The sequence below is a fragment of the Chenopodium album genome, chromosome 12 (genome assembly GCF_948465745.1).
Source record: "Chenopodium album chromosome 12, dcCheAlbu1.1, whole genome shotgun sequence".
NCBI lineage: Eukaryota > Viridiplantae > Streptophyta > Magnoliopsida > Caryophyllales > Amaranthaceae > Chenopodium > Chenopodium album.
The window spans coordinates 50149961-50222049 of NC_137845.1; the positions used below are offsets into that span (position 1 = coordinate 50149961).

The 72089-nt window shown below is 33.1% G+C and overlaps 4 protein-coding genes across 4 annotated transcripts; 1 reads left to right on the plus strand and 3 right to left on the minus strand.

Moving 5' to 3' along the window:
• Positions 1-10079: 10079 nt before the first annotated feature.
• LOC145572516 (uncharacterized) lies at positions 10080-13457 on the plus strand. Its single transcript, XM_081631485.1, has 5 exons — positions 10080-10189; positions 10941-11168; positions 11265-11483; positions 12196-12456; positions 13076-13457. Exons 1-5 carry the CDS (start codon positions 10118-10120, stop codon positions 13388-13390), a joined length of 1095 nt encoding a protein of 364 aa, XP_081487611.1. The 5' UTR covers positions 10080-10117; the 3' UTR covers positions 13391-13457.
• Positions 13458-15984: 2527 nt separating this feature from the next.
• Positions 15985-17948, minus strand: LOC145572517 (cytochrome P450 94C1-like). The gene is made up of 2 exons (XM_081631486.1): positions 17457-17948; positions 15985-17094 (listed from the first exon to the last, which is right to left on the minus strand). The coding sequence occupies exons 1-2, from the start codon at positions 17946-17948 to the stop codon at positions 16006-16008; spliced, it is 1581 nt and encodes a 526-aa protein (XP_081487612.1). The 3' UTR covers positions 15985-16005.
• An 11102-nt stretch (positions 17949-29050) lies between these two features.
• Positions 29051-35445, minus strand: LOC145572518 (GDSL esterase/lipase At5g03610-like). Its single transcript, XM_081631487.1, has 5 exons — positions 35310-35445; positions 34756-34971; positions 31431-31702; positions 29914-30229; positions 29051-29503 (listed from the first exon to the last, which is right to left on the minus strand). Exons 1-5 carry the CDS (start codon positions 35365-35367, stop codon positions 29283-29285), a joined length of 1083 nt encoding a protein of 360 aa, XP_081487613.1. The 5' UTR covers positions 35368-35445; the 3' UTR covers positions 29051-29282.
• Positions 35446-50824: 15379 nt separating this feature from the next.
• Positions 50825-53461, minus strand: LOC145572519 (11S globulin seed storage protein Ana o 2.0101-like). The gene is made up of 3 exons (XM_081631488.1): positions 53084-53461; positions 51524-52244; positions 50825-51079 (listed from the first exon to the last, which is right to left on the minus strand). Exons 1-3 carry the CDS (start codon positions 53286-53288, stop codon positions 50926-50928), a joined length of 1080 nt encoding a protein of 359 aa, XP_081487614.1. The 5' UTR covers positions 53289-53461; the 3' UTR covers positions 50825-50925.
• Between the last annotated feature and the right edge of the window lie 18628 nt (positions 53462-72089).

Below are 72089 nucleotides of genomic sequence, written 5' to 3' on the forward strand. Positions count from 1 at the left end.
TAGGCTAGGTGGCGGTTGTGGAGCGGTGGCTGGCTAGTGGGGGTTAAAAGGTGGTGTTTTTTTAAAAAAAAAATTAAGCTTTTTTTTTTTATATATATATAAGAATTAATTAGTTAAAAAAATACCAATAATATGCTGCCATGTGGCATATTTAACCCTAATGACAAACGAAATTAATTGTCGTTAATCATTAAGGGCATTTAGACATTTTTGTGAAACTCAAGTGTATATAGTGTATTTGAACAATTTCGTGGGTATATGGTAAATAAAAAATAACTTAAGAGCATTTGGTAAAAAATCCGTTTTTTTTTTTTTTTTTTTTTTTTTTTAAATTATGACATGGAGTGGTAGATGATGGGTGGTGGTTGTTCAGTTGATGGTGGGACAACAAGAAAGAGTGTAGAGAGTAGTTAAAGGAAATGGAAGTGAAATAGGGTACATTTATAAGGGCAATTCACCTCGATCTTCTACTCTCTTTGCTTAGTTCTTCACGCCTTATTTTTTTGAATTGAAGTTTAATTTTGCTAAGAAATTGAACTTATATTTATTTATCAAAACAATAAAACTTATTAGTTTTATATCAGTTCTTTGAAATATTGATTTTTAAGGTAGCGCGTTTTATGTGCGGTTGGATACACCATGTGGCCGATTGTAAAATAACAAAGTAACCGTTTGTAATATAGACCGACTAACTCTTGTAACACTAGCGTATTGATTGAGTACCCTCGTAGCACTGACCAAGTAACCCCCATGATGGCTTGCTGTGTGGCCAACTACATATATGAATATATGTTTTTATGGATTAAAACTTATTTTTAATGGGCTAAAATTATTTTTTTCTAACCATATCTTATTTTTACTGAATTGAAATTATTTTTAATGAATATTATATCGTATTATTTTAAGGGGAAAAGAATAGGGTCTTACTCCTCCGTTCACTTAATTTGAAAAGGCTAGTTAATCGTGTGGATTTGAATTCTTTTTATAAAAGTTTTTTACTTTACATTACACTTCGTTTCATTCGGAAGTTTCTTACAATTTATTGGGTGTTCCACCGGGTTCACCTTTTGGCTAAATCAAGATTCAAGCTCAATTTTGGGTGATTAGGTTCCACCACTCCCTTCTTCTATTGCTATTGTAGAGGATTGAACATGCGATCCTCCCTACCAATTATGTGCAACTCATATCACTAGTTTACCACTGCACCAACACCCAATTGGTAGAAAATTTCTTACAATGCAATTATGCAAATCTCTATTATATAAGTGAAGGGAGAGAGGTTGTGGACTTGTGGTGTCCATCTAAAAAGACCACAATACCCCTTTTCTTTTAAGCTCCCTTCTTTTTTATGTTCTACAAACTTGTATTTTGTGCTATCTCCAACACACATGTTTGATCAATTATAACTTGATGTTATGAAAATATTATATTTAGATACTTAACATTATAACGATTCTAATAATATAACACATAATAAAGATAAAGTTATAATTTAAACAATATGTAAATATTTACATTGTTACTTGATTAATCTTTCCGTTGTTTTCTTTGTTGATTTTATTGATTTTTAAGATTATTTTTATTCTAATTACTACCTTGATTTTTTTTTTCTATTCACTTAGGCTCTGTTCACTTCACCTTATTTTTGCTGAATTGAAATTATTTTTACTGAAACAAATTATATTTGTTGAACTTAAATTATTTTTACTGAACTTAAATTAATTTTACCTAACTGAAATTATTTTTGCTGAACTGAAATTATTTTTACTGATTTTCTTTATAATTCTTCTTTAAGAAAATTGAATTTTACTGAACTGAACTTATTTTTACTGAACTGAAATTATTTTTACTGAACTGAACTTATTTTTACTTAATATTTTTTTTAAGGTGAAGTGAACAGAGCCTTATTATTCATTCAATCAAACTAAAAACTCTAATCGTCTATTGTAGCTTATTTAATATTTAGGATATTGATATCTTTGAACCTTTTGGCTTCCGAAAATACATTTGAGAATTTGTAGCACTTAAGTAAACGGGACATTATCTGGGAATTTTACATTGGTTTTATGAAACATTATGGGGGTAGTCCATTATAATAGTTACTCCCTCCGTTTTATTTTGTTAATCTCCTTTGGATTCAATCACTTAAAATAAGAAAAGAGGAAATCCTAATAATTTGGAATTTGATTGCAACTTTGTAATTTATGTTTTGTCTTTTCTTGTTTTATTTATTTTATTTATGGTAATTGACTATGATTAAATTGCCTATAATAAATTTTGATTGGAAGATTTGCCATGTCAACGATCCACTAGCACATATATTAACCAATCAGAATTATTTGACTATTTAAACATCCAATTAGATTAACTATTCACGAATTATGAAAATTATTCACCCTATAATAATGTTAGGAAATATTCTATACGGGTATATCATTTTGATACACTCAAAATAGTACATGGGACTAAGGCCCCGTTCACTTTACCTTATTTTTGATGAACTAAAATTATTTTTAATGAAACAAAATTGTATTTGCAGAACTTAAATTATTTTTACTGAATTTCTATTATAATTCTTCTTTAAAATAACTGAATATTACCGAATTGAACTTATTTTTGTTGAATTGAAATTAATTTTAGTGAACTGAACTTATTTTTACTGAATGAAATAATTTTTACTTACTATTTTTTTTAAAGTGAAGTGAACAAAACCTAACAAAGTAAAACAAAGGGAGAATTTTTTTATCGATACGAAATATTCTAAACATAGGGTTTATTATTTTCCAAGCAAGCCCTAATACACCCGATTATTCTTGTACTCCGTACCCTATATATATATGATTCTCTCTAATTCCCTTTATCACTTTTATTTCATACGGAGTAACAAAAAATCAAACATGGAGCACAGAATTTTCAATTAAAAATACTCGTAATCATGCATCTCCAATTTCTCTCACCGTTTCACTGTTCACCGGCGTCACCTCCTCTTCACCGCGTCTCACTCTCATCACCGCCTCACACCCCAACACTCAACAAGGTTACACACTAAGTGCATTTATTATTATTATTATTATTATTATTATTATTATTATTATTATTATTATTATTATTATTTGGCATGTTTGTTTAGATTAAGTTTCGTTTTTTGTTCAAATTTCTATACATGTTAAAATTTTCTATTAAGGTTTCAAATTTGTTATTAATAATTGTTTAATGTTTCAGTTTATTTATTGTATTTGTGTTTACAAATTGTTTAAATTATCGAACATTTTTGTGTTGAATATTATTTAATCTTGAATATATACGAAGTGTGTAATATTGCTGTACATCAATTCTATAATAGAGATAATTAACTAAAAAACCCTAACAAAATTGAGAACAATGAATGAATTACAGCATTAGCAATTTAATTTTTTAACGAAATTGAGTAAAACATAATTAGAGAGATGTGTGGAAGAGAAATAAAATGATTAAAAGGCTTAGTTAATAGAAATTTGTATTATTGTATAATTTAATTGTTTTTAATGTCGCAAATTTGTGATTTTTTTTATCTTAAATCACCTAAAGTCTTGAATTATTGGTGTTTAAGGAAAATACAAGTTGATCGATAAACAGCAATTGTTTATCGATTGGCTATTGTAAATAAATTCACAATTGTTTATCTAGTGGAAGTAGCGGTTTTGCCTATGTTCTTATGACTTTACCCCTAGATAAACATAAACCGTTTATCATAAAGATCATTGGGGCTCCCTCCATCTTAAATTGGGATTAATTTCGCATTCTGGTGTATTATTGAAGTTTGCGTTATACATCGCACATTGTCTGTGCAATATAAGAAATCTATGTATATCATTTTTTTTTTCCCTGAAACATTATGTAACTTGTTCTAATAAAAAAAAATATAATTTAAAAAGAGGTTTTTATATTAAAAAAAAAATGGTAGTTTTTTTAGAAAATAAAAGATAAGAGGTTTATTTTGGGAAAATAAACTTATCACCTAAAACCCCCTTTCACTCTATATATTACTATAGATAGAATGACAATTTACTTTCTTATTAACATATCTGGATAGTGGTAAATGGATGTTTCATATGGATGTAGTCGTGTTTTCTTAACTTAACCTTACTCTTAGTAACGAGGTGACGATTGTTCAGGTTGTCGAGTATGGCACGAAAGGGACTGGTGGATCAAGATTTGAGCAAGTTGGATGTAACAAAACTACATCCTCTTTCACCTGAGATCATTTCTCGTCAGTGAGAGAATATGAGAGATGAGAGAATATTTGCCGTGCTTTCTCATTACTGTAAAGTGAGTATATATACATCAAGTAAACTAGGTTAGGCTAAAGCTAACTAAGGAAAGATATACACTAAAATATTCACAATATAATTACAATAGATTATTAACATAATCTATCACACCCCCGCAGTCGAAACGGGAGGTTTACGAACGCTGAGATTGTCCCGAAAGTCATCAAATAAAACCTTAGGTAGACCCTTAGTGAAGATGTCTGCGATATGATATCGGGATGGGACATGTAGGACACGAACTTCGCCCTTCTGAACCTTTTCACTAACAAAGTGTATGTTCATCTCAATATGTTTAGTGCGCTGATGTTGAACTGGATTACCGGAGAGGTAAATAGCACTAACATTGTCACAATAGACAATGTAGCTGTAGAAATGGGACAATAAAGCTCAAGCAACAGATTACGAATCCAACACGATTCGGAAACAACATTTGCAACCCCTCTGTATTCTGCCTCAGCACTAGACTTAGACAAAGTGGGTTGCCTTTTGGCGGACCAAGAAATCAAATTATCGCCAAGGTAGACAAGACACAATACCCTGAAGTAGAGCGTCGAGTGTCTGGACACCCGCCCCAATCTGCATCCGTGTATGAGAGTAAAGAAGAAACGGATGATTTGTGAAGGTGCAAACCATAATCTGACGTACCTTGAAGATAACGAATGATGCGTTTCAACGCATTCATGTGCTCTACACGAGGTGCGTGCATAAACAGACAAACCTGTTGCACCGCATAGGATATGTCGGGTCGAGTGAAAGTCAAATATTGCAATGCACTACAAAGACGACGATAAGTAGTGGGATCGTCATACGGAGCACCCGAGGTGGCACTTAACTTCCCTTTGGAATCTACTGGAGTAGTAGTCGGTTTGCAATTTGTCATGCCTGCTTTTGCAATAATTTCCTCAATATATTTCTTTTGAGACAAAAATAAGCTATCCTTACTCTGGGACACAGCAATACCCAAAAAATAGCTCAAATTACCCAAGTCTTTCATAACAAATTCAGAGCTTAGTTGAGAGATAACATGACGGCAAAGAGACTCTGAAGAAGCTGTAAGAATAATATCATCAACATACAGAAGAATGTAAGCAGTAGAGTTACCATGGCGAAGAATGAACAATGAATTATCAGATGTGCTGTGAACAAATCTAATAGTAGCCACAAAATTTGCAAATCACTGATACCAAGCCCGGGGTGCCTGTTTCAGTCCATATAAGGACTTTTCAAGGAGACACACATGATCAGGACGATCCGGATCTTTGAACCCCAGAGGTTGATACATATAAACAGTCTCATTCAAGTTACCATGTAAGAAAGCATTCTTCACATCCAGTTGATGTATGGGCCAAGACTGAGATAAAGCAATACTAAGAACCACCCGAATAGTAGCCGGTTTGACAACTGGGCTAAAAGTTTCATCACAATCAGTACCTTCCCTTTGAGTTTTACCATCACCGACCAAACGAGCTTTATGTCTCTCAAAAGAGCCATCAGATTTCGTTTTATGCCGAAAAATCCACAAAGAGCGAATAATATTCACATTATTCGATTGGGGAACTAATTTCCAAGTACCGTTATCAATAAGAGCATTATATTCTTCCCGCATAGCAAATTTCCAATTATGGTCACGAAGAGCATGGACCGGGTTTTTGGGAATAGGAGATATGGAGGTAGAAGTATGGTTAGCTTGATGGTGATACTTTGGATTCGGCTTAATGATTCCATGTTGACTACGAGTAGTCATGGAATGAGAAGGAGGTGGCGGTGGGATTGGGTTGGTTAGGGAAAGAGGGGCACCACGGAGTGTCGTTTGGGTAGGGCTCGAGTGAGCCGTGGCTGATTGAACAGACCCACGGTTCACAGGGGTCCTATTGTGCCCAAACGAGCTGGTGGTGCTCGGAGATAGGGTAGGAGGGGGGGAGGAGGGAGGAGAGTGTGATGAGGAGGGGGTGCTGCCACCACCTCCTGCTGCACCGCCCTCAGCGCCCGCTGGATTTCCAGCTGGCTGGCAATAGCAGCACGCAAGGGAGGGGAATGCAGGGGAGTCCGCAGGCTGGCCGCGGGAGAAAGGGGCTGGCCGCAGGCAGCCTGCGGACCTTGCTGCTGCTGTGTAGTGTGCAAGGGAGGGGCAGCCTCGGTATGTGGGGGAAGAACGGAGGAAGACACAAGCTCATGACCATGTTGACGCAACAAAGGACTTTCTAAGGGGCCTGAGAGATCACCCAAAAAATCATAGGTATGAGGAAGTGGAGTATGCACCTTAGAAAAAGGAAAAATGGACTCATCAAACCACACATGTCTTGCAATAATAATTTTCCGACTAGACACATCATAACACTTATAACCCCGATGGTTGGATGGATAGCCTAGAAAAACACACGGAGTGGATCTAGCTTGAAGTTTATGAACCTTAGAAGATGGAAGAAGAGGATAACATAAACATCCAAAGACTCGAAGATGAGAGTAATCGGGATTCTTTCGAAAAAGAATTTGTGTCGGAGAATTGTAACCAAGAATTTGGTAGGCTAGATATTATGTAAGTAGGTAGCCATTTCCAATGCATAATGCCAAAAAGATGGAGGCATAGATGCATGACATAGAATGGTGCGAATGATATTGTTGATCGTCTTAATTTTTCTTTCGGCCTTGCCATTTTGAGGAGATGTATATGGACATGAGAGACGGAAAGTCATTCCGTTTTGATGACAAAATTTAGTAAAAGAGTCATTATCAAACTCACGACCATTATCACATTGAAAAGCTTTTATTTCTCTCTCAAATTGGGTTTTAATATATGCTCTAACACGATTGAACAAACTATAGACTTGAGATTTAGATGATATCGGAAAAGTCCATAAAAAATTTGTATAATCATCAAGGAAAAGAACATAATATTTGTGACCGAGAGTACTAAGAACGGGAGACGTCCATAAGTCACTATGAACAATATCAAATGGCATAGTAGTATGAGACAAAGAATCATAAAAAGGCATTTTTATTAATTTTCCCAAAGGACAAGAATGGCATACATGTTTATTAGCCTTATTACAATTTATAAGATTACTACTACGCAAAGAGCTTAAGATTGCATTTCCCGGATGACCTAAACAGGAATGCCACACACTAGGGGAGATGACTGAAAAAGCTGATGGAATAGAGGCCGAAAGGAGTTGATGATCGGTGAAGAAAGGATAAAGATCACCACTGCTATTACATCTCACTATTTTGCTCCCCGTCTGCAAGTCCTTCACAGAAAACCCAAAAGGATCAAACTCAATTGAAACATTATTGTCAGAAGTGAATTTTCTAACTAAGATAAGATTTTTGACAAGTTTGGGAACATGAAGAACATTGTTGAGTTTAAGTGTGTTTTGGCTCAAGAATTTGTGACCATAACAATGAATCGGAATTTTGCTACCATCACCAACAATGATCGAATTATTATTACTTTTGCTCAAACGAAAATATGATGACAAATTACCTTGAGAGTTTGTCATATGTGATGTAGCACCGGTGTCCATATAGTAATTCGGGTCGGTAAAAGACATGGTGTGCATCGCCTGCTCAATGTTGGTTGGCATAAAACCCGAAGCTTGAGATGGATCATTCACAAAGTATGCTTGAGGTGGTCTCGGCCCTAGAACTCCGGGCTGAGAGGTCATGGGCCTAGCTGCTGCCCATTGCTGTGGGCCTGGGCCCTGAGATGGATAAGGACAGGGAGGCAAAGCCCAATTCCCTGGCTGCCAGTACGCCCAAGGAGGAGGGTAAGCCCAGCCCTGCTGCTGTGGTGCTGGTGCTCCACGTTGTGGCTGCTGCTGCTGTGTGGAGCCACCACGCTGCTGCTGCTGCCCGGCGCCACCCTTCCCCTTGGTGGCGCCACCTTTTGCCTTATTTTTCCGGCCACCAGAACGGTGATTACTCCCACGAGATTGAGAAGAATTGTGAGAATTTTCAGAATTGTGTGGTGAAGCCGATTGAGAGGTGTGCGTAATGTGAGCCTCATCATGAGGTTCGTGAGACAAATCAGCAGTGTTCCCCTGTTCCTCGAGTTCAAGCATTGATCGAAGAACATCAAATGAAGGCAGTGGGTTTAGGTGTCGAACGGAAGTGCGAAAAGGCTTGTACTCCTCCGAGAGACCTTTAAGCAATTGAAGAGCCATTCGATTATCGGAGATTTTGTCTCCAACATTCTTCAAACCATCAGCAAGAGTTTTTAGATGAGTGCAGTAGGCCTTTACACCATCAAATTGCTCAAGTTTTGTGTTTGTGAATTGGGAATCTAATTGCAATGCCCTAGCAGTCTTGTTATTGTGGAAAAACTTTTCCAATCGGTTCCATGCATCCACCGCAAGATCATCCGAGTCGATAATGGAATTGAAAAGGTCAATAGAAATAGTGTTGTAGATCCATTGACGCACAATATCGTTAAGACGCTGCCATAGGGCTTTGTCAACAGCCCCCTCCTTCACGGCCGGGTCAACCGCTTGTTCAACGGTTTTGGTATAATATGATCGATGACCAAATTAGCGCGGCAATGGAGTTGAAAAAGGGTAGACCAATTGTTATATTGCTTACCATCGTAATCAAGGGTTATAGGGATACAAGCCTTGATGTTATTGACCAAAGTCGCAGGATGGAGCTTGGAGGATTCAGCCATTGAAGGAAAACAGGAAGGTAAGTAGAAGAAAATGGAGAAAGAGAGAGCAGAAGAGAGCTAGGGTTTACAGAGGATCGTAACCTAGACTCGTGATACCATGAGAGAATATGAGAGATGAGAGAATATTTGCCGTGCTTTCTCATTACTGTAAAGTGAGTATATATACATCAAGTAAACTAGGTTAGGCTAAAGCTAACTAAGGAAAGATATACACTAAAATATTCACAATATAATTACAATAGATTATTAACATAATCTATCAGTCAGGCCACCATTAATATTGGTAATATACATTTGATCACAAATGTACTTTGAGAATTGCATTGTTTATCTTGTAAATTTGAAATATTCTCGTCACAATATTCATTATTACTCCGTATATTTGTAGGAACTATTGGTCATGTGGCTCATGGAAAGTCAACAGTTGTGAAGGCTCTATCTGGTGTTCAGGTACATCTCTGCTGCTTTATACATGGTTTGATGGGTGTTGACTTAATACTGAAATTTTTAGCCTGATGATGATGGTTTAACATTAGTAAAATATTTTCTAGTCACTAATACATTGCATTTTAGCCAAAAATAGACGAAGCATGTATGAGCTGATCATTTGTATATGTCTTTACTCTATATATTAATGTTATTGGAGCAGTGAAGGTTATTCAGTTATTCTTGATGTTAACTGGGATGTTGTTTGTTTTGTTTTGTGTTCCTTCCTATTATGCAGACTGTACGATTCAAGAATGAGCTTGAGCGAAATATCACAATCAAACTTGGCTATGCTAATGCCAAAATTTATAAATGTGTTGATGAAAGATGCCCTCGACCCATGTGCTACAAGTATGCTATCTGATTTACCATAATAATCCACTGTTTTGATGATGCCTTTCTTTTCTTTTCCTTTGACATCTATTATCCTCTCTCGTATTCGGATTTTATTAGCTCAACAATCATAATTGATGGATTCTTGTTGTATAACTAGTAGAGAACTAGAGATGGCACCCTATGTAAACACCTATCCTCTTGCGGTTGTTTGTTGAAGATGTGATTTATCCTAAAGTTTATTTCATGTGTCGCAGTTTTGGATTTGCTGGTGACATACTGGCCAAACTGTTTTTGCAGGGCATATGGAAGTGGGAAGGAAGATTCCCCAATGTGTTGTGTACCTGGATTTGAGAATGCTAGGATGAAGCTTCTGAGACATGTGTCCTTTGTCGATTGCCCGGTAATCTATTGCTGCTACTAGGATTTTGTGTTCATAACTTTGGTTGATTTTTAGCTCGAGAAGTTGAGAGTTTTGTCGACCTTATGAATTCCTATTTGTTTCGTTTCTCAATTTTGAGTCTAGTGTTGCTTGGGACAAGCAACAATATAGCTTTGGAGAATTCGATTAATCATGTTTATGTAGGACATTTTGGGTATATTTAGTTTGCATTTATAGTTTAGTTGTATGCTTTTATGCTATGAATTTGATTATCTTTGTTGGAGCAGTCAAACTTTATTTTTTCTTGCCATTTTCGTGTAGAAAATTAGAAAAAAAAACTTATATTATTGAGGCATGTGGGAGCTCAATGGTAAATCTCTAACATCCCAACCTTAAAGTTATGAATTCAATTCTCATATCCCAACCTAGTTTGGGTCCTACCCCTCCTCTAGCCTCATTTGGGCTAGTATATGTAGACTAGGTAATAATTAGTCTGAATTTTGCTTAAGGAGGTGGAGCTAAATTAGCTAATTTATAAGAGAGTTGTTCCATCTAAAAAATTATTGCTGAACAACTACAACCTTTGCACTTTCTCGACTTTGATTTGGCACACTAGTGCCCTTTTTCTAAATTACTGACATCAATATTGCTGTTTATTGAAGATTGGATAGCATGCTATGTTATAAGTGGATTATCTCTAGCCTTAGACCTTGAGCATCTCCATTTTACACCAGTTTTGTGTGATTTATGTATGTGAAATTCTTAATGACAGGGTCATGATATTCTGATGGCTACTATGCTTAATGGAGCTGCTATTATGGATGGGGCCTTGCTTCTTATTGCTGCTAATGAGAGCTGCCCCCAACCCCAGACTTCTGAGCATCTTGCTGCAATTGAGATCATGCGACTTAAGCATATTATCATCCTCCAAAATAAGGTTGATCTCATCCCAGAAAATGTTGCTTTGAACCAGCATGAAGCTATTCAGAATTTTATTCAGGTAACTTGTTTAGAATGTTGAACTCGTAGACCATGGTCCAAATTCATTTAATTGGAACGTTGAAGCATATTTCTGATGCGGCCTTGTTTTCTTTAGGGAACTGCTGCTGCTGAAGCTCCTGTAATTCCAATTTCTGGTCAATTGAAGTACAACATCTATGTTGTGTGTGAAAACATTGTCAAAAAGATTCCTATCCCTGAGAAAAATTTCGTCTCACCACCAACTATGATTGTAATTCGGTCTTTTGATGTTAACAAGCCTGGGTATGAAGTTGATGATATACGTGGTGGTGTTGCTGGTGGAAGTATTTTAAAGGTTCCCTTCTTTCTTTTTATAGTAACAAATTTTATGAGATTTACTGTCTTATTATCAATTGTTGGCTGGTGATTTTGTTTTGGCATCACTGTTTCTTGATTTAGATGGTGGTGCTGGAAATTTAAAATTTAAAAATATCTTGTGTGCAGGTATGCATTGGGGTTCAGGGAGGGTTTTGGAAAACTCATATTTCAATTATCATTATGCAAAATTTTCAATCCAATTGTCCTTTCCAATATTATGTATCCACTCTGCTTTGTATTCACAACCTATTGATAATCTGGCCATACCACTAATATTACCATCAAGAAGTCAGTATTCTGGAATGTTTAAAAAAAAATTGGTCTTCTGCTGGATTTTATGACACTAATTTGTTGCTAAAGTTAGAAATATCATATCATGATTGGAAGCCTTTGGTTCATTCCTTTTTTTATAAGTTAATTTTTGATACTATGCAGTGTTACTGATTATATCCCTACCCCATGTCTTCTCATTATAGATTTATTAATATTTCAAATGACAACCTGAAGCTAAGCTACTTCATCAGCAAAAGTTTGTTTTGAGATTTGTGCATTTGTTCTTTGATTTGATTTATATATTTATTGAGAAAAATAGGTTGCAATTCTAAATGTAGGCCTTTAGGAATTAGTAATAGACATTATCTTTGTGATACTTTGAGAAATCTTCTCATTATATTCGCTTTTGTATGCAGGGTGTCTTGAGGGTGAACCAAAATATTGAGATTCGACCTGGAATTGTTGTGAAGGATGATAGTGGCAACATTAAATGCACACCCATATACTCCAGAATTGTTTCATTGTATGCTGAGCAGAACGAGTTACAATTTGCTGTGCCAGGAGGTCTTATTGGGGTTGGAACAACCATGGATCCCACTTTAACCCGAGCTGATAGATTGGTGGGTCAGGTACTCGGGGAGGTTGGGTCTCTTCCAGATGTATATGTTGAGCTAGAGGTAATATTTTTTGCCCTCATAGCATAAGAATATGTTCATCACTGTTCCCTGTGCTTGGACCAATGTTTTTGTGAGTGTGACTGTGTATGTCTCCAGGGTGCTAGTAGGCCTTTGTGGGCAATATCTTATGATATGACATAGGTATAAAATTTTCCATTTGGATTCCGTTATCATTTATGAATTCCAAGAACATTTGAGCTATTTCTAGCTCATCTTTTTGTCTTGTGGTCAACTTTCAATATCATATTCACCGCACTTCTGCAGAGTACCAATCACTATGTTTTTCTTACATTTTTTTTTTCACTATGGAATGTATTCTGGATTGCCTAGAATCCACTTAGGTACATTGGTGCCTTAAGATGGTGCAGGTGTGAAGCTATGTTCATATTTGGATGTTTTGCAAGGGGGGAGGGGGAGGAGGAGGAGGAGTTCTGCTCTGCCAGCAAGATTTCATTGGCTGACTGTTTAGTTACATTCTTATTCTTCATTTGCTATTGCTGCTACTGAAAATACGTGTTTTTTCATCTACAACAGCAATACAACTTTACGATGTTTTTAAACTCCTTTATTATATATCTTTGTTAGATTTTTGGTTATGAGCTGACTCTCTATGCTACAGGTGAATTTCTTCTTGCTTGGACGGCTGATTGGTGTGAGAACAAAGGGGACTGAGAAACAGGGAAAGGTGACAAAACTGAAAAAGGGAGAGATTGTTATGTTGAACATTGGTTCCATGTCGATTGGTGCCCGTGTAATTGCTGTCAAACATGATGTGCATTTGGCGAAGTTGCAACTTACATCTCCAGTTTGCACAAGCAAAGGAGAGAAAATCGCCTTGAGTCGGCAGGTTGAGAAGCATTGGCGACTTATCGGATGGGGACAAATACAAGCTGGTGTTACCCTTGAGATCCCACCTTGCTCTCTCCGAGCTTGAAGTTAACTAGTAAGAAAGAGAAATAGACTAGATATCTAAATAATATTCCCTCCGTCCCCAAAAGAACGACCCATTTGGGTTGATTACGCGTGTATTAAGAAAGTTAAATAAGTAAAAGTATATTGAAAATATAAATTTACATGCGATTTGTAAAAAAAATAGAGAGAGAAAGTAATAAAGTTACATAGAAAATCAAATTTTTATATGGGAAAGCTAATTTTGCACAAATATTGTTGCAAATTGGTGGGTGTTTTAATGCAAATGGGTCATTCTTTTTGGGACTAAAATTAGGCCAAATGGGTTGTTTTTTCGGGAACGGAGGTAGTAGAAGTTCTGCTGAAATGGTTTTAATTTGGGTACAATAAAATTGTGATGCTTTACTTTTTTTTTTTTTTTTTTTTTTTTACATATTTCAAGATTATTATATTTTCACTTGATGGCTGATGCTATTTAATACATTAATTAATGTTTTATCACTACATTGTGGGAGAAGTCCTAATCAATACCAGTTTTTTTTTTTTTTTTTTTTTTTTTTTTTTTTTTTTTTTTTTTTAGGACTTCAAATATAGGCAGATAGGCTAACATCTTTATACATAGTTGAAAATTTGATGTTAGACAAATTAAGCCAAGTAAAATCTTGATACTTAATAAACTGGTACAGAACATATTCGGATGACTAGCATTAAAGCTATAGCATGAATTCCAGCAGCAGTTAAGCAGAAAAGCTTTCTTCCATCTCCTCATCATAGATCTTCTTAACGCAATTGGGCATCACATACATGAGTCCTAAAGCAGCCAGTAATTCAGCTAGTTCATGTGCCAGTGTTATTGACTCTCTTATATGCTTGAATTTTACCGAGCTGAAGTGTGAAATAAGATTAGCTACATCATTGATAATTGAAGCAAGTTCACGATGGATCTTCATCTATGTCGTATCAAGCATGATCTTTAAGGATAAAGCATCCGTTTCAACTTCAATTCTCTCGAATTTGAGCTCCTTAGCAATCGAAATTCCTTCTCTAACAGCAAGCAATTCAGCAGCAAAGGGAAGGGATGGCATTATACTTGCTAGAGAAACCTATGATTCAAGAGCCATTCCCCCTTCTTATGACTCCTATAGTCCTACACTGATCATTTTCATGGTCCCCAAAACTCTTAATAAACATTTTTCATCACATAAATCGAGAAAAAAAATATTAATAGGTGGAGAGTAGGCCCCCCACTAACGTTGATTGAAAAAAAAAAAACGTAACCCTGTTAACAACTCCATAATGACAAGGTCGTTGTATGATTACAATTGTATCAGAGGGTTACAATGTGTAACTTCTAACTAAACAGAACAGACACAACTTGAAAAATGCGATAGTTAAGGGTCACTAGTCACTACATAGAATTTTCCTTTTACTTTTAAATCAACCACACTCTACTATCTTACTTTTCATATTTATATCTATATTTTTTTATTATTATAACTCATAGGGACAACATATATGCTACCGCCACGTGTCACCCTTACTTATGATTTGGTGCCACATGTGCGCCACGTGTCAACCTATGTGTATCACACTTCTCTCACTGCATTGAATTATAATAATGTGTAATTAGTTTGAAAAACTCTTCATTAGTGTTACTTTGATTCTCAATAATATTGTAGTGTTTAATTTACTTGAAAACTTTTCATATGTATAACCTTCATATATATATATATATATATATATATATATATATATATATATATATATATTACATAACATATTTTATATATTTCTTTCAAAAAACAAAAAAAATCTTTTATATATTAATGAAAGATGTTTCATACTGTTATATTTTTCATTCAATTAATTAATATAGTTCAACTTTAACCCTTTTTATTAAGTTTGATCAAACTTAGATGTAGTGGGGCATCGCCTGGTCTAATAACTAGTTTACCTTTAATATCAATCAAAATCAATTTCCATTAGACCATTTTCTAATTTTATTTTTTTCCTTTAATTTTTTAATCAACCAAACTCCATTATCTTACTTTTCATATTTTCACTCAAAAAAAAAAAAAAAAAAAAAAAAAAAATCATATTTACCTTTAATATCAATCAAAATCAAATCCCATTAGACCATTTTCTTTTTTTTTTTTTTTTTTTTTTTTTTTTTTTTTTTTTTTTTTGAAGAAACCATTTGACCATTTTCTAATTTTATTATATTCATATTCTTAAAAGCATGCACAAAAGGCAAACTTTTACTTATATGTATAAAATGACTACAAATCTACAATACTTGTCTTGGTATATTTGCCACTTTTTATTTCCAAGTCACTTGCAACTCAAAAGTTGGAATTAACATTTTAAAAATGAAATATCAAGTGTGAACAGAATCTTAGACACTCATACTATATTCTTCTTTAAGATCACATTAATTGTATGGCGCAAGTATTAGCTATTATATGCTTATATCTGAATGATCAATGATACATAAGATTCCTCAGATTTGCATACACTTAGGAATCAATTCAGATATTTCATATGGCATTATTTGAAATATTCTTATTCAAACATTAATATTTAAATTTCCAATAACAAAAATACAACGTTATTCTTGTAAGATATAGCCTGTAATTTCTGCTATCTAGCTAAACATGAGATGTATTTTTTTCTTGTACACAATGTGACAGGCAAACCACTATCAAAGGTGGCCGTAAGGCCGGGGGCGAACCGTGGAACTTGACTAGGGAAAGAGTTTGCTAACACAAAATGAAAATCCCTTAGAAGTGATAGTGCAACATATTTGATTTCCATGAGTGCCATTTCCTTGCCTAAACAAACCCTATTTCCGGCTTGAAACACCGGGTACTTGTATGGATTTTGTGGGATGAACACCCCATCTTCGTTGAGCCATCTTTCCGGCTTGAACTCTAAACAATCTTTACCCCATAGTACTTCCATCCTACCCATAGCATAAGGATGGTAGGTAACCCTAGTTCCTTTCATGACTTTAGTATTCATCATGTCAGGTAAAACATCATTGTTAAGAGCAAATTTAGAGTCAAATTGAACGGGAGGGTAAAGCCTCATACTCTCGAAAACAGCCGCTTGTAGATAGGTTAGTTCACCTATTTGATCATACATGACAATACCTTGCCCTTGTCCAAGGACTCTATCTGCCTCGATTAAAATATTGGTTTCAACTTGTGGATGTTTTGCTATTAGCAAAAAGAAGCTTGTTAAGGCCGAGGCCATTGTGTCTCGGCCTGCAAGCAAAAAACTAACAATGATGTCCCTAAGATAACAATCATTATCCTTAACACTTTCCATAAATCTTGAAAGGAGGTCTTTTTCTTGTACTAAAGAGGTGCCTAGTTTTTTTCGCCTTTGCTTAATGACCTCCATGGCTACAACATCAATAACCTTGACTGCGTCTCTTAGCTTCTTCTCTTTTCCTATCCCTAGGAACCTTTTGAGCTTCCAAGCTATTGAGCACACCTCGAGTGCTCTTTCAGCTGAGAGCTTGGTTGCTAGGTCAAATGAAGTGGAGAAGTCTTTGAAGGGACCAACAACTTGTTGTAATAATGGTTCAATTTTCACTCCAAAGGAAAACTTAGAGATTGTACCTAGTGAAAATGCCCTGAATATTTCTTGTAAGTCTACTACTTGACCCTCTACTTTGCTATAAAGGTAGGGCATGAGTTGGTTGTCTATCTCTTCCTTCACCACCTAAAACAATGGCAAAGCTAAGTTAGAAAAATATCCAAGTTTAATTAATCATACTATATACAATTTTAAAAAAGAAAATAAATCATACTAACTGCTTGTATTTTTTTTTATTGGAGGTAATTAAAATTAGGGAAAATATTATAATTTCAATGTTATAACTTATTTGTCAAGATGTATGCATAAATATCTAGCATATATAAAATACTAATAAAAGGATAGAATATACATAAATATCTAGCATATATATATATATATAATACTCAAGTAGATGTATGCAATATAGATACTTATGTAAGAAATAAAACTATTAGTAGCTAGGTACACCTTCAAGAGTTATATAGGTCCATCCCTAGCTAACTAACCTGGAAGGAATATGACCGGACCGAGCACCTATCGAGCTCGAGGCTAGCCATCTTCCTTTGGAACCTCCATGCATCGCCATCAACGTTGAAGATTCCATGCCCTAGAAGATCACCCAAGATTGTGGAGAAGGGTTTACCTTTAGGATAGTTGTTAAAATTGGTCTTTAACATGTACTCAACGTTGGAGGGGTTTGCCGTGATTATGTTGTCTAGGACATGGATATGGATTGTTTTGGATGGCGAGTTTTGTAGGAGATTCGTGTACCAATCACATATATTTGGAAAATTATTAGACCAACTTGAAGTCACATAACTATAGCATATATCACACTTACAATGGAAATACCTCCTTTTGATAAGTAGTATATATGCTAACAACATAGCTACATTAATAAGCAAGAATAAAATTACAATAATAATGAAAATATAAGATAAGAAGAAGAAGAAGCCATGAATCAAATCATACCAGCTTAAGGAAGGTTCAAATTCCATGAATTAGAAAATGATAAAGAAAAAATGATTTTTTTTTTTTTTTTTTTTTTTTTTTTTTTGGAAGAAATAATTAGGGGAGTTTTGAATAATTAAGGAAATGAAAAGGCAATATAATTAGAGAGGTAAAGACAGAGAAAAAGGAAGAGATGACAGCAATTATATGCTTTTAAACCTAAGTAGTGATTGATACAGTATATTATTAATCAATATTTTGCATCAATGTGATAGTGTTGTAATACTCATTACAAAATTTTTATTTTGGTTCACTACTTTAATTGATGATGCTGCTTCCACTAACAATAGAAATTGATTGTCTAGCAATATTATATGCTTGATTAGGGGCACGTGCACTATATTACAAGTTACGACATTGTCAACGATTGACAATATAAAAATTCAAAAGATATAATAATTTAAAATCTACTAACTTTGTCCCTATTTTTTGCTCCATTGGACTTTGTATGGTCTCCAAGACGCATCTTGTAATGTAAATAACTTTATTTTTATTTCTATGCCCGTAAAAGTTACAAAAACTTGATATTATTAATAAAATATATAATGAGACGAATCCAACAAGACCCCACATTATATATTGGATTGTGTAATTCTCCTCAAGTGGGAGTGTTCTCATTAATCAGAATATATAGTACATGAGATACAACCCTAATGTTATCGTAAGCCGCATAACATAATTACACAATAAATAAATATACAAGATACAATGAATAGATCATAGATCATATTCTATCACAACCCCGCAGTCGGAGCGGGAGGAGGAAAGACGCTCTGACAGGATCTGAAGTCAAGGAATAGTTGCCAAGGTAGGCCCTTGGTAAATATGTTTGCGCACTGATATGAAGACGGGACATGTAAGAACCGAACTTCACTATAAGCAAATTTTTCACGAATGAAGAGAATGTCCATTTCGATGTGTTTGGTTTGTTGATGTTGAAGAGGGTTGCTAGACAAGTAGACATCATAGACATTGTCACAATATACAAGGGTGGTTGTCCGTATGGGACAATGAAGCTCTAAAAGAAGGTTATGGATCCAACAAGTCTCGGAGACAACGTTTGCAACGCCGCGGTAATCGGCCTCGGTACTGGAGCGAGACAGAGTAGCCTGTCGCTTAGCAGACCACAAGATGAGATTATCTCCTAAGAAAACACAATACCCTGAGGTAGAACGACGAGTATTCGGACAACCACCACAATCGACATCCGTGTAAGAGATCAGACGAGAGGAAAAGGATCGATAAAGATGTAGCCCATGGTCGAGGGTGCCCTATATGTACTGAATGATCTGTTTGAGAGCAGTGAAATGAGGTTCCCTAGGAGCATGCATAAACAAACATATCTGCTGAACGACGTGAGCAATATTAGGCCTCGTGAAGGTGAGATACTGAAGGGCACCGGCAATGCTTCGGTAAAGAGAAGGATCAAGAATAGGGTCGCAGCTATTAGTGCTGATGAGTTTCGACTTAGAGTCGACAAGGGTTGCTATTACCTTGTGTTTATTCATGTGAGCCCGACTGATTATCTCTTCGGCATACTTGCGTTGACAAAGGAACATAGAGTGAGGAGTAAGAGTGGCAGAAATTCCCAAAAAATAATGAAGCTTCCCTAAATCTGTCATCATGAATTCAGATTTTAATAATCCAATAACGGAGGACAATAACATGTCGCAAGAATAAATCAATGCAATATCATCCACATATATAAAGTAACAAGTATGCCGTATCTGGACCTCGACGAAACTCAAAAAGAGAATTGTCAAGACTTGGTACAAAGAAAACCAGTCTGTAGGAGGTAGCTAGCGAAACGCTGATACCAGGCCCTAGGGGCTTGCTTTAAGCCATAGAGAGACTTACAAAGCAATCAAACATGAGAAGGAACCGAAGGATCCACAAAACCTAAAGGTTGATGCATATAGACCGTCTTCCGAAGGTCTCCATGAATGAAAGCATTTTTAACATCAAATTGATGTATTGGCCAATTCTTACCGAGAGCAATACTTAGAACAGTGAGAATGGTGGCCGGTTTCACTATAGGACTGAAGTTTCATCACAATCCACCCCCACTTGTTGAGATTTGCCATTAACAACAACTCTAGCCTTATGACGTTGAAGATCACCATTATCTTGGAATTTGTGTTTAATTAACTAGCCACATACAACGGATGATGTTCACACCCTCCAACCTCGGTACAAGATCCCAAGTGTGTTTCTTAGAGAGTGCATCAAATTCTTCTCTCATGGCCGCATTCCAATTTTTGTCAAGCAAACTAGTTTTTGGATTTTTCCGGATTGGAGAGGTGGATTGCACCGAAAGAATGAAAGGAATTTTCGGTTTAAAAATCCCATATTGGGCGCGAATAGTCATAGAGTGTAATACCCTAGAAATTCCCTTCTTTAAAAATACATTTTCTACTCTAGATAAAACTCTTTTTAGGAAATATCCAAAATATTACCGCCACTGTGGTAACGGCTAAGGCTATTTTTCAAAGTCACACAGCGGAAGTCTAAAACAAAACCAACTTTCAAAATAAAACTTGAGTTCACAACCTCAAAGAAAAAGTAAGATTAAATAGTTCACAAGTTAGAACCAATCTAAACATGACCCTTTTAAAAATCCAACTTAAAATAAACATAACAAAGTTAGTCCATAACCAATAATCCAATAAACAAATAATTCAAAATATAAAAACTAGGAAGGCATTACAAGTAACTCTCGGAACTCATTCCCATTATGCTGTTCATGCTTCAAGTACCTGTCACTTCCCTTTTATTTCCACCCTCTACTCACCATATAAATGGGTCATAGTAGGGCCAACTAAAGGAAAGCCAAACACAAACACAAAAGTACGAATCAGCAAAAGATGAGTACATATGCAACAAACTAACATGTATATCCTATCATCAATAAAATAATTACAACATGCTTGCCATACAATTACAAGTCAACTTACTACTCATAACTAGCAATATTAGTTATTAAATAATAGCTTTGGATTACGCATCGAACGGGTTTCCTTCCTTAAAAATAGCCCATTAAAAATGGAGCTTCCAATCAGGGAGCTACCCCAATTGGCACCTACTATGTCACACTTGGTGACGGAATTCCAGCACATAAATAATAAAAGAAAGTACAATGGCCTGTACCCCTGTAGAAGCTATGGTTAAATATAAAATCCCATAACTCCCCCCATATGTTCATGCTCAAAGTATATACGTTCCAAGAGTTTTGATGCGTATTCTCTTACACTTTACGTGATTTGCCAATTTAACATGTGATGACTCAAACCAATCAATCAAGAATAAACATAACAACATTCAATACATACTTCCAATTCATTCTTGAATTAATTAGTGAGCACAAACTATTTATTTTAATTAAGGCTCCTTACGTAGTTTTGTGCACAATATTGCACGATTACTACCTTGGTGCATAGAATGCACTAATAAACTTCCTTGACTCAATCTCAACTTACTTGAACGAGTAATTAAATAAACTAACTCCTTGACTCAACACTAATAATAAATGGGTGAAAATTAAATTCATGAATCATGCTCAATAATTCTAATTACAACACTTACATACATAAGCCTTACTTATTAATTTTATGCTTCCTTGATATTTGAAAATAAAATATACTTCCATGATTCATATATATTCAACTTGTATCATGCTTCAAATAACACATTCACATGCTTGCATAATAATTCATGTTCATCAAACATCAATTCCATTATTCCAAGCATATTATCAACCAAACATGCTACTAATTCATCACTTAAATCATAATTCACAATCCTAACATGATACTACACATACACAAATATTCTTGTGCACATACGTACCTTGAATATATTGCCTAAAATCGGCCACACTAGCTAGAAATCACCTAGCTCAAAGCTTCCCACAAATAAAAATACATAACTATAATTAATTTACTATTCTCACAAATTTCCAGCAACTATAATACTTTTTAAACCTTACTAATCAACCCAATTTAATGACATAAAAGCCATAAAACCTTTTCTTTAAGTGGGTACTTCAAATCCTTTAAAAAAGACTTAGTTTTAATTTCATGACTTAAATAACATTCCAGCATACTTAATTAATATAAAGCATCACTTTTAGACTAGGAAATCATATTTAAATCATTAATTTTTTTTTTCTTTTATAGGTAATCAAACCCTAACTCAATAATTAAAAAGTAGTGTGTATAATTAAATTAGAACATTAAATTGAGGGCTTTAAACTCATTAAAAACATGTTTAAACCATGAATTAATCAAAAACAACAACCTAGTATCAATCCCTAACCAATTACATAAAAAATCCCCAATTTCTAGGGTTCATAATTTAGGGTTCTTGGTTTAAAAAAATCTGAAATTTATATCAATAATGTAACAACATCATAATACCAAAATCATACCAAAACATAATTAAAATCATGCTTTAAAATCAATAAAACAATAGAATTAAATTAGGAAGAGAAAGAGATTTTTTTTTCTTTAATACCAAAACCGAAAAGAGAGGGAGGACAGAAGGTGGCCGATGGTGGTGCGCCGGCTGCTGCTGCTGGCCGCCGGTGGCTGTTGCTTACATGATGTGGGTGAGGGGAAGATGTGAGAGTGTGGCGTGGGAGAGAAGAGAGAAAAAGAAGAAAAATAAAAGGAAAATGAGAGAGAAAATAAAGAGAGAATTTTTGGGATTTTTGTGAAATCTGACAATTATGAATCTTGAGTGGAAAAATCTTGAGATTTTAAAGTATTTATACTCCCCTTTAAAAAAAAACTCATAATTACAACACTGTCATTATTAAATCCTACTCCCCCTTAACTTTTCCTTTGGGGCCAGCTTATTGGGCCCTTAAGTTTCCTTAACTTCCCAATAAGTTGGTCTACTCATTTAAATAAGATTGATCCAATTAAAAATGCTTTTGTTGCCTCAATTCATTACTCATTTAATTAATACACACTTACATTTTATTTAAATAATTAATTTTTTTAAAATGAAATGAATCGTTTTAATAAATAAAATAAATAATTTAGATATATAAAAATATATAATAAAAATACGGAGGATTACATAGAGTGTGTTGGAATAATGGGCCTAGGTGGAGAGGGATTGGATTCTGGAGTAGTGTAGGAGGTAGTGTTATTAGGAATTGGGTTTTGATTTGTGGGAGGGGAACTCGCTTGCTTAGAATGTCTATTTGGGCTATGCAAACCAACAGAAGTAAGACTAGGAAGGGTGGGGGGGAGGCGTGTGTTTTGAGCTAGAGTGAGAGGAGGGTGAATAAGGAGATGTTGTGATGTTGGAGTGGGCCCAGATTCGTGGGCTAGAGGAGTGAAAATAGGAGAAAAGTCATATATAGATAGGAAATCGTTACTAGTTTGATTTCTTGAATGATTAGAGATTAGCAAAGAGAAAGATTGACTCCTCAAAAATGATGTGACGGGAGACAATGGTTTTTTTTGTGGATAAATCGTAACAAAAACATCCTCTATGGTTAGAGGGGTAGCCTAAGAAGATGCAGGGAGTGCTTCTAGGAGCGAGCTTATGTGGACTCGTGGAGGAGAGGTTTAGGTAGCATAAGCATCCAAAGATGCGGAGGTGGTGTAAGAAGGAAGGCGACAAAAGAGGATTTTAGTCGAAATTCTGTTGTGGATAGCTCGAGAGGGGAGAATGTTGAGAATGTGAGCAACAACATGGATTGCATATACCCATTAGGAAGGGGGTAAATATGCATGAAATAAAATTGTGCGGGACATGTTGTTAATAGTGCAAATTTTCCTAGTCGACTTTCTATTTTGAGGGGACGTGCGAGGACACAAAAAATAGAAGACCATGCTAATGTCTAGACAGAATTTGTGAAAGGGGGAGTTGTCAAACTCACGACCGTTGTCACTTTGGAAGGTTTTAACTTCCTTTTCGAATTGAGTTTTGACATAAGCGCGAAATTGGAGAAAGATAGAGAAGACTTGGGATTTGTATTTTAAGGGATATATCCAAACAAAGTGAGAATATCATCCAAAAGAACAAGATATTATTTGTGACCCAATTTGCTACTAATAGGAGAAGTCCAAAGATCCACATGTACAATGTCAAAAGGAGAAAAGGTTACACTTAAAGACTCATGAAAATGGAGTTTAACATGTTTCCCCAAAGAACAAACAAATTGGGCCTTATGCCCTTTAGTACCTGAGATATAATTTCGACTTCTAAGAAAACTAAAAACTTGTGATCTGGGATGCCCAAGTCTAGAGTGCCAAGTTGACAGAGAGAGAACAACAAGGGATTGATGATGTGAGTCATGTGCAACGGAAACGGAGGAGAAAGGGCAAAGATCCCCCACGCTATTGCATCTCGTGAGAATTTTCTTTGAATTGAGATCCTTCACAGAAAAACCAAAATGGTCAAATTCGATAGAAACAGAGTTGTTACTAGCAAAACTATGAACAAAGATAAGGTTTTTGATAATATTAAGAGCATAGAGGACACCTTGTAAATGAAAGGGAGGATGAGGTGGGGGAGTGTGAGTATTGCCATGACCTTTTATTGGAATGCGATTTCCATCACCAATTAATAAAAATTGACCAGAATTAACATGAGATAATGTTGAAAGCTTACCCGAATTATTGGTGAGATGAGAAGTGGCCCCAATGTCCATGTACCATGAGTTATCGGGTGGTTGAAGACTCATTATGTTGAAAGACTGACCCAACTTCGTCGAGCTCATGAGCTGACCAAAATATTGTTGACCAGAATATTGCTGAGGTGGACCAGGCATGAAGTAAGCATGTTGAGTGACATTACGGGGTCCAGACCCTAAAATTCCATAGCCATGAAACTGTTGTTGAGAAAGAGGGGGAGTGGGTGTTAGCTGAGACAAAAACTACAAGGGGGGGGGGGGGCTGAATTGTATGTGAGTTCTTATTGACTACTTTTCGCCGAATTAAAACAGAATATAAAGGAACTTAGAAATGCATATAAGATTTTACGAGGAAACCTTCTAGGGCCCAACTGGAAGTAAAACCTCGACCTTCCAAGGGATTTCAAACCAAACCAATCCACTATAGTAGGGCAAACTCTCCTAGTTACAACCTATTATATTATGACCTTTACTCGCAAGTTCCAGACTAAACTTGCTACTCGATAGGACCCTATCCTACCCAACCTAAGTCCCTGACTTAGATTCTACTCGGCGCTCCCTGAATGCTCACACTCTTGGCTTCAATCTTGAAGCTTACAAACTGTATGCAATATGCTTAACACTCACCTAAACCAAAACAATACAAACACTTTGAGTCTAATATGTGATTGGAAAGCTACACATGGAAACCGAAACTAATATGAAAAAGTTTAGACTTGGCAAATTTACACTTTATATCTTTCTTCAGATTCTTCACGCATGAACTCACTAAGTTGTGCAAATTATGAATTTCTACTTTATATACAAGAAGTATCATATGTAAAGTAGGGTTTTCAAAAAATAGAAGTTATAAAACTACCATTTTCATAATAACACGTTTATGTAAATATTTTTAGAAGAAAATCTAATTAGAAAACTTATCAAAGACATAATTTATGAAAAGAATATCATTTTGTAAAACCGGATTTTATAAAATAAAATCTTTCAAAAATCTTTTCATAAATTAAAACTTATCTTTTATAAACTTTCCATTTTTAAAGCTTTCCAAGCTTTGTCACACTTCTAATAAATCCTATGCATAAACTTTCTTAACATATTTACAACAATCCTTAGAAAAATAAACTTAACATAAACTTACATATTCTAGCTGGATTGTCCGTCAATCGCTGTAAGTTAAGGATACTTGGGCTTCACGCAGACCAGGATTGAGTTCTTGTTGTCCTTCATTCTCTACCTCCTTGCTGGAACTTCGCAGACCAAGTCAAACTTCTCAACTTGCTGTCAAGCTCCTATTAGAGAGCTTCTCTTCGTGTTCCTATTAGGGAACTCATTTAGTTCCATTGAGGAACACTCTTCTTCTACTTTCTTTAGTTTTCCTAAGGTTCTCCTTGAGTCTTCATAGTCAGGTTACTTAGCTCTTCTACTTCCAAAGTCAACTTCATCTATTCCAATTAAACACTTAGAGAAATCATTAGTTGAAGTTTGCTTTTATTCATCATCATCATCGAAACTCTTAAGCTTCAACAGTGGGGTAAGAGCATGGTGGAGAAGCCCACTAACCTTGGGCCTGCCAATTAGGTGGGCTGGCCCATTGATTGTTTTGTTGTTGGGGTGGACCTTGCCATTGTTGACTTTGGTGGGAGTTGTTTCCATCTTGTTTGCCACGACCCTTGCCTTCCCCCCCCCCTTCTAAGAAGAATAGCCACCACGGCTGTCAAAGTCAGACCATCGTGGTTGGTGGTAAGATTGTTGTTGGGGTGGTGCTTGAGCATTGGTGGAGGAGGAGGGATATAGGGAAAGAAGTGCTTGTTGTGAGTGCTCTTCTTGCTTAGGCCAACGCGTCTCCTCAAGTAATAATTGAGAGCGAGCCTTGTTAAAGAAGGAAGAGGGTCAGATTGTTGAATCATTGTAGCAATGGTGTCATATTCACTTTTCGGCAAGCCCTTGATTAATTGCAGCACCAATTTTCCCTTTGAGATTGGAGCACCGACGTTTCTTAATTGATCAGCCAATAACTTGATCTGCTTGCAATATTCAGCCACGCTAGAGAAATGTTCGAGGTGTGTACTAGAGAATTGTTCTTCAAGGTAGACATCTCTAGTACTCTTATTGTCCTGGTATTTCTTCTAACCGAGTCCAAAGTTCTTAAGTCGTTGCATCGGGCTTCATAATAGTGTGAAGAAGATCCCGTGAAATGGTGCCATATATCCACTGCTTGACGATGGCGTCGAGATGCAACCAAGTTGTGGTGTCCATGTCTGATGGACGGGGTTGGCTGGCATCAATGTGATATAAAACATTGGATGCACACGCGTGGATGTGAAAGAGCTCGACCCAAGAAGCATATTGGTTATCCTCATTATCAAGAACGAGAGGACACGGCTAAAGCAGGGTGAAAAGATGAAGAAAGTGGTGGGGGAGGCGGCGGTGGATAGAGGTGTTTGTTCTTCTTCGGCCATGGTGATGATTGGTAAAGTAAGAAGAAAAGAGGAAGATGAAAAGGTTAGGCGGTGGAGCCCAAGAGAATAAGCTGCCTGGAAGATCAAAGGATTGAGAAGAAATCTTTGACGGTTGTGATACATATTGGATTGTGTAATTCTCCTGAAGTGGGAGTGTTCTCATTAATTAGAATATATAGTACATGAGATACAACCCTAATGTTATCGTAAGCCGCATAGCATAATTACAATATTAATAAATATACAATATACAACGAGTAGATCATAGATCATATTCTATCACACATGACTATATTATCTCTTATCAATTAATGAGAATTTATAGTCAAAATTTTTGAAGTTTGACCTCATTATTTACAATGGGGCAAAAAAATAGGGATAGATGGAGTATATAATAGTATAATATGAATTTTTTTTTTTTATAAAAAACATGTACGCTATAAAATAATACTCACTTCATTTTGGAATAAAATAATATTTTCTCTATTATAAAATAATTGAATTGGCATAAATGTTCCCCTAAATACATATATAGTTTAACAACATATTGTATACACATCATACAATGGGTAGTTTAATGAAAAATAAAGTTAGTACATTGTGAGGGTGGGAGGTGTTAGTGGGACATGATGGGTGAAATAAATACGAAATACATTTTTACAAAGGTGGTCCTTTTTCTTACTGATAGTGTATCAATTAATTTGAAAAGGTTTAAAAAGAAAGGTGTATCAAATTATCAATTATTGTGAAACGGGGAGAGTAGCATCTAAATGTTATATAGTATTTATTTATAATATTGAATTAGAAAAATTGATGGGAATAATCCCACCATTTGAGCGTCCGCGATAAATAATCCCACATTTGAGATTTTTTTTTAAATAATTCCATCTTTATATCCAATCTGCTCAAAATGTGAGATTGTTCCCATCAATTTTTCCTATTGAAAATTTCGTCAAAAAAAATTACTACCTCCGTTACATATTAGTTGCAACTTTGGAATATTTTATCTCTCACAAATATTGCCCAAAGTTGCAACTAATATGTAACAGAGGTAGTATAAAAATACGAGTATTGAATTAGATTTTAAATTTGTTTTACAAAGATCATTAAGCTCAGGGTAGGCCGAACTTTGGGCCAAAAAGTGGCCCATGCAAATTTTTCCTTAACGACATATGCCCACCGGTAATAGGCCATGCATGGCCAGAACTTGTTCCTTTTTTTTTTTTTTTTTTTTTTATTATTATTTTTTTTTTAATCCCAATTTATTTTAGTATTCAAAATTAACGTTGTTGAAACAAGAAAAATCCATAGAACTTGATACTCATTATATTCTCAAAAGAAAAATTCTAATATATATGCTTGTAGCTAGTCAAGCTAGTTCTATTCTTGGTATAACTTTTTTAGTTTGGTTTAAGGCCTGTTCACTTCAGATTAATTTTAGTTTAGTTCAGTTTCAATCAGTTCATTTCAACTCCAATCAGTCCAGTTCAGTTTAGCTCCTAATTTCCTTCTCTCATAAAATATTCATTTCAGCTCAGTTCAGTTTAGTTTAGTTCAGTTCAGCTCTAATCAGTTCAGTTTAATTCAATTTAGCTTAGTTTAGTAAATGTGAACAGACCCTTAGTTATTTAGGTCGGAAAAAAGTCCAATTGGAGTAGTCATATATATATATATATATATATATATATATATATATATATATATATATATATATATATATATATATATATATATATATATATTAATTACAGGATTTGAGGTGGAGAGTGAAATACTCATACCAGCATACCACTATTTCACCAACTCAACATCGAGTCAAATTTATATCTCTTTGCAAATTTATATAGTACATTCATCTTTAGAAACCCTCTAAAACTATTGTCTATTGATCAATACCCATTATTCTAACTTTCTTATCTTAGCTTATTAATCCATTCTTTTTACATCACTAATCACAAATTTGCGTTAGAAGTAGAGAAGGCACACATTAAAATTATGTTTCATGCGATAATCCCACAACAATAGATGTGATAACAAATCAATTAAAGACAAACAAAGAATCACATTAAGCTAAGGACATTAACCTACAAAGACACAAAACTTACACCAAATACATGCAATTTTTACAACCACTTGTACAAGTTTATTCTTAGGAACATTATTGACCATTGTCCATGGCACCGATGAACCAACCTTAGCTAGCAGTTAGCTAACTAACTTTGTAGGTCATTAAGGTTAGCCTGTAACGTTGTGGAACGAGTTAGAGCCTCCCAACCGGCTTGCGTTGGGTGTACTTCATCCCAGAAGAAGTAAGACTTTGGGTCTTGGCATACCGTGTACATCTTATTGCCCTTATCATCAACACTTCCACAATAGTAATTTTGATTAATACCCGTGCAACATGGCTTCATTAAGTTGTCAAGATTTGAATTTCCTGCATGAGAAGAAACCAGATTATAGCTTGAATTAAGCTAGCTAGCATGTTCAAACACTAGGCCTACAATTTATTTCACTTTCGACCAATCCATATACTAGCACACACCGCGATACTTTAAACTATAGTCTACACTCTACAAGAAAACTCAGGTAAAGTCACTATATCAACATTTCACCCTTATTAGCTATCTAACTGTTAAGGATATGATAAAGTCAAAATACCAAGATGATCATTATTTAAAAGTCAAGTCTAGATCTCCGCCGTACAAGTGTATTACCTCGATCTACATAGTTCTTAGTTTAGAATGCCCTTATGGATGATGAATGCATAAACAAAACCTAAAATCTATTATGAAATTTAACATAAGGACATATAATGAAATCAATTAATTCTAAGTGATCACATACCTTGTTGAGTTCCTTTTTCTTGGAAGATCGATAAAAAGGCGTTGTATAAATCGATGATGACAATAGGGGAGCCATGATCTTGAGTAGTTTCATTGTTTAACTTGGTAATTGCTTGTTCTAATAAGAGATTATGGAACATAACGGCTTTGTTGAAAGTGTCATTGCACCTTTGGAATGAATTTTCTTTTGTGCTACGAGGTAAACATCCCAAAGGTTGTAATGCTGTCACTGATATTTTCTTCACTCCTAATTTCTTGATGCGTTGAATATCCACCACTAATTGACTTACCACTTGTGGGATAAACGTTTGTAAACCCTATATCAAAAATAGAGAAATAATTAAATTAAGATTAATAAGGGATGTTAATTCATAATTTAAACAGGTATAATAAACGTCGATCTACACTTCCACCCAATATGCAATATAGACATTATAGTACCTTGTTTAATTTAAAAATAAAATAAACTTTACTCCATGTAAAGTTTCTCGTGATATGTACTAGGTAGTAGACATAGTCCATAAAATACGACTATAATCGATCCTAACTGAAATGTTATGTACTTTAAAACTAAATTGTCTTTTTCTCGTGTAATCAACACTTCATACGCATCAACATGACTTCATAATGTTCATATAAATCATACGAAGGCCTAATTGAAATATTTAAAGATTAGTTATGCCGCCCCAAGCCCAACAATGAAGGATAAAAGGGTTTATGTTATTAAATTATAAAATGTTAGTATGTTACTAGTAGAAAACTTCTTAATAAGCAACTCCAAATTGCGTGCAACAAATGATGTTTGATTTCAAAAAAATAATGTTTAATGTCTTAATATGAGTATATAATTTAAGAAAGAGATTTCATAACTACCCTACATTTTTAAACAAATAATTATGATGAGTTGATTACCTATGCGTGTAAGTAAAAGAGGGTGAATTAATATTGAAAGCACAGCCCTACCCTAACATATAATTTAATATACTTGTACATTTCATTCCTTTATTAATTTGATTATTAAAAATGTTGCTACATTTGATTAAAGAACATGTAATTATGTGAGAGTGAGGGATAGCTCAATTGGTTAGAGCTTCCATCTCGATTTCAAATGATCTTAGATCGATTTTAATCACCCGCCTTTGTGGATGTCTAAGCAAAAAAAAAAAAAAAAAAAAAAGAAGAAAAAAAAAAAAATAAAAATAAAAATTATTTTCTCCTATAACTTTTTACCCGTACACCTTTAAGCCATTAAGTAAGTTAATCAGTGCTAAAAATTAGCCATTAACTTAATCTTCTCCATCGTTGCTTTATTTTTATTTTGGTGCTTCAAAAATATAATTTTAGTTCAATAGATGCACCTGGCTTATAATTATGCATACACGTTACACGTAAATGTAAATTAGAAATTTTGTCACCTAAATAACAAAATCCTTTACGACCTTTTGCCATACGATACGAAAGACAAGTTATTCAGAATTGAGAATGTAACTATAATAAGAGAGAAAGTTGCATAGTTACCTGATTGGTACCACCTCTAGCAAGGAAGGCTGAGTAGTCATTGCCAACAAGACTAACATGAGCTATGGAATGTTGAAGGTCGGAAGGTGTGAAAGTGTGTTCGTTTAGAAGACGTTCGAAGAAATCGATTTGGGTTGTCATGTTAGGGTAAGGCGCCGTTGTATCAAAAACACCAGTGCCTCCGTAAGCAAAGTTCATTCCATTTTTCAAATGGTTGTTTGCATATCTTCTAAATTTGTAGGCTACTGGTGACTTTATTCCTAATGATTTAGCTGCATAAACATTGAAAAGTCATGGAAGCTAATTAGAAACGTTGTGTAATATTTTAAATAAATCAATTCAAAATCTATATATTATGCAATGTTATTACTAAACCATGGGAGAAAGAATCCAATAAACAAACACGTTTTTAGTTAATTATGACCTGAGATAAGTTTATTATGGTGGTGCAACCAAATGGGTGACATTATTTTCCTCTGGTTTAGAGGAGGTTATTGGACATATGCCGAGCCTACTTGCTTCACATTGGCTAGGTTCAACTCACATCCAACGACCAACCTAACCCGTTAAATGTCTAAATGTAATGCATTGAAATTTTCAACAGATAGAGCAACCAGGCACAACCCAAGGTCGCATGTCATCATGTCATGTCATGTTGTGCTTGCATGCCTAAGTTAATTATTAGCTTTTTAGTGTGTTTTGTTTGTATAAAATCATGTTATGTCACATCTTATTGTGTCATGTACGATTTTAATTTTTGTTCTACTTGTCTGCACAATAACATTCATACCTTAGCTCAAAGTACGTTTTTTGTGTTAGGTCATCTCTCATTTGCACGGCCTAATCTGATCTATTGCCATCTCTACCCTCATCGAGTTTGAATTCGAAACTTTCAATCTATAAACCAACAAAGGATGTTACTATACCTAAAACTATATTATGCCAAAGGACACCAAAAATGTAACTAACACTAGGGGATCGGTTCATGACGAAATGATTATGTACTAGTAGTACTACATACACACTTTAGTTTAGTCGTTGTAAACCTTATGAAATAAAATCCAAACATAAATAAATGACATGGGACACATACATGACGTACAAATCAAAGTAACAAATTAAAAATGTAACGATATAAAGACATAGAGTAGTAAGGCTGAGGCACACCACAAGTATATCTGTAAAGATGATGAAGAATCTAAGGGACCCCAATAATACAATTGTTTACAGCGTTAAAGATATAAGATCATATGACTAAGGACGTGGGTAAATAAATAAAGATGGAATCTAATTCCACTAATACAATTTTATCTATCATACTTTAAAGGGAATTAGGACACCTACAAAAGGTAATATTGAAAATTTGGAACATGCTAGGAAGAGAGGGGCTTCAACTTTACCAACTTAAACACAAAAGATAAAGATACCACTATGCAAAAAAAAAAAAAAAAAAAAAAAAAAAAAAAAAAAAAAAAAAAAAAAGAGAGGGTATTTGGGTAGTCTTTTCTACTCTTTTGTTGACTAGTAATCATTTGTTACATTAACTTTATTGTTTATTTTTGTTCTCATACTTATCTCTTGGGAAATATGATATACAAAATATCAACAAACTTGATTTGAACCGATCAATCTTAATCGGACTTGATTATTTTTAATTAGATCTGATTAGTTGGAGAGAATACACCCTAAACTACCTCAATTCTAAATTCTAATAGAGATTGGTGGTAATAAAATTTAACTTAACACACACATAATTTTTTAGTACTCTAGTAGTTTAAAATTAAGAATGTTTAAGCTAAAAAAAAATGATATGGAGTTTTATTAATGTTTCACGTTTAGAGAAAAGTCAATTGTCCATGACCATAAGCATTTAGCAAAATAAAGGAAAGTCGTTATATAGTAAATTGATAAAGACATTTAATTTGACTTCACTTATATTAATATTGCAAAACTTTGTATTTAGCTAAAGAAGGTATTCGTATGTGATGTTTGCATATACACGACATGATTGACTATCGATTAACCAAGAAGTACGTTTCCATCAATATTATTATATCATGATTAGTGACACTCATTTTGCTTAATAATATACTCAAAGTCATATTAATGTCTTATTAGAAATTTGGATTTCAAAATAAAGCCAATGAAAGGGATTAGAGTGCTTGATTTAGCACAAGAATTAAGTATTAAGAAGAAAATAACATAATTGGTTAAAGTTTTAAAGGGTGATACTAAAGACTTGAAATTAAATTGTGTTAACATCACTTGCCTTTGTAACTCTATCCACACTAAATAAAAAGTAATTTTAAGGAGTAGATGCTACATTTAACCAGCCTACACGGCTAAATCATAGTGTTTGATGAATCTAATTTTGCAAAGCTTGAAATAGAAAAATTGTAATAAGGTTCATCCTTCATTTCAATATTTGCCAATAGACTTCATATTATATCGCTTAATAGCATCTTCAATAAATTTTCTATAGTTAAGCAAACAAAATCAATATAGTGATTAATTAATTTTAACATCACGATACGTTTTAACACTTTATATTTATATATATATATATATATATATATATATATATATATATATATATATATATATATATATATATATATATATATATATATAATTTAAAATAAGATGAACAGAATAAAGCTTTAATAATTTATTTTGCAAAAAATTACCTAAAATAAGATTAATAGAATACTCTTATAAAGTACGAGTAAAACATACAAAAAGATACTCATTCCGAACCTTAATATTTGTCTCATTTAAAATATGTAGTTCATAGGAAAAGTGGAATTTTGACCATTATTATTCATTGATAACAAAACAATTACAAAGTATATGTCACATATTATTGCTTAAATACATGTAATTTAAAGGTTTTTTTTTTTTCTTCGTTTTGTTTTGTTTTGTTTTTTATGAAGACATAAAATCAAATACTTGGTTGACAAACATTAAGAAATGGAACTATCTGTAAACAATAAATAAAAATTGGTATCATATTTCCTACTCCCTGTTCCTAAATTACATTCCTACTTCTCTTCATTATGTGAGGAATAAATGCTAGAATTAGGAATGTAATTCAGGGACGGAGAGAGTATTAATTAAGCTACTTTTCGCTTGATTATCTCAAATATAATAACTAAAAACTACTACTAAAAGGAAGAAATTTACATGTGCAAGTCATAGGAAAGTTTTAACAAATAATAGTGCACCATTTTCGAATAGGGATGTAACTAATTTGACACGTAGCTAGTATAGAAGAAGTATTTGTGTCAAAAATTATGAAGAGGACAGAAGAAAATTAAAAACGTACCAAGATAATCAGTGAAAACACGACCATCCGAAAATCGGCCTGAAGGTTTGCCGGGAAATGTGATACCATATGGAATTTTCCATGATTGGCTGTTCGATATTCTGTTATTTCCTGTATCCGCATAGGAATCTCCGAACAAAAACAGCTTTTCGTGGCGCCGGTGGTGGTGGTGGTGATGATGGTGGTGGCGCGAGGTGCTTTCTACCACTCCACTTCCTAATAATTAATAAAGAAAACTGTGGTTGGAGATAAAATATAAAATTAAATCCTGAACTTCAACCATTAACTTAAGTTATTAGCTGAACGTCTAAACTAGTCTTTCAAGGGTACAACCCTTAGACGTTGAGGTTAAGGTTAAAGGCCCTTTAACCTAGAAAAAACTCGTAATAAGATTAAAATTTTTAGCTAAGGAGGTGAGAATCAAAACTCGGCCTCTTGCTTGACCTCATGCTTAAGAGGTGGGAGCTCGACTATAATTAAGCTTTCACTTGATTCGCTACCAAACAAGATCGAGTGTACGTATAATACAGTAAATATGTTACGTACGTACGTACCTAAGAGAAGGAAAATGGCGAAGCAAAGGAAGGAGAAGGCGAATTGTGCCGGACCCATTGTAAATAACAAAGCAATGAACGAAGAATGAAATGTGTAATGCGATCGATGTTAGTTGTGGTCGTAAAAAAGGGGTGTGCTTTGAATCTTTAGAAAAGTTGTGTATTTATAGTGCTTTCTGAATTAAAGCCAAACAAAAGGAAAAAGAAAATATTAGTTGTATTCTGACCAAGTGTATACACACTTTGCTGTAGAGATGGATAAAGAATTTATTAATATCCAAATTGTCTTCTTGCACTTCTTGTTATACTTCATTACTTCAATCATTTAGATGTAACACTAACAATTACTAGTATATTGTTTTACAAAGTTTTGTGGTGTAAATTCAACCATTAGCATTGGGTAAGTTGGATTACTTTGGTCCAATCAAACAAGTTAAATTGGCTTCACATATTAATATATACATATCACATTGACTCGATCTGGTTCAAACTAAGTTATTTTGAATTTGAGATATAAATAAATCAATTAATGTTACACTAAAAAAAAATAAGAGTTACGAATTTTATTATTTTGAAGTACTTCATATAAGTTATACTCTGTATATCTTAAGACTAGTTCAAAACTCGTGTCATGCACGATTTTATAGTAGTATTTTATTATTCGTTTATTAAAAACGTTACATACAAAAACATAATAATTGGAAGTTAAAAAAAAAAACATATTCATGTGATATAACATGTATTTCAATAAATATATATCATCACGATGATTTGAAATGATACCAACAAAAACACAAAGTTTTATACACCAACATGAAAATCTATGTCATTCAATTCCTTAAGAACAGTGATGTAAATAAAATTAATTTTGTACGCATGTTGAGTTGGCCTATATTCTCCAATTGCTTGGCCTACCCAAAATCTTGACATTGAATGAATTCTTCCTTCATGAAGAGCATGTTCAAACATTTGTATCAAAGTGTTTTTTTCATAGTAGCTTGTATTTTATCACCCTCAAAAAACAACCTAAATTAAAATTTATTTCCAATTAGTTAGTTTAAGAAATACTGCAAAATTGAATAAAAATAAATGATATAACCTTTACATAATTTATATATAACCTTTTCATCCATGACAACTAATTTAACACCATAATGATCTTGTGGTTTGTAGAAAATTAGGAGTAGTCCAAACTCCAAAGACAAATCACATTTATTCTAACATGTTTCTTTCGTTAGATTTATTTCTCTAACAAAATCATATACTTGTGCCATTTGAGATGGAAGGAAATAGTGGAATATTATTGTGAAAATTAAATAAGTATGATTGCTATGAACGTAAACATGTAAATATGAAGAGTAAATATATAAAGCCTTATATTACGTAATATTTCAAAGTGTAACAAACTTCGTAATTTTTTTTTTTATCGAAGTCTTATATTACGTAATTTTATCACAAATTATATAGTAACAAATATTTTTTTTTATTTTATCATTGTCAAAAGTATTTTTTATAAAAAATAATATAAGAGATATTGCGGGAAAATTTTCTTTTTTTATAGTAGAAAGAAGATTAAGATAACCAATTTATATCAGGCTAATGAGGTTTATTCAATTCAAATTGAAAAAAAAAACCTTAAAATCTCTCTATTTTATCTCTTCAAACCTAGCCACCGTAGTAAAACTTAATTAGGGGCTGCCAACGATTTTTATTGATGATAAGCCCAAAATTCTTCTTCAATTTAATATTTTTAGCCAATAAATATCACCAACCATATGGTGATTATAGTCAGTCCATCCGTATAGGGTTTAGTCAATTCCCTAATGGTGGGATGTTTAGTATTGTCTGTTTGTTTGTTTTTCGTGTGTGCAGAAATACAAATTTGGAAGATTGGTCCCGCAAATTTGTGGAATTGTGGGTTTATTGGTATAGGTGTGCAGATTTAGAAGATCCGTCTTGCAAATTTGCAGATCTTGATGGCCAATCAAGTTTATCACTTTGCAACTATACATTAATGGAGCTCCGTCAAGAACAATGTAAAGACATATAAATTAACCATAGCAGTTCGAAAACGATGCCAATAGTTTAGAAGTGTTTAATTTTTATATTGAGAACTTACATATCTTAAGGGATGATTGTAAGTGCCGAATGACTATTATTATTTAATAAAATTACCCCTCCCTATTTCATTATATATATATATATATATATAATGAAACAGAGGTAGTATATATATATATACTACCTCTGTTTTTTTTAGTTGACACCGTTTGACTTTAATACTATTCACAAACTACACTTTGACTAACATTTGTGATTTATAGTTACGACAAAACATAGTCAAGTGGGATCTTGTTTAAGTCGTCTCAATGTATATTTTATTAATATCCACTTTTTATAGTTTTACAAAGTCGAGAATTAGAGTTATTAATCATCAAAATAGTGTGTTGGCAAGCGTGAAAAGAGAAAGGTGTCAACTAAATAAAAACGGAGGAAGTATATATAACCAACATTACAAAAATTTGGCCTTTAAGCGACAGGTGAAATCCGTTGCTAATTTCAAAAAATCCATAGCTGGATATAGTTAGCTACGGATATATCGACAAAATCGCTCCGTTGGTAAAAACCTTGTCGCTAAATGGATTTAGAGACGGAAAAAAAAATCCATCGCTGAATTTAGCAACAGAAAATAAATCCGTCGCTAGATTTAGCAACAGAAAAAATAAATCCGTCACTGGATTTAGCAACGGAAAACATAAATCTGTCGCTAGCTTTAACAATAGATAAAAAATCCGTTACTAGATTCAGCAACGGAAAATAAAATCCATCGCTCATATCAGCAACGGAAAAAAAATATTTTGACTCTAACTTAGAAACAGATTTTCAAATCCATCTCTAGTTTGGAGACAGATTTAAAATTCCGTTTCTAGTTTAGAGACGGATTTGAAAATCTGTTTCTAGTTTAGAGACAAATTATGTAAGTTAAATTCGTCTCTAATGTAATATTTTACATAATTCGTTTAAAAAATTATTTAGAGACGGAATTAAAAATCCATCGCTCATATTAGCAACAGAGAAATAAATCTGTCTCTAATTTAGCAATGGAACAAAAAAATACGTCTCTAACTTGGCAACGGAAAAAAAACCGTCTCTAAATTCAGCAACGGAAAATAAATTCGTTACTAGATTCAGCAATAGAAAAAAAATCCGTTTCTAATTTAGCAACGGAAAAAAAATCTGTTTCTAATTTAGAGACGGATTTTCAATTCTGTTGCTAATTTAGAGACAAATTTTTTAATTCCGTCTCTAATTTAGAGACGGATTTTTTAATTCCGTCACTAAATTAATTTAGAGACGGATTTTTTAATTCCGTCACTAAATTAATTTAGAGACGGATTTTTTAAATTCCGTCGCTAGAATTCCGTTTCTATATGGACATTTTTTTATAGTGCAATTTATCTCTTATATTTTAACAAACTTTTTTAGAAGACAACTAAAAAAAATAACAAAAGTTTGGGCGGGAGAATTTATACTAAGAGAGTGACACATGTAGTAGGGGATAATGTTGGGGATTTACTTTAGTAATTGATAAGCATTACATCGCTTAATAAAATTAAGTAATATTTGGAAGATTTCAATAATAATTCAATGTAATATAATTAGTATTGCTTAAAGAAATTGTGGGAATTAATGTGGATTGCATATTCATCAAATGTTATTAATTATGTAAATTGCGTATTTTATTCATAATGTACACATAAGCTTATTTAGTCCAAATTATACTTTAATTTTTAATGACGTAAGGAAAATGACCCTAATAATCAGGCCTCAACCCTAACAATTTTTTTGGTTGATTATCTACAAATTAGATGATTTGAAAGTGAGAGAAAAGGGTAAAAAGTCTGCAGATCACTCTCAAAGTGACATTAGTGGGGTTTGAACTTCACAATTCTAATCTGAAAGTTAAACAATTTTTTTTTTTTTTTTTTTTTTTTTTTTTTTTTTTTTTTTTTTTTTTTTTTTTAATAAACCACGTATATATATGTGTAACTTAGGGTCTGATGTTATGTTCAGCTTAATTTTAGTTCAGTTCAGTTCCTAATTTCCTTCTCTTATTAAACAATTTATTTCAACTCTATTTAATTCAGTTCAGTTCAGCTTCAATCAGTTCAGTTAAATTTAATTGTTTTCAGTAAATCGGAACAGACCCTTAGTAATAATAGTGGTTTACATTATTAATATAAGTAATTTTTTTATTGCATGCCTTTATTCCATGCTTTACTTTTGTGGGCACTATGGCATCATTGTCCCTTTCTTCAATCAATTTTACAGATAATTGATAAATTACTTTCAATGTTCCAACTTGGAAGTTTTTGATCAAAATAACGTCTTTTGTACTTTATAATATAAGGATGAGCAAATTCTAAATTGAGATTGTATATTTTAAATTTATGGAAAATGATAAACATTGCCATAAAGGCTATGAATAAGAAGTTAAAAAAAGGAAATATTGAGGATAAAGTAACATTAACTACACCAATCTGCGCGTGATTTTGTCATAAAATTTTAACTTAATTCCATTTTAGGAAATATATTAAATGCTTATATATATACCTTCTTTTTTTTTTTTTTTTTTTTTTTTTTTTTTTTTTTTTTTGTGACAAGCACTACCCTAGATTATAAGAGTTAATTTTGACTATGAGACGACTTCATAGATATTTGAGTAACTTAATTTTTATAATGTAGGAATGTAGGATCTGCGTGGTTGAATATTGTTTATATTGATTTATGGGTCAATTTTTAGAAAAATAGAGTACCTTGTAATTGATTTGAGTAACAAATAGTGATGATTAAACACAAAAGTTTATTAAGGCTCAGTTAATGTGATATCCGTCTACTTTTTAATGTACTTCGTGTATCTGAACTGTTGAAAAATATATTTCGAATTTAAAAATTAAATAAAAAAAAAACGATCTCCAAACTTGTTATTCTAAATTAAAAAGTATTCTAGTGATTGAAAAAAAAAAAAAAAAAAAAAGAATTAACAAGAAGTTCTAATTATAAGGAAATATAATAGATAGTGAAAGATATATTGGGTGACAATTAATTAAGGTGGTTGTTCAATCCCTCACACAACTAACACAAGGGAAAATTTTGCATACCTATCCTCTTTAGGTTAGTAACCTTCCCGTTCAAAAAAAGGTTAGTGAATTATTATTATTATTATTATTATTATTATTATTATATCTCAAAAACAAAAGTCATACAACCTACAATAAATTAGTGGGAAGCCGAGATACAATCTGGGCCCCCACTCCTCTAGCTATAGCAAATCCTACCCTAGTGAAGATATGAGCTGCAGCACGAGCCCCAATGTCTTGCGTCGTCGAGAACCTCTGAATCCGCTTCAGTAACGCAATAGCCTCCTTCTTTAATTCCCCAAGCGAAGAAAAGGAGAAGGGAATGAAACCATATCCAATCGCCTGACATCGAGCTTCATACTTAACCCGCTTCCGATGAGCAGCATCAGCCACAACCCGCCCATGAATAAAGTCAGATAGCCCTGACTGTGTCAAAGGAGAAGACCCTGTCAAATCAACACAGACATCGCGACCACAATCAAATAGATATTATTATTATTATTATTATTATTATTATTATTATTATTATTATTATTATTATTATTATTATTATTATTATTATTATTATTATTATTATTCAGACACTTAGGTTAGTGAACCTTTCTATAAAAATACATATGATTATAGTTTTCCTACTTTATCAAATAGATACCCTCATTCAGAAAAATAAATCTTAGCCCCGTTCACTTTACCTTAATTTAGCTAAACTAAAATTATTTTTACTGAACTGAAATTATTTTTGCTGAACTGGAATTATTTTTGCTGAACTAAAATTATTATTTTTTTTAATTTTCTATTATATTTCTTCTTTGAGTTTATTGATTTTTACTGAACTGAAATTATTTTTGTTGAACTGAAATTAATTTTAATGAACTGAAATTATTTTTACTAAATATTATTTTTTTTTAAGGTGAAGTGAACAGTGTCTTATTAATTAACTAGATTAACTCCCGTGCGATGCACGGATATAATTAAAGAATTTATAATTGTGTAAACTTCAAATACATGTCAGTCAAAATATGTAAAATCTTTGTATTATATACGATATTATTAACATAAACCAAACTATAAAAATTAAAATAATATAAACAAAAGAAAATTCATATCTACAATAAAATTTGCAAACTTTGTTATTAGATGGAGTAATCACATATATAAAAGGTTGATATTTGTTTTCCTTAAGATTTTTAAAAGAAAAAGTATTGAAAACTAAAAAGTTTAATGTACTGTATTAAACTACTTTGCAATCAATAGTTAGACTTTTTTTTTTAAAAAAAAAAAAACCTAAAACGAAAAAAAAAAAGTTAAGGCGGGAAAAAAAAAGAATGAGAAGCTGACATGTGTACAATTTGAAAAAAATAATGATGTCAGCGGTTGTTACTTTAGTAATATTTAAGATTTTTGCAAAGTATAGTTTCCTTATCCAATAGACCATTGTTTATGACTACAAACGAACGGTTCGTTGTTGTGCTCATAGTAGTAATGGTTTTGTTAGAATTATCGATCATGTCTGTCATTGTTTGATATCTGGAAATAATTAAATCCTAATTTTCAATTTTATAAATTAAGTGGCAATAGGACGATAAATTTGTCACGGCTATTAATCACTCGTTTTAGATTTCTGTCTAACTACTGCAAAAGAAAAATAAAAAAATAAATAATAATAAAAAAAAATCTCTATCTATTTAGGGGGTGTTTGGTATGAGTATTTTAAAGATGTGGAAACGGAATTAGCTTTTCGTTACCCTTACAATGCGTTTGGTTCACGAGTAAAGAAACAAAACCCGTTACCTTGTGGTAATAGTTTCCACCCTTTTGTTTCCAGGGTAAATCTTGGGGAAACAATTAACGTTACTTGGCTCTATCACAAAAAACCAAACTCTTCTCTCTCCTCTCTTATCTCCTTCGACATTTTTCATCAGAGAATTTCCAAATTTCGCAACAATTCTCCAAATTTCACAACAATTTTCCAAATTTCGCTCACTTTTTTTCAATTATCTACTTCAAATCACCAATAATCCACAATCTCAGGTTTGTTATCTCTCAATTTTTTGTCGAAAAAAACCCTAGATTTTGATTATGTGTTGAATTTGTATATTTTTCATTCTGATAGTTTGTATTATGATTTTATATCTCGCAAGGATGATATTCCTCTCAAGGTCTCTATTTCTTTTGATTTCGTGTTTTTTTTTATTGATTATTGTTTCTGAAATTAGGTTTTGTTTGATCGTTTGTTCATTTTGATAGTTCGTTTGTCTGAAATTAGGTTTCAATTCTTGTTCATTTTTTATCTGTTTCATGTATATTGCTCTAATTTTTGCTCCAGATTATTAATTTTTGTTCAATTTCATGTGATTATTAGTTATAGTAAGATGAACTGGTATAAATTGCTAGAAAAGCTGCAGTTGTTTGAAATTGATTACTGAAATGGCTTTGGTTTTTGATTTTGGTTGGTTTGGTTTTCAAAGGCAGTGTTCTTTTCGATATCGAACTGTTATATGTGCTTATGTGTATGTGATGTAGGTTGTTGTTTATGTTTGTCATTTCATGGTGTGATGCATAGTAATATAGTGATTGATATTTGTTACTTGATTGCAATTGTTTTGCTGGTTTTTGATGGGTAATTTATGGTTTGTGATACTAGTGTATATTAATGGGTAACTCGTGGGAACTGAACTATAAGATACATATGTTTCATGTTTTAGACTTGAATTAGATACAAAAATACATATGTTTCATGTTCTTATATTCTGTTCTCTGATGCATTTTTCTGTCATATATGAACTATTATTCTGTTCTGATGCAAATTTTTTTTTTCTGATCTGTATTAATCAGAGAACTAACCAATTCTAATCTCTTTATTTCTTCCACATGTAGAGCATAAAAAATCAGAATGTTTCTATTTTTTCTGTGACAATAAATAAGAGTGTTTCCAAATAATATAGAATCATGCTAAGTTAATCCAAGGTTTTGTACTTCACTGTATCATGCTGTAGCATTGTCATGTACAAGTATCGCTGTATCGGAGCAGTCTGTCTACCTGTTTCATACTGATAAAATGTATAATTTCTTGTCCAAAATATGTTAATAGGTGCACACACACACACATACACACACACACACATATAGTTTTAGCAAACAATCAGAAGATCCCCCAATCCCCATACCCCTAAGTTATGTCAATCTGAGGAGCCTTCTCTTTGTTAAGGTTTCATGACTGCTGATCGGACTGACATAATGGACCTTACAGTCCATGCTCCCTCACTATTCCAGAGACCATGACCAAAGCACTAAGAATACGACTATATGGTTCTAGAACTGTATGTGTGTATTCTCTTATATGGAAGACTCATAAGAAAGCTAAGGGGTTGTTTGGAGTTCCATTCATTCACTATGAAACTCTTGCGGAGATATACGCAAGAGACAAAGCTACCGGAGATGCAAGTGAGTCGTTTGTTGATGCTATAGAAGATATGGATCAAGAGACTGATAAGCAACCATTGAATGTCGAGAGTGATGAAGAAGATGATGTGCATTCTACTCATTCGGACACTTATTCTTCTACAAGTCAATCCGGAAAATGTCCCGTGAAGATAGAGGATGATCATTCAACTCCTTCAAAAATGGCAAAAGTGAAGGCTTCTACGATTCATTCTTCCGCAAGTGATTCCACTACTCAATCCGGAAAACGTTCTACAAAAGCGAAGGAGGCCAAGGTAAAGGGAAAGAACAAGGTAGATTTGAAGAGTAGAAGTAGAAAGTTTTGTCCTAAGTTGTTATTGAAGTTAATGTTTCAATGGTTTTTGAATGCTTTTTTTTATTATTTTTTTTAATTTGAGAATACTAGAATTTCTATGCTTTTGTAATTAATAATTTAAGTGACTTTGCCTATATCTAGCATATGATATATCATGGTAATCGGTTCAAATAAATATATATATGTATATTATGGTAATTAGTGTTGCTCTACATTGTATAATGTATAGCAAAAGTTAGTCAAGACAACAAAAAATAAAAGAAAAGCTATTTGTTTCCAACTTATCTATGCCAAAAAAAAGGAAAGGGATTGGTTATAATTGTTTACGTTTCCTTAGTAATACCAAACAACTAGTAAGGATAACACTATATATTACCCTTTCCCCTCTTAATTTGTTTCCATTCCCTTACATTTACTAATTTGCTACCAAACGCCCCCTTAACTGAGTCATTTCAACCAAAAACATCTTTTAGATAAACATGTTTTAGGATTCGTGCTTTGAATAGGCCAACAGTAGTATTATGTGGAAGCTCCCAATTTAGAGCACTACTCCGTAATTTAAAAGGTTTGATTTCCAACTTCCTCAAATTGATGAGGTAGGGTGGCTTTGAGGTGAAGTACAACTTTGTCACGATCACGCGTGTGTTCTATATAAATTAATTCAACATGTGCTATATTAGCAAGGCATTAGATTAATAATAACACAAATGTGAATTACGGTATTTCCACATATATACCTCATAAACTAACATAAATAGCTGACAATATCTTGACCACAACCAAATTTTGGTCTAAAGTAGAAAGTCAAAATATGAACAAGGCGCCAAGGTAAGTAACCAACTATCTACTCAATGTGTCATTTTGTGAAAGGTTCAAGGTCAAACTTTGTGGAATGATTGACTAATTCTTTCAACTCAAATATCCCAAGTCTTGTTGTCAAAAAAAAAAAAAAAAAAATTAATTAAAAAAAAAAAATCCAAGTCGTCTTTGCTTCCTTCGTGCAAGTTGATATTAGTGTGCTCCAATAATGCTATATATTATTAGGTCTATTACATACTAATTTAAAATACTACCTTCCGTCCACATACTAATTCAAAATATAATAGTTTCTTCATGTCATAATATAGTGTTTGTTGAGAGTGAAGGATAACTCAAGTAATTAGAGCTTTCCTCCCGGTTTCAGGAAATTTTGGGATCGATTCTCACCCATATCCTTGTGGCTCTCTAAACACCAAAAAAAAAAAAAAAAAAAAAAAAATAATAATAATAATAATAATGATGTAGTGTTTGTTTTCCATTTCCTACTGGAAAAAAAAAAAATACAAAGTCTTATATGTGGCTAGCCACATGGTGTGGCCAATTCACAATAAGGCAATTAAATAAGTAATAGGGGTTACGATGATGAATAAATGAGGTTACTTTGACGTATGTGAGTTACTTAAATGATAAAAGGGGCTACTCTCTTATAGAAGTGAAATCATTCTTTGAATTTTTTAAAACAAAAAAATAAGGGTTACTCAAATGAACAATTGGGGTTACTTATTTCTAAAATACTTGATATCTATCTATACCTAGTATTTAAAAACTCTAACCAAGAAAGACACATGTTCACATCATATTACACTTTTCTATTTTCTTCTCTAACCAAAGTGCCACATGTCTTTTTACATACACTTTCTTTAATTATTTATTCCATTAAACTTATACTTTATCTTCCATGTACACTTCATCCCTTCATCTTCATCTTCCCTATTCAATTCAACATTTTCCTCTTCTCTCTTTAATTTTAGAGAAATTTGTGAAAAAGGATCTTTTAAGTGAAAAACTATGAAAAATGACCTTTTAAATTGTATTATATTTATAGGGGGTACTTGGATGAGTTTTCTTGGTGGTCGATGCCGAAGCTCCGACATTGACTTTCACGTGTTAGTCCGGTGAGTTAAAAAATAAAAAACAATTTCCCCCAAAATTACAGAAAGAGAAAAGGGGAAAAATGAAAGGGGTAGTTCGAGAAAGGAGGGAAATTTAGGGGGTGAAAATACTTTATATATATATATATATATATATATATATATATATATATATATATAACTCATGTGATTAACACGTGAAAGTCAATGGGAGACGACCAAGAAAACTCACCCATGTACCCCCTAAAAACATAACATAACTTAAAAGTTCCTTTTTCACAACTTTTCACTTAAAATGATCTTTTACAAAAAGTCGACCAGTTAAAAGGTCATTTTTCACAAATTTCTCTAAATTTTCCTCCCATCTTCTTTCCAATTACACATTATACCTCATAATGACTTATTGATATTTCCTAACTCATTTCTCAATGCAATTTTCTAGGAATAACCTGTGCAATGCACGGGCCAAAAGGCTAGTTACTATATAATAAATTGAAGTTACTTTAATGGACAAAATTAGGTTACTCTTATGAATAAATAAGATTACTCATATATATAAATTAGGATTGTTCTTATTAATCAATGTGGCCACACCGTGTGGCTAGCCACATACAAAACTTACTAAAAAAAGTGTAGTATCTATTAACTATTACTAAAATAAAACATGCTGATATCATTAAGAGACACATGTCATATTCTTATGAAATTTTTTCCCGCCAAATTTGACATCATCATTTGTTTTTTCTCTATTTTTTGTAAAAGAATTCTTCCTAAAGCCCTGTTCACTTCACCATAAAAAAAATTATACTAAGTAAAAATAATTTCAATTCAGTAAGTTCAGTTCAGTAAAATTAATTTTAGTTCAGTTAAAGTAATTTCAGTTCACTAAAAATAAGTTCAGTTCAGTAAAATTCAGTTATCTTAAAGAAGAATTATAATAGAAAATTAGTAAAAATAATTTCAATTCAGCAAAAATAATTTTAGTTCAGTAAAATTAATTTAAGTTCAGTAAAAATAATTTAAGTTCAGTAAAAATAATTTAAGTTCCGCAAATATAATTTTGTTTCAGTAAAAATAATTTCAGTTCAGCAAAAATAAGGTGAAGTGAACGGGGCCTAAGTTCCCAGACTACATAAATACAATACGTCTTTCAAAATTAATTAATGAGATTATAATTACACTTTTTCGAATAAAAAAATACTGACAACTATTTTAAACAAATAATACTCCCTCCATTTCAATATGATCGTCCCATATGAAATCAATCACATAAAATAAAAAAAGAAGAATATTTGGAATCTAACATTAAAGTCAAAAACAATTCATAAACAGTTTTGTCTTATTTAAATTATTTTTGATTTATTTTTAGAAAACCGTCAACCATAATTGCATAATTCAAGGGAATAATTTCTTTACTTAGAGTCATATTATCAATTAATTTAACCAATCAGAATTTAATATGTATAAGATAGGAAATAAAAACTAAATTAAAAGTGGAATATATTCAATATAGATAAATCTTTTTGAAACGCCCAAAATAGTATATGACACTAACAAATTGAACGGATTTAATCCGTGCAACGCACGAGACTAAACCAATGAAAGTATTTTTTTTAAAAATTACTCCTTAACAAAGTAGAGTACGACAGTTTTATTAAGTTAGCTATTTAATCTATTTCTACGAAATTTCATTAAGGTAATTTGAGATTAATGTGCTTTCGTATTGCACCTTACACAATAAACCATGCATAAACACTACGAACAAGGAAAAAAAAGTTGTTTATAGTGAATAAATAATACTCCAGACATGTTTGACAATAGCTTTTGAGTATGTAGCTTTTATTACTGCTTAATAAAATTTGAGTGTTTTACATACTATTAGTACATTTTTGTAAAGAAGCTAGAAGCTGTTATGAAATAGCCGAGTTAAGTAGAAAACAGAGGACTCAACTCTTGCAAAATGTAGGGAAAGAGGACTCTATTTATTTTACAGAGAAAAAGGGGATTGGAGTTAAATCTCTAGCGGTAGGGGGTATTTTCAGGTGACTTAACTCACCTTTAACCCAAGAAGAATTAAGTCCCTTGTAAAGAATTGAGTCCCCTCATTATTGCCTTGATTAAACCAGAGAAATTCAATTCCTTCATTAATCATTACTGCTGATTGGTTTAAAAATATAATTGTTCGAAATTAAGAAAGTGCAATAACAATGCAAAAGTTTTGTTCTTGAATTTTTTTTTTTTTAATGTTTGTTGTCCAAAAAAAAAAAAAATTCTTTCAATAATAATAATAATAACAAAAAAAATCCAAAGCATGCTCTTCATCTCTGGTTTATTGCAGCTTATTTGTCTTGCATTTGTTTGATTGTGTGATTATAAAGTTGGTAGTAGAGGTGATCAAAATCGGACCGGGTCTTGACAAAATTTCTCGTGCCCAGGCCAAACCCATAAAAAAGTAGCAGACTTGTCGAGTTTTTCCAGGCTGGAATCGGGTTTGTAACAAAAAAATATGTTTTAAGGCTTACCAAAACACGCCCTATTTTCGAGCCGGATCGATCCAAGCTCAAATCAGACTTATATTGATCACCTCTAGGTGGTAGGTGGGTTGACAATCCACGTGAGTCAAGTTTATCTTATGAGATGGTTGTGATTTTAAAGAGAAATGTGGAGTTGGAAGGTCGAGGATGTAATGAAGATGTAAAGAAAACAAACATTCGGAAAGTTTTGTAATTCTATGCCTTATTTTTGTTTCAAAAAGAGGAAAGGACTTTATTTTTTATTGGTCTTAATTTAAAATATTTTATTTTTTTAATCTAAAAAAAAAATATTTTATTTTTAATAAAAAAAACACAATTAAACCAAAGGGACTCAATTGTTTAACCAAGGGGACTCAATTCTTTCCCTTATTTAATTAAAACCCACCGAAAACCCAAATCCATTCTAGCCCACTCCCTTTTTCCTCTGTAAAATAAATAGAGTCCCCTTTCCCCACATTTTGCAAGAATTGAGTCCCTTGTTGTATACTTAACTCGAAATAGCCGAATCGGCCATTTCTCCTAACCTTTCACGTACTAGGGGATTTTGCTTGGGAAAGAAAATGTACCATACTACTCTGTAATGGAATAATGGATTTGGGTCCATAACCTGATAATTATGGTTCCAATTTCGTGGTGAAGGACCTCTAATACCTCTACTGGCCCTCATGTACTTTTTTCTTTTTTTTTTTTTTTGAAAGCGGCCCTCGTGAACTAAGCATACTACTGAGTATATAAAGAAAATGATACATAGCCATAAGGGCTATAAGAAGCTAAAAAAAGAAATATTGAAAATAAAGTAACATTAATTATACCAATCTGCGCGTGATTTTGTGATGAATTCCCAACTTAATTCTATTTTAGTAAGTATAATAAATGCTTATATATAGCCTTAAGGGCTACATATATCATTACCCTTATTATTATTATTATTATTATTATTATTATTATTATTATTATTATTATTATTATTTATTTATTTATTTTTTATTATTATTATTATTATTTTTATTATTATTGAAACAAATTATTATTATTATTATTATTATTATTATTATTATTATTATTATTATTATTATTATTATTATTATTATTATTATTATTAAAAACCTACAAAGTCAATCAATTTACAAGAAATTAGTAGAGAGTCGAGATACAATTTAGGCCCCCACTCCTTTAGCTATAGCGAACTCGATTCTGCTGAAGATGTGAGCAATTGCACAAGCCCCAAAGAAAACCATAACCAATAGCCCAGCAACGCGCCTCATATTTGTCCCGTTTCCGCTGAGCAACAACCGATACAACACGACCAGCAACAAAGTCAGACAATCCTGATTGTGTCAAAGGAGAAGACCCCGTCAAGTCAACACACACATCAAAATCTCTATCCCAATAATAAAGCAACACATCTGCAGGCTCCATATTATTATTATTATTATTATTATTATTATTATTATTATTATTATTATTATTATTATTATTATTATTATTATTATTATTATTATTATTATTATTATTATTATTATTATTATTATTATTATTATTATTATTATTATTATTATTATTATTATTTATTTTTTATTTTTTAAATTTTACATGTAGCATATCACCTTCACCTACCTTCAGCCCAGTGCTAACTTCATATCCCAACCTTTACAATAGTTGTGACGCGCACACCCTTACTAGTTTCAATGACGGTATTATAGGAACTTTTAGTATCTAAAAAAACGAGACAATAGTTTAAACATTCCAAAATATAAAATGGTTATTATCTTGACATTCCGATAACAAATGCAGAGGTTCTTTACTGGACTCACCCCGGACACGCATATGTATACAGCCATACAGGTCAGGAAGCAAGTATCGAGCCAAATTCAACCCTTCACCCAAGCTTACCAAAGATTTTAAATTCACCTGACCATTCATATAGTTAGGAAGAAAATGGAACACCCTTAATTAGGAGATATTCCATAATCAAATTTATTATAACAAAATTTATTATCTCATGATTCATTCATAGCATCATGCATCAGTTTGAAAGCTAGCGTTTAGTACTAGTTACATACTAGTCTCTTCTGATGGCAACAAAAGCCATCCTCTATTACAAATTTCAAAATTTTCTTCTTAGAAGAAGTCATTGCACTGATGGCACAAACAAAGGCTAAGACAGAATTGAAACATTAGTTAGTTCAGTAAGATGGTGCTAGACGAGACAGATCAAAGGTCATACTAAATCGGACAACTTGAAGCAATGAAGAAATCGGTGATTTGATCTGCTCAGTTAGGTGGGGGGAAAAAGATTGCATCCGAAGTCCTCTTTGATCTGAACTGATTCTCTATCTCTGGGCTCACGTTGAAGGCTGCCTGCAGTACTTCAGGGGATAGTGCTTTCCATGCTGAGGTCTTTCCGGCTAAGTGCGTGAATATTGGGCTGAAAACACCACAACACAAATCATTTAAGATAAATCCAGTTGAAAAAAGCCTTTAAACAAAAGAATTGAATAGTTTATCTTTCAAATTTTATGCCAGCATCACTAATAAGGAAGAAGTGAGTTTGTTTAAGGAAGTTAAGCTAAACAAATTAGGCAACCAATATATACTAAGAACTAGTATGAGTTTCATCAGCAGCACTGAAATGTATTGTAGATGTGCTCAGTTGCTAGTAAGTCATTGTCATTTTTGGTCATGGTTATGGTGCTCGGTCAAGAAGACGAATAAGTAACATCTTGTTAGGGACCTAAATTATGGATTGTTCAGATAAACAAGCATAATATAACGTGTCAGGAAATTTAGAGCACATCAGAAGATGCTGATCAGAGATCAGAGCACGATCTAAAAGATTTCAAGGGCAAGAAACATAAAGTGAAAGGCTTACTTGGGTGTAGTAATGATAGAGAACCACTCCATCCCCGAAGGATCAGCAATCTTGGAGACGACAAAGAACTTTGGAACTATAAACAACTGCCCTGCCTTCACAGTAGTTTCCAGCACCCTTCTTCCATCAATACCCACAACTTGAACTCGGCCACTTCCCCGAACAATGTAGGTGACCTGAAGGGCAGAGTCACAGGAAAAGCCAGGGGAGCACATTGCACTACCATCCAACCTCACGAGATCAGCCCCAAGTCCAACCTCTCCAACCAAGGGCAAATTCTTGGTGTTCAAAACCACTACTCTCCCACCATTCTTAATATCCACATCAAAAGGTGCTTCCTCACAGTTCAACACCATGCCCCTCCTATTCTCATTCTTAGGTTCAGGCATTTTGGCTGATCCATCAAGCTGCACGATCCCACTCCCGGGTTGATTTCCTACAAGGGAGTTCACTGTTTTTTCGTCCAAGTCCCATGCTCGGCCTACAAACTCCGTACTAAATCCAGTGAAGATGCCATTTGAGCCTGTCAAGAAAAAGTCTGTGAATCGGCCTGCTTTGTGGGCTTTCGAGGTGTCACCAAGAAACAAGATCACTAATTCTGTATCTTCTTTGTTGTACAACCAAGAGACTACGCCAAAGGGGAGGGCTATTGCATCTCCTTTCTTGATTGGAATTACTTTCTCTTCCTTTTCTGGAAGGACAATCCCACATATTCCGCTGCCTGATAAAAAATTAAAATTACACAACGATTTTGGGTGCAAACATTAATAATGCTTAGTATCTCGATACAAATTCTTTTATTCCATATTCTAACATTATATTGTTTTCACCAAAAAAAAAAAAAAAAAAAAAAAGGCATTATATTGTCAAAGCCAGATGCAACCAACATCGAAACCAAATGCCCTCATTGTTGAACAATGGAATACAAATCAATCAATCAATCAAAGCCTTAATCTTAGAAGTGGGGCCGCTACAATGGAATATAAATCAATCTATAATAATGATAGCACTTGATAAATGTTATACACCCCCATATCATACTCATCCAATGCTTGTCAAATGTCATACAATTAGATTGAGCAACTTTAAGTAAATTTGATCAAATTCATCCTATAGCAACTCAACGCAAAGCTTCTCATATTCTTATGTAAATTCATTGAAAACAAAATCAAAACCAAATTTTGTGGGGCATATTGTTATAATAGAATCAACATTAATAATGGAATTCCAAGATTGCACTACCAAACTAAACGTAAAATTTAAACGTAATCCAAACAAATTACTCATATTCAATCCAACAAAACCAAGAAAATTATGAACAGAATCAAAATACCAAATTCCAAAACTACTTAACCAAATCAAATGACAACTATAACCTACAACAAAATCATGATAAAACCAAGATATTATCAAGCAACCATCAACAATCAATTATATCATAAATATATCACATGATCATCAAAATTAACATCCGGGTATTTATAATCTTGCCATAATTCACACAAAAACCAACAATAAAATCAATAAATAAAATAAAAAATCAAAGAAAATGAAGGGTACCCTGAAGAACATAGGCAACTCTGGAAGAATCAGAATAAGCAGGAAGAGAAAACCCAAATTTCTGAAGAGCAAGTTTCGAAGCGCCAATGTTACCCTCGCGTAACATAGGAAGTTCTGAGTCACACCATGCATAGTATGTACCTCCTGTTCCACCATGAACTTTTGCTGCTAATTGGGGTGTAAGATCAATTTCCATTTTCTCCATTTTTTACTTATTTTTTAATTTTTTTTAATTCTGAATTTGAGATGCAATGAAAAAGATTATAATGTTTGATTAAAGAAGGTGAAGTGATATTACAATTGAATGAAATGGTATGGTATAGCTGATTTTGGGGGATGGATTTTATTTATAGGTAGTTATTGTTATTAGTCTTATGACCATGAGAATTTATGTTTGTAACAGAATGTGGTGGGAGTATAGGTGTAACATAGCACACTAATCTTGTGATTTATGAATTGATTACGGAGCGAAAATGCTTAGCTTTACTTTCTTTTTGGTGTAAAGAGAGCGAAAATAAATTTATATGTTAAGGTAGGGATGACAATTTAGAGCAAAATGGATACGATTCTAGCTTGATTGAAAAAGAAAAGAAATGCGAGATTCATATTTGAAAATATGAAGTCTAGAGCTCGGTATGTAAGTCAGCTAGACAAATGTAATTATTGTTCTACATGTATTAATGTTCGTGAACGGCTTGTTATTGGGTGGATGGAGTTGATAATGGGCAGGTTAAAAGAGGGTCACCTTTTATTGGGCTTAAGTGGATCAGGTCAATGGGTACTTTGGACAGGCCTAAACCAACTTAGAAAAAATGGAGGAAAGGTGGTGATAATTTGGAACCTTAGAAAATATACAAATAATCCTAAACATAAAGCATAATATAGGCCCAAATACAAAAATTGTATCGGTCATAACAATAAAGAAATGTAAGTCAAAACCAGGGCACGTTGCTATTGGACCCCGATGCACTGAATGTGCAACAAGAATCCGTGATAGTTGTTTGAACTTCGAAGTAGCTAATTGATTCAAAGCATATTTTAACATCTTGAACTTATTTTCTAATTGTATATTTGTATGGCCCTATTTACTTTATATTAAAAAAATAATTTTTTGTAAAAATAATTTATCATCCGTAAAATTAATTTTAGTTCATTAAAAATAAGTTTAGTTTAATAAAATTAATTTTGTTTAATAAAAATAATTTCAGTTCAGTAAAAATCAGTAACTTTAAAAAAATATATACATATTAGAAAATAAGTAAAAATAATTTCAGTTTAGCAAAAATAATTTAGTTTAGTAAAATTGATCAAGTTCGGTAAAAATAATTTAAATTCAGCAAAAATAATATCAGTTCAATAAAAATAATTCAGCTCAACAAAAATAAGATGAAGTGAATTGGGCCTAAGTCAAAACTTTGATATCTCTCACTAACCTTATTACTAGAACTTATACTACTTTTCTTGCTTTCTTTTGTTTGAAATTTACTTATTTTCCCTTGTTATTTTATTTTTATAGGGGTCTTTATATGAAACATACTCCTTGATAAAGCTTGGTGCAAATGAAAATGAAGTATTACTTTGTTAGTCTATATCCTTAATAAATTAACGGCCTACCTAACATTTCGCGCATTGCGCACAGTCGCACACAAAGAAACAAGGAGAGACCGAGACAGGGAGTAAAAACGAGAGCACCAATTGCAATCACCGTAGTTGCTACTTGCTAGAAGTAGACAATACAACGTAATATCATCATATGAGACAAACTAACATGAATTAAACGATTAATATTTGGAGCTAATTAGAAAGGGGTAATACACAAACCAAGTAATCTACCAATAAAGGTATGAACAATATCAAACTAAGCTTGGTATAGTGATAAGATTGTCACCTTCTAACTTTAAGGTTGGGGTTTCAATTTCCACTAGAGACACTTTGAGAGTAGGGATCTCTTATCCTTCCCCCTCACTCTCAAAGTGTCTGACCCTCAATTACCAAACTAAAAAAAACCGTGAGGGTTGAGGTACGGTTAGGGTCTTTCTCCTTACCTTTAAAAATAAATAAATAAATTTATGAATAATAAAAACCTTTGAATATTATTTTGTGTTTATTTCCACATATTAAATTTACTCTCTTAGATTACATATAAGGAGCTAAAAATGGAATATATATATATATATATATATATATATATATATATATATATATATATATATATATATATATATATATATATATATATATATATATATATATATATATATATTAATTACATTGATTTACACGTGTTTTTCCTAAATTACTACTCTCCCGTCTCTAAAATTTCGACCCTTTTGGCCTAATTTTAGTCCCAAAATGATTGACCCATTTACATTAAAATACCCACCAATTTACAACAATATTTGTGCAAGATTAGCATCCCCATATAAAGTTTTGTTCTTTCATGTATTTTTAATACTTTATCCCTCTACTTTTTTACAAACCCTATGTAAATTTTATCTTTCCAATATGTTTTTATTTAAGTTTCTTAATAACCGCGAAATCAACCCAAAAAAGTCGAAATTTTGAGGACGAAGGGGGTACCAAATTAGAAAAGATATTAAATTCTTATCCTTAACACTTATAGCTAACATTGCCCTTAATAAATAATGGAGTACTAACATATTTATTAAAAATAATAATAAAATAATTAATAAATATTGATATGAATATTTCCTCTATTTCTTCTTAAGCAACTAGCTCCAAAGGTACGCAACAAGGAATCATTGTTTCATTGGCTCGCTACATCAAATTTCTAAGTTACAGAACTTTTAAGCTACAATATTCGTCAATGGTTATACCTAAGCTTGCATTAAATATTTTATTTGATTTTTATTTCTTCTACTTAATAAGAATTTCTAGCTTGGTTGAGCATTGTCTTTGTTTTACCTATAAGTAACTAAGTAAGGACCTATTCTCTTCAGCTTAATTTCAGTTCAGTTCCTAATTTCCTTCTTTCATAAACAATTCAGTTCAGCTTAACTCAATTCAGTTCAGTTCAGCTCAGCTCAATTCAATAAATCAGAACAAGCCCTAAGTATATCAATCTAAGGAAATTTTGTGAAGAATTATCCTAAAGATAGGTTTTTTTGTGAACAATTACCCGTTTTTTTATATTAGTGAACAACTATCTATAAGATAAGATAGCAAACGTTTGTCTAGCACTATCCGTTAACGAATTCCGTCCAATTATTCCATTTGTGGGGCCCCGCTCCTATGGTTTCTCCTCTAATTAACTCCCTCCCTAAGTACCTCTCTCTTTCTTTATTTACTTTTCCTCCATTTTTACTTCAATTGTGAAATCGAGGTTTTACTTCTAGTTGGACCTAGGAAGGTTTCCTCGTAAAATCAGTTTTGCATTGTCTAATTATAAGTTCCTTATAGCAATCCATTTTATATTATTAGAAAACTAAACACTAAGAAACATACTACAGTCTACAAGTCTACAATTCACCCCCCTCTTGTAGTATATTATCCGAATAATAAAGTATGTCAAATTGTCAATCATTATGAACCGTAGGGGTAATAAAAATTACTCATATTAAATTTAATGCTCAATCAAATTCCTAATGAATCATGTTAAGCATATCCTAACTCTGAACAACGCTTACAATAAACTCTTTAAAGACATTGTACAAGATTTAAAAAATTTCTGTATTGATCACTTTTCCAAACTTTGTTCTACGTAGGTTTTTTTTTTTTTTTTTTTTTTTTTTTTTTTTTCCAAACTTTATTCTAGCTTTAACGAGAGTATTTTTTTCATTTCTTTACCTTGTAGAAAACTGGATTAAATGAACTCTTTTTTCTCATTGCAATAGTGAAATTGTCTAGAATTAATTAATTCGAAAGGCAATCGTATCATTGTTATGTAGGCTGTAGGCCCATTTCAGGTGGATCACCCCTAAAGTTGGCCATGATGCCTATAATTAATATTTCCTTCATCCCTTTATTTTTATTTTAGGACATTTTCGTTTTTTGGAACAAATTTTTAAAATTTTGACATATGGTTAATCTATAAGGTAATTAAATTAATGAAAAGCCAGAACCAAAAAGCTAGCCTTTTGGTTTTGGCGAAAAAGCTGTCTTTTCAACTACCTAAAGAGCCGTATACTTAACACGTTTTTTGGCTATTTGACCAAAACAAAAAGCCAAAAGTCAATCAAAAAGCCAATCAAAAGCTAATTATCAAACATGACCAATATTTTTACGTGAGATCTTGTTAAATTTTCTTTTATTAATATCATGGTTTTATAATTATTATTATATGTATGAAAATGAAAATATATACATTTTAATACGCAATCACCATTATTGCTAGTAGTAGACATACAACATAAACTCATCATATGAGACAACTTGAATAAAACGACTATTATTTGGAGCTAATTAGAAAGGGATTTTACACCAACCAATAATCTACCATTAAAGGTATGGACAATAAACCCTTTGAATATTATTGTGTGTTTATTTCCACATATACACATGTCAATTCTTAATATGGTAATGAACAATAGATATTAAAATGTATTGACAATTTAAACACTTTCACTATATTGTAGATAGGGAAATTATAATAAATAATAAATTATATTGATCAACAAATGGTACTTGTTCAAGGTACCAAGTCACAAGTGACTCTTTTCACGCTTGTTGGCCTTGGCATTCTCTTTTTACCGTTCCTTTTGCCTGTAGTCCATGCCCTATGTTTCTCATGTAACCCTTTCAAAGTTTGGCTCATCAACAACAAAAGTTACTCCGTCCTTTTATCAACTATTCTACTAGTTTTTGCAACGACAATTCGAAAGTACGATCCAAGACGGTAGGAGTTGGTTTCAAGCATCCGAGACCAAGATTTCAAAATTTCGTTTTTATGTTTGTTGGTTTATAAGAGCTAGTTTGGCTCCTTTAAGTGTTCTGTTAAACTATTTCTAATTTATAATAGTTTGATTAAGCTTAATTATGTCAATAATAATAATAATAATAATAATAATAATAGTAGTAGTAGTAGTAGTTTAAGTGTTCTGTTGCGTTGCTAAAAAGGGTTCAGACGTTCGTTAGGACTCATGATATTAGTGCTCGTGCAGCTGTTCACATCTTCAGCAGGATCGGGTTCGCTATTGCTAGAGGGGCGGGGGCCTAGATTGTATCTCGGTCCCCCACTAATTTCTTGTAAATTGATTGACTTTGTAGGTTTTTATAATAATAATAATAATAATAATAATAATAATAATAATAAAATTAATAAATATTGAAATGAAAATTTCCTATATTTCGTTTTAAGCAATTATCTCCAAAGGCAAACAATAAGAAAATCTAGTTTGCTTTCATTCAGATTTCTAAGTTATATTTTAATATTTTATGCAAGCTTAGGTAACCATTGACTAATATGGTGGCTTAATAATAAAAAATATTATTAAGCCACCATATTAGTCAATGGTTACCTAAGCTTGCATAAAATATTTTGTTTAATGCATATTTTTTTCTACATAATCAAAATTTCACAAATGGTGTAGTTTGGTTGAGCATTGTATTTGTTTTACCTTTAAGTAAATACGGAGTATCTCTTTAACGATTAAGCTACATGCAAGATATTTTCAATAATTTTTACAATAAACACGTTTTTTATTTATACCATTGAAAATGCTTAGTTCTTACTTTAACTTTTTTGTCTCTTATATATAGATTTATTTAAGATAAAAAGAACAAATAAAAATGGAAAGAATATGAATAATCTACGAAATTTAAAGAAACAAAAGTACGGTCTATATTCCAAAGCAAAAACTATAGAAATTTCCAGTAATATTTACATTATTACCAGTAAAACCATATTACACTTAAACATTTTCGGTGTGGCTTCATTCTATACAACAAACTTTATTAACTACAAAAACTAGAAAAAAAAAAAAATCGAAGAAACATAAAAAGAAAATTCATGAAGATGATGAATACAATATTAATGATAATATCAAATTAATTACCTATTTCTAAAAGGAGTAATCTTGATAACAAGACCCGGAAAAACATCATCCGGGTCATTAATATGTGGATTTTCTTCAACAATAAAAGGATCTCCACATTTTTCACTTATAGAATGAAGTGATTCACCTTCTCTTACTACATAAACCTCATCACAAGGCATGCTTATCATATCCTTAGAAACATATCTCCAACTCTCCTCCCTCGACGATGCCTCAACGTGGATGCTCTCGCACAAGCTCATAGCCAACAAGAACGCCATGACCAAAGCTAAGTACCATGACAATTTTTGTGCCATGTTTAATAATAATGTTGTAGAAGAAGAAGATGATGAAGAAGAATAATTTTCATATGGCATAATATATATGGTTTATATTATATTAAATATATTGAGGGGTTGAAATAATATAAGATCGTGGTGGGGCTCAATGATTAGTCTTCTAAACTGGCTGCTGGTGGCTTTCAACGTTGAATGTTAATGTAACACGTCGTATTATGGGAAGTTTCTTAACAAGATATGGTTTTTAAGAATATAACTATATATATATATACGTATGTTTGAAAGGTTCAACTCAACTACTTTATAATTTTATGAATAACAATAGGTTGTTGAAGTGGGTCATTTGCCTTTTTTTCTTAGAAGAGAATGGAATAAGTTTCTCGTTGTGGTTGGTTACTAGTTTTTTCTTTGTATGAAATCAATATTTTATAAATTGTTGTATAAGTTATCATCACAAATTCACAATAATATACATGGTATTTTTTTCTTGATAACGAAATTGTGTATATGGTTAGCAAGTTAAACAACTAATATATTGTCGGTTTATCAATATATATTCAACGAATCAAACTTGAGTTAGCTTTTTATTAACAGAAGGCGGAAGAGGAAGTATGGACTTTTTCACCTATTGTGTCTTAATGTTATAAATAATAAAGGTGATTAAAGTTTATTCTTTTCACATACGTACTAAAATTTATTTAAACTAAAAATTATTGGACTTTATCGACTTTGATTAAACCTGATTAGACTTAAAACTTATTTTTCAAAGGTGAAGAGAACACATCCTAATCTAACTATTGATACTTTTTTATGTTTTACAAAGATATTTCAAAATATTAGACAAAATAATGGATATTAGATAATTAAAAAGCAAAAAAAAAAATATATATAAATAAAAAAATAAATAAAATATAAAATAAAATAAAATAAAATAATTAAATTTTAAACACCATGTCATGATGGATTGGTAATGGAGGGAAAATGGTTAAACTGTTTTTTATTGAATGGATGTGAGGGTCAACCTATAATAGCCGAGTCAGTTTAACTATAATAATTTACGGGTGGTGGAAGAAATGGGGACACATTGAATATTTTAATTACATAACCTTAGCTTAAGGGAATAATAGTAGTCCCATCACATGAACTATTATACAATTCACGTGCTTAATTGTACACGTCCCATTCTTTGAACAAAAACCACAATATAGTTATTAATTATTTTAGTGCTTAACTCTTAATTGTGTGATTTGATCAATGTATAGATGATATGGAGTCTAAGTATATAAAAGTTAAAAATCTTGCATTGGCTAACAAAGTAGCTAGTATTAATCTCACCAACTGTATGTTATAGGTTACTAATTAATTCGCTAATAGTTGTAATAACTTCACTAATCATGTATGTTTGAGTACTCAGATGGCTTTCTTACTTGACCCTATAGAGTGAGAGCCCGTTATTGCTCTTTATTACCGCACATTTTGGCTGAATCTTGGTCCATTCATTTTGAATCCTATGCAATAAGAGTAATAAAACAGTCATTCTGTGTTGTTAAAGATGAGTAAAATAACGTATTATGTATTGATTTGGAAATGAACAACTATATATTTTTCTACTTATCATTGAATATTAATTTCACAATTCATAGTTTCATACATTAAAAGACTTGTTGAATCTATTATCAAACATAATGTTTTATTTAGATAATACAATCATCACTTATTTGTTTGCATAGACTCTAACACATTAGAAATCCTGATGGTGTTATATAGAAGTGCTTTCATTTAGTTATTGGTGCATGCTTTAGGATCTTCGAGTAAAGTTTTGTGTGTTGGAGGATTATTAAGTGTATGATTAAGCCTCCAAAGAATAGCGCACACTTAATGCCTTGGGAAGTATGCAAGGGTTTCATCACCAAGACTCAATGGGAAAAGTTTAAAACTAGTCGACTAACGAGTGATGTAGAGGCAAATTCAAAACTACTTCACATGAAGTATTTACATGAACTGAAATAATGTTGTATATAAAGGAAAGGAAGTTTTGACATTAAATTCTGTTTTAGCTTGCATTAGCCGCAGTTGGTTCTTCTCAAAAATAATAATGCAATAATCACATTAAAAAAAGGGTCATATAATTATATGAACTTAGTTAGAAACTAATAAGTCGCACTAACCTTCACTTTGAAAAATACATTAGTCGCACTTAACTTAAATGCATTGCTAACTCAGTTTTGATTTCAGTTCTGAAATTCTTTTTTGATTTCAGTGAAAATCATTCTGAATTTCAGTTATGAAAATCAGTTCTAATTTCAATTTTGAAATTCAGTTTTGATTTCAATTCTGAAAATCGGTTATGATTTAGTTCTAGAAATTAGTGCTGAAATTTAGTACAGGTGGAAAAGTTATGAAGCCAATGTAGTCACGTAGCAAACCATCTTTCTATGGTGTGTGTTATTAGTTTTAAGATTTCTAGCAAATCTAACAAGTTAGAATCTGATAGTTGATGATGTTTTCCTAACTTCAGCACCTTCTAAGATAATATATGAATAATATAAAATTGAGTTGGTTTGGTTTGGTGTATTCTTGTCGTTGACTTATGTTAAGGTTAGTGAGTGCACAGCGGAAGTGAAGATGTGTTTAATTGAGAAGTATAAATTGAATTGATAATTGGCAAGATAATTAATATAACACTTCAACTTCACAAGATTCATCAAGTAGCCATGATGTTTCAAACATGAATCTCCTCCCTTTTTTCTTTTTCTTGCCTTTTTTCTCCCTTGTGCGTATCAAAATTGGGGCATGGTCAGAATTTTGCCTCAATAAGTGCTCGACTGTCGCCTTAGGAAATAAATTAATCCAAGAGGCCGAGGCAAGAAATCGATCAAGTCGTTCCCTCACCCTAGTATGGACCGTATCTCCCTTTTCCCATGCCCACCACTTCCTTATGTAGCCCAAGTCTCGAAGTTCACAATTATCAACCACTTCTCTTAAACTTTTTAGCTCCCTCCTTTCCCTGTCCGAACCTCCCTCCCTCTTCATATGAGAGAGCAGTTCGTTAAAATCTCCACCGAAGATTAAAGGTCCCGCAGCTTCATCACAAAGGTGTTTAATTAAAGACCATGTCTTGTGTTTTTCCCCTTCTTCCGACCAACCATAAATACCCACAAACTGCCAACCCAAACCCCCTTTCACCACATCACCACATATGTGATTTTGTGAGAAAGAACTAAGAGTAAATTTGGTTTCGTCCTCGCTCCAGAACACACACAAACCTCCTGCTTTCCCCTTGCTTGCGACCCCAAAAGCACTGGAGTAACCTATTCTCTCTTTTATTCCTTCTACCGCATCTTTACTGATCATAATCTCCGATAGAAAAACTATATCAGGGGCTACAGCGTTCCTCCATTTACGGAGTCGGGCGAACTGTCGAAGGGTTGCCCACACCCCGACAGTTCCAACAAAGTAGACTCATGATGATGGACGGGGTTGGATTTCACCAACCTCCGTCTGAAAATTATAAGATGTCAGGTCTGCCAACAAACTACTCTTTGCTCGTTTCTTGGCATTTTCAGCAGCATCTTCTTCTACCAGGACATTCTCCATCAGAATCCGCTTTTTCCCCCCTGCATTTGGCTCATTGTCACCGAAATCCACCTCCATATCTTCTCTGGCCAAATCTTTATTCCCTCTCCTGATAATTCTTTTCTTTTTCTTTTGTCCTGGGTCACCAAAGACAAACATAGTGGGTAATTCTTCAGTTACAGTCACCCTCTCTCCAACTTTCTAGGACTCTACTGCCTTCTCCGTAGCAGCATTAGGATTGACAGCATTAAAGTCATGAGATGCGTCCCTAGTCACATGGGCTGCACTTCCTTCTTTCACATTGCTTGAAGTCCTCTCATTTTCCCAGGCTCCTTGTTTCTGTAAGACAAGCTCTTCTCCCTGCCCCTCTTCCAAGCCTTCCCTTGTATTTAAAGACCCTTCTTGTGAAGCAATTGAAGCATGTGACTGATCACTTCTTTTAGTAACAAATAACTGCTTCCTTGTCGAAGTGATTTGAGCAAACTCTTCATTCTTCTTTACTACACCCCTTCTTGGAGAAGCCCACAAGAACATACCCCATCCCAACTTCACTGCTCTCTCTTCTTCCAATACAAAATCACAATCCTTCTCTGAGTGCCCTATAATACCACAAGCAAAGCAGAAAAAGGGGAGCCTTTCGTATTTGAATTCAATCTGGACCTCCTTTCCACTCTTATCTTTAATCCATTAATGCCTTCGAAGGGATTTCTTGACATCAAGCATGATACGGACTCGCCGATATCGGTCCAATCCTAGAATGACCTCTTCTGTCTCCATTATCTTGCCAAGGTTTTTCATAAGGGCTACAATGTCATCATTAGATCAGCAATTGAAAAGCAAATGGCAGACCCTAATCCAGAAAGGCGAGTGGTCAAGGACCACCTGATCAGGCTGTTCATCCCCTTCGATTTCATTAAGAACGAGTAAGTTATTCTCCCAACATCACGGTCTACCATACAATATTTTCTCTTTATCATTTCCTTCCAATGAAAGAATTGGAAGACATATAGGTTAGGGCCAATAACCCTGATTAGCATGCTATTTGCAGGCGCACAGACCTTCATCATGGTCCTTTTAAACGCCTCTACGTTATACGGCCTTCGTCTGAGTAATCACCCCACAAGAAGGAGTTCTAGATTTTCTTTTGTTTCTAGTGAATTCGACCCTCCTAACTCCACCAGGTCATTCTCATCATCATCCAATCGAAGCACAGAGCACTTATGCACCAAATCGTCTGCCATTCCCGGAGTAAAATCACTTGTAGCGGAGTGACGGCTTTTCTCTCGAAGGAAGGAACCCTTTCTTTCGAGGGAGTAATAATAGGCTACGCTAATATAAGTTGATGACAATAGTACTTACATAAATGTGATAATGAATTTTTCTTACGTCAAATACTCTTGCATAAGCCAATTAGAAGTCTACACACACAATAAGAAAATTTTACAATAGCCTTTTTTTTATTTTTTTACATAATAAATAAATATATTCTTTTTTTTTAAAAAAAAATAATAAATTTATATAGATAAATATCTTAATTTATCTCGATCTAAATAAATACCTATTTAACTAGTCAATAGTAGTAGTAGTAGTAGTAGTAGTAGTAGTAATATTCGTGGTTTAAGTAAAGAACAGTATTGCATAAAGAACCGTGTTAGTTGAAACGAACACTACAAGAGGGGGGTGAATTGTAGGTGAGTTCTTAGTGACTACTTTTAAAAATATAAAACAGAATATAAAGGAACTTTGCAATACACACAGGATTTTACGAGGAAACCTTCCAGGGCCCACTGGAAGTAAAACCTCGACTCTTTTAAGGGATTTCCAGATAACAAGCAATCCATTATAATAGGGCAAACACCAAGTTACAAACCTATTATATGACAGACCTTTGCTCACAAGTTCCAAATAGAACCTGCTACACAGTACGACCCTATCCTACCCAACTCAAGTTCCCAACTTGAATTCTCTCGTACTCTCACAGTACTATTACACAGCTTTTACACTCAAAGCTATCTTACCTGTATGCAATATAAATTTCATACACACACACTTTATAACCCAACCAATTACAGAAAATAACACCTAGAATATGTTAGGAAAGCAATGCACGAAACCCGAAACAATTATAATAAGATTAAAGCTTGGCAAACTTACACAAATTAAGCTCAGAGATTTCTTCACGCAAAACTCACAAAAACTTATGAAAATGTGATCTCTACTATTTATACAAGATTAACTCATATAGCAAGTAGGGTTTTTCAAAAGATAAATAAGTTAATTTAACTAATCACAAAATAAAGTTTTATGTAAATCTTTTAAGAGAAAATCTTTTCGGAAAATAAGATAAGATAAGTTATAGCAAAATGAATAATATCTTTTGATAAAACCAGATTTTAAGAAACAAATTATCTCAAAAATCTTTGCTTAAAATCTTTCTTTTATCTTTTTCCGTTTAATTAAATTTGCCAATTATCTTGTAATGCCTCTAATAAGTTTCGTGCATATCTACTTAACATATTTAACAATAAATCCAGAAGATAAAATCTTAACTAAATTAATATTGTTGTGCCGCGTTTCTGTAATACTGAATTACTTGGGCTTCACGCAGACCAGAACCAAGTTCCCGCTGTCACTCGTTCTTCAGTCTTCAACTGGAACTTCGCAGACTAAGTTCCTTCCAGAACTTAATGTCTTCAACATGCATCATCCAAGTTCCTGTTAGGGAACATTCCTGTTAAAGAACTCAGTTCTTGCTAGAGAACTCTTCTTCTATATTAAGATTGTAGTTGGATTGGGCTCAAAAAGAGCTTTCCAACGATATATTATAAGCCCAATTCCGATGAATAATGAGGAAGTTATGGCCAAAATACTAAACTGGGTCCGGTTTGACCTTTATATGCGGCCCAATGATCTAGAGGAGGGCTTATTATGATTCTTAATGCAATTAGGATTGATTATAGTCTTCTAGAATCTTCTAGAAGGTTCTTTTGAATCCTAATGTGATTAGCATTGATAATTGAGTTTTTTTTTTTAGGTTTATTTAGAATAAAAGAAGTGTTTTAAATAAAATTACAGTTTTACCCCTCGTACGCTTAATTTTATCAAAAATATGAAAACGTGTGAAAAACTGCGTGCAGCACCGCACCATAGGCTGTCGCTCGGCGACAGGCTCTGTCGCGCGGCGACTGATGCTTGTGTGGCGACAGCGTCGTGTTTTATTCTTCTTGAAATTCTGATTCTTTTTTATCATATTCCGGCTGATTTTCGTTATAAATAGCCTCCTTTAACCTCCGTTTTTAACAATCAATTCTCATCTACAATCAACTCTCATCAAGAATTTCTTGATACTTTCTCTCTCTTTCTAAACCAACTTTTCACAAACAAAATTCCGCATTCACAAGATCTAGACACACCTAGCCAAGTTCGAAGTTGCCTTCGCCCTAGACGTGAAAGGTTTTAATTTCTGAGGGTTTGGTCCCTAATCTCTATTTCAATTATTTAATTTAATTGTTTGATTTTATACTTTTCTTTGAAGTTACTAACGTGTGTATTTTGTTATTAGAAAGAGGTACGAGGCATCCAGGCAAGTATTTTAATTGTTTAATTGATCTTATGATATAGAAATCATGTTAAGATTGTTATTTTGGTTCCTAGTATCATGTTAGGATGCTTTCCTTAGTATGATATTTAGGGTGATTTGCTTATATCAATTATGATTTCTAGGATGCTTCCTATTTTCTTTCCTAATAGCATGTTAGTATCATGTTAGGGCTAATGCTTTGATCTTTAATGCTTAGTGACATGCTAGGGTTTGTTATTAATCTTGTTAGCATCATGCCTAGGATCTTGCTATTAATATTATGCTTTAACATGATTATGATAATTATGATTATTATGATTGTTATAATGATAACTATGATTATTATGATTAATTATTATGTTGCTTGATATATATTTGTTGTTGCTTGATCACGCCTTTTATGCATGTTTAAAGGGAATTTGTACTTGTAATCACGCTTAATAAGATAATTAATAATCTTGTTTAGGGTTAATTTGATTATAATTCAGGTGATCGCCAATAATAGTTTTGCTTGTGCATTTAATTCAACCAACATAGATAAACAGATTTAGGGTTAACCTAATGATTGCATGTTAGTCATAAAGCTCACATAAATACGAGAAGAATAAAGTAGAGGCCTATTTTTAGGGCAGGTTCAATCTCTTTTAGGTTGTATTTGTACCTTCATCCCCGAACTTCCAGTCCTGGTTCCAGACCTATTGGAGTTGACGATCCCCTGGATCGTTAAGGGGTGTAACCTTCACCCTGTGAACGGTTTACAAGTTCCTAAAACTTGTTGGCGACTCTTTTGCTCTAGCTTCCTTCCCTTTGGACGCCACCATGCTTAAGTGTATGATCACAGTGGGGCTCAAGTGTAGGATGGCTTGAAATATTCCCTACACCTACTTTTTCAAGTTAGGAAGCATCTAGCCACAACCCCACAAGCAATTCATCAAGTGTGGCAAACTGAAGGCAGCGCTGCTAACTTTCCTTAAGTTAGTTCCACTTCCCTGCATAAGTTTTCATAATATACACAAACATGCGTGTATAGGCAAAGTTCCAAAAGCATTCATTAAAACCAAAAGATCATCATCCTGCTAGTTAAAATCATTACAGAACAAAATATATTGTTCAAAAACTAAAACTGAAATTGTTCATGACTGCAAATAGGAAAGGGCTAGGCTAATGAGGAAGGCTGGTAAAATAAGGTTGCTGAATCAACTCTTCAGGAACTCCAGAATCTGTTTGTTATCTTCTCTCTGTTGAGCAACAAAAGTGTCCAGTGTTTCCTCAAGACTCTTGATCTTCTGCTGAAACTCCAGCTTTTGGTCCTTCAGAAGTTTGACTTGCCCCTACACAGACTTTTCTAACTTCTGAATCTTCCCAGCAGATTCTTTTAACTGCTTTTCAGCCAACACCAACTTCACAGTGAGCTTTTCAACTTGCCCATCAAGTTCCCTTTCATCAGTATCCAACTCAAGAGGTTGCTCCATACTGGTTTGAGGAATGGAGTTTGTTGATAGCCTCCTACTCTTTCTCACAGGATGCTCAGCCTCTTCCTTTTCTTTTCTTTTTCCTGTTCCTTATTCTTTATTTTCCTCTCCCTTTTATAATTTCTGAATCTTCCCATTCACCACCTCCAAACTAAGTCCCTGCAGAGTTTCTTCATTTATCACATTCTCTGGTTTCTCATCTAAACCACCGTATTTCCCTTTCAGAACCACCCCAAGGCTCTCAAAAACTGTAGACAGGATAGCTCCATACCCCACCTTAGTTTTACTAGGGACACAATGTGCTAAATGCTGATACATAAGTGAGGGAAAATTGACCTTCATCTTCCTAGACAGACAGAAAATTACAGCCATGTCCATCAGACATGCTTCACCTTTCTTTAATGTTCTAGGCAGAATAGTTTTCTTGACAAGATTGAACAACAGCTTTTTCAATGGGCTTAGATCATTGTGGCTCATTACGTTCTTCCTCCTTTTTCCTCCTAGGGCTTCAACAATGTCACCACTCAAGTAATTCCAACCTTCACACTTGACTTCCCTTTAATATAAGTCTCATACCCTCCAATCGGAGTTTTCAGAATACTACCTAGGGTTTCAACATTAAACTCAACTTTTACCCCATCAATTTCACTAGAAATAACTCCCAATTTTGCTTGAAAATTTTGACAAAACTCAGTCATGGCAATTGGATACAAGTAATTATCAAAAGCTTTAGACAACAGATATTCCCATCCTTGGAACTTAATCAAATCAAGAAATTCTAGGAACTTAACCTTTCTACACCAAGTTAAATCTATGTGATGACCAACAACATACCTTCCCGCTTGTGACTCAAGCTCTGCTTGATCAGCGATTTCTTCATCTTCCTCCTTCTCAGAATTCTCTTTCTCGGAGTCCTCCATTATTTCAGCAAAATCCTCAACCTCCTTGATGTGTTCTTCAACAGTATTTCTCTTCTCTTTCTTCTCTTTCATCTCTTTCCACTCTTTCAATTTTTAAAGAATTGATTCAAAGGTTATGTCCTCTATTTCAGCGGGCTTAAGGTTTTGCGGTGTAGAGGGTGAAGTGGGTTCGGCTTGTGGTTCTTTGAAGGATACAATTGGAAGTGAAGAGACCTCTTCCTGTTCAGAGTTATGGGTGTTTTGAGAGCTTTTGGAAGAGCTAATGGAAGTGATGATGACCATGGTGATTTTTTGAGGGTTTTAGGAAGGTTGTAGAAATTTTTCACAGTGGGTAATTTTGATTTGATAGTGATGATGTAAGATGGGTGGAGATGCTTTTTATAATAAATGAAACGGTGTGAGGAAGTTAATAAGTTTTAATTGAACAATTCAATTTACTTTCCAAATACATTTAAGCTGGATGTTTTACCAAAGATCCTTTTCTTTCTAAATTCATTTAATTTCCAAAACTATTTTCTGAAAATAAAATATGTAATTTGGAACACGCTTTTTACACACATGCAATGTACATTACTATTTACTTATGAAATTAAGTGTACAGTGAACTAACCTCTAGTGATTAACAACGGTGTCACTTCAGCTATGTTTAGCACACCAAAAATAGTGCTAAATGCTCTTTTTGCTTATTTACATTATTTCTAACTTTGCCATATCTTGGAACTTCAAAAGCAGTCAAGTCAGCTTGATCATCCCAAGTTCCAATCTCAATTTCTCAAGTCTTTCTCTATTCAAGGGCTTGGTTAGAATATCAGCAATTTAATTTTCAGTTTGACAAAATTCTAACTTAATATTCCCTTGCTCCACATTGTCGTTTAGAAAGTGATGCCTAATGTGGATATGTTTTACCTTTGAGTGTTGAACTGGATCTTTAGAAATACAAATAGCACTTGTATTATCACAGTAAATAGGAACACATTCAAAAATAATACCAAAATCTCTAACCTGTTGTTTTATCCATAAAACTTATAAACAACATGCTGCTGCTGCCACATACTCAGCTTCAGCTGTGGATAATGCAACTGTGTTTTTCTTCTTGGAACCCCAAGAAACTAAACAAGGTCCTAAAAACTGTACCATACCTGAAGTACTTTTTCTATTTACCAAATCACCTGCATAGTCAGCATCAGTAAAGCTATTTTAATTTAAACGAATCACTTCTAGGATAGAAGAGACTCAAGTCATCAGTTCCTTTCAAGTAACGAAGGATTCTCTTTACTGCTATCAAGTAGGATTCCTTTGGATTTGCTTGGAACCTGGCACATAGACCTACACTAAAAGATATGTCAGGTCTACTAGCTGTTAAGTAAAGTAGTGAGCCTATCATACCTCGATACATAGTTTGATCTATGCAAGTTCCAGATGGATCTTCATCCAACCTAGTTCCAATACCCATAGGAGTCTTATTGGTTTTAGCATTGTCCATCTTGTATTTCTTGATTAGTTCCTTGATATATTTTTGTTGATGGATCATGATTCCTTCTTCAGTTTGTTTAATTTGCAAACCGAGGAAGAAGTTTAACTCTCCCATCATGCTCATTTCAAATTCTCCACTCATTAGGTCAGCAAAATACTTGTACAAAGATTCATTAGTTGCACCAAATAAAATATCATCAACATAAATTTGTACAACTAGTATATCAGTTCCATTTGATTTTAAAAACAAAGTTTTATCAATTTTATCACGTTTAAAACCATTTTTCAATAGGAACTTAGATAATCTTTCATACCATGCTCTAGGAGCTTTCTTCAACCCATAAAGAGCCTTGTCAAGCTTATAGACATGGTTTGGGAACTTTGGATTCTCAAATCCAGGAGGTTGTTCCACATAGACTTCTCAAATCCACTGGAACCTGCATGAAGAATCAAACGTTAGTGTCAGGAACCCAGGTTTACCTGGGTTCCTGTGTAGTAGGAGTGGGATTAATTTTCATAACCCAAATCTGCTCTACAAACTTTTCATTCTTCTGTGTACTCTTTTCTTTCTTAGGACATTTAACCTGCTTATGTCCTATATTACCACAGAAGTAACAAACAATACTGCTAGGCAAATTAACATACTTCTTTTCTTTTTGGAACTTCTTTTTAAAACCTAAACCCTCTGTTCTTTTAGTCTGAGCATTAGTGTAGACACCCAAATGTGTCTCCCCAAAACCAAACCCGGTGATGAATACTTTTCACGTCGAATCATAATCGAATGAAGTGAAAGTGTGGAAAGTCTAGTGTTGAGGTTAGTTTTTATTTCTCTTCTTTCTCTCTGTTTTTAAAAACCTATTTTATGAAAATAGCCAATCCAGTTTAGTTTGGTCCATGGAAAGGGTCCAATAATAGTGTAGTTGGATTGGGCTCGAAAAGAGCTTTCCAACGATATATTATAATCCCAATTCCGATGAATAATGAGGAAGTTATGGCCAAAATACTAAACTAGGCCCGGTTTGACCTTTATATGCGGCCCAATGATCTAGAGGAGGGCTTATTATGATTCCTAATGCAATTAGGATTGATTATAGTCTTCTAGAATCTTCTAGAAGGTTCTTTTGAATCCTAATGTGATTAGCATTGATAATTGAGTTTTTTGAGTTTTATTTAGAATAGAAGAAGTGTTTTAAATAAAATCACGATTTTACCCCTCGTACGCTTAATTTTATCAAAAATATGAAAATGTGTGGAAAAACTACCTGCAGCGTGATGAGTGTCATTTCTGACACTATTTTATATATATGTTCCTTAGATTTTGGATAAGTTCCTTTAGCATTTTAGTGTTTTTATTTAGGTTTTTGATATTTTGTGGCTTATTTCTCATTTGTGTGTTTTGATAGGTTATTGAGTGGTTTTAGAAGGTAAAAATATCAACCAAATGAAGGAGTCAATGCGGAGCACAATTGGAAGTTCCTGCCGAGGAACTTGAGAAACTGACGGAGATGAAAACAGCTTGCTGGGCACGTTTTGTTCGTCTAGGTTCATTGAATCCACGAATTTTGGAAATCTTGGGGAATAATTCACAAGATCTACAGCTGTTGGAAAAGATAAATATGAATGAAAAGAAGATCTTATCAATTGGTTAAGATATGGAAGAGATATATTTTTCACAATTTTATCTAATTACTTT

Bases quoted from the DNA above. Each gene is read 5' to 3' on its own strand.
- LOC145572516 (XM_081631485.1), top strand. From the start codon at position 10,118: ATGTGTTGTGTACCTGGATTTGAGAATGCTAGGATGAAGCTTCTGAGA. The intron at 11,484-12,195 runs GTTCCCTTCTTT...TTTTGTATGCAG, and splicing joins CTGGTGGAAGTATTTTAAAG to GGTGTCTTGAGGGTGAACCA. The intron at 12,457-13,075 runs GTAATATTTTTT...TCTATGCTACAG, and splicing joins ATGTATATGTTGAGCTAGAG to GTGAATTTCTTCTTGCTTGG.
- LOC145572517 (XM_081631486.1), bottom strand. From the start codon at position 17,948: ATGGAATTTGAACCTTCCTTAAGCTGGTATGATTTGATTCATGGCTTC. The intron at 17,095-17,456 runs GTTAGTTAGCTA...CCATTGTTTTAG, and splicing joins TCCGGTCATATTCCTTCCAG to GTGGTGAAGGAAGAGATAGA.
- LOC145572518 (XM_081631487.1), bottom strand. From the start codon at position 35,367: ATGGGTCCGGCACAATTCGCCTTCTCCTTCCTTTGCTTCGCCATTTTC. The intron at 31,703-34,755 runs GTACGTTTTTAA...ATGTTTATGCAG, and splicing joins TGTTTTCACTGATTATCTTG to CTAAATCATTAGGAATAAAG. The intron at 29,504-29,913 runs GTATGTGATCAC...CTTCTCATGCAG, and splicing joins AGAAAAAGGAACTCAACAAG to GAAATTCAAATCTTGACAAC.
- LOC145572519 (XM_081631488.1), bottom strand. From the start codon at position 53,288: ATGGAGAAAATGGAAATTGATCTTACACCCCAATTAGCAGCAAAAGTT. The intron at 52,245-53,083 runs GTACCCTTCATT...ATTTTTTATCAG, and splicing joins AGTTGCCTATGTTCTTCAGG to GCAGCGGAATATGTGGGATT. The intron at 51,080-51,523 runs GTAAGCCTTTCA...TGGTGTTTTCAG, and splicing joins TCTATCATTACTACACCCAA to CCCAATATTCACGCACTTAG.